This window comes from Botryllus schlosseri, chromosome 10 (genome assembly GCF_051294905.1).
Source record: "Botryllus schlosseri isolate E-star chromosome 10, Bs_hap1, whole genome shotgun sequence".
Taxonomy (NCBI): Eukaryota; Metazoa; Chordata; class Ascidiacea; order Stolidobranchia; family Styelidae; genus Botryllus; species Botryllus schlosseri.
Window position 1 is genome coordinate 26,405,954 of NC_137245.1, and position 51,216 is coordinate 26,457,169.

The following is a 51,216-nucleotide window of genomic DNA, read 5'->3' on the forward strand; positions in this document are numbered from 1 at the left end:
GAGTCGTCAGCGTCAGTTCCTGGTATATGTAGCACCGGCTGTAACTATACGGCTGTAACTACGTAGGCAGCATATTCTTGTTGGGCCGAAAGTCTCGTCCTGACTTCTTGGATACAATTTGAGAACTTTCGTACAAAATTGAGCCTCAAAAAACTTGTTTCTATGAGAAGCAAAATATTATACCACTCGTGATTATAGGCCGACTATAACTACCAGTTTCACTGCATCAACCAGGAAGACCTTGAATTGAAAACATAAGATGTTTCACGCAACATCACGATTGTAAGGACATTTTGTACCAAATCAGAACCAGGTCGTAGTCAATGCCTTGAATTTGTGAAGATGACTTGAAACAACGGAATACTTGAGGCAACGTATGAATCACCTAAATCATTTGAACGTATCAATGATCGACAACAGTCGAGTGTGTTCTGTTCATAGCATGGGTCTAACCTAAGAGATCCTCCAGTTATTGTGAGGAAAGTATGTTATGATGGGAGCAATTCAAGACATTTTCATCCAATGCCTGCACATCAAGAGAACGCTTATCCTTGAAATGCGACGAATAAGGTCACTGTCAACAGCTGTGCACTTAAATAACCATACTGGGTGTGTGGCTTGTTCAGGGAGCCCTGGTTGAGAATCAGATTTAAGCCCTGCGTTGTTTCCTGTTATCTCTCTTCGCTTTAAAACAATCACATGATGAATCTGCAACATGCCTACGTACACCGGCTAATAAATATTTCTTGCAATGCACACTGTCGATTCGGATAATTTAATCATCAATATAATTGTTGCGGAGTGCATGTATAGATGCTGACAAATGTGATCACAGAATTCAATGATGCTGCTAGACCGTCAGAGGAAAATTGTTGTGATACGTTCCTACTCTATTGAAGACGTAGTGCTTTCCAAAACGCACCAGAAGTACGTAGAATTAGTAGAAATGAAGGCTTGAAAATATAGATTGGCAAGAATCGTCACATACAGAATTACTGCTAGCACAAAATGAAGAAGTTTTCAAGATGACATTGAGACAAGCTGGCGGTTGAGCACCACTGCTTATGAACACCAACGGATGGATACCTTGAGATTATCAGGGTGTTTAGCCTATAGGTCTATTATTGGAATATCTGAGCTGAAATATATATCCACAGTTTTAGGGAGCTACGCCAATTTTGAACTTTGATAGAAAGGACCGTAATTAGAGCCTTACCGATATCGGAATTTTCAGACGATACAGATATAACAAATAACCCCGATATACTCTGCCGGTATTCCAAAAACATGGCATCAAGCTTAGAGCATTTACTTGAACTAGGCTTACCATAGTCACCTTTAGGATTTGTACGACTTTTTGAAGAAATGCCCTCCTTTTTAGCCCGAAAAGACCACGAAAGACGTTAAATTTTGGCCTAAAAGATTGACGACGGGTCACGCGGGAGTCAAATCTGAAAAATGACCTTTTCAATTTTTCAGTGAACACCACAGAACTATAGGTAAAAAGTGGGTAATTCGGGATTCGAACCAGAGTGATGACCTTATGTTTATTCAACGCAACAGGATTTCCAGTAAATATTTCAAAATCAGCTGGTTTGAATTTCGGGTAACCAATTTTATAATTTGATATAAGTGTCCTACTTTCCCGATCCCACAATACGGCAACCATACTTAACCAGCATTGGAGCGATTGCTATGCTTGAACATGAAATAAACTAGAGAGGCTGCATTCGGAGCCCTATAATGATAGGCAGTCAGAAACTAAGCATTTCTACTTTTTCAGAGCACTCGATCAGATTTTGCCTACTTGGTTTACTTTCTTGGTAATCGCTACTTGTAGGCTATTTGTATTTTAGTAGAAATTTATGATCTTAGTTATACTTGAGTACCAACGATTAACTACTTTGACCACCCCAGCCTGTAAGCTTTAAGAAATAGATCAATATTCCCAGTCTAGCACTTACAGATTATAGCGCTAAGACTCCCCCCTGCCATGCAATGACGTCACGAAAATTGACGATATCATCTTAATTTTAATGACCGTTATCGATATTTCTTTCAAATTGTGATACCGACTCCACATTATCGCCGAACCAACATAACCGGTCTAACTGTAATCGTAATGGTGGCCATTTCACTGAAGTTCAGAATTCGAAATATTCTGAGAAATCTCGATTCTCTCGAGTTCGATTTCATTCTGTTGAACGAGGCAGGACTGCAGGCCCACTGTAGCTACAGAGTATTCCATCTGCAGTCAGAAGCGAATTAGTCGGATGCCGAATGTGCAATCACGATACGGAGATGATTACGATCACAATCAGAGTGATGAGAAAAATGATTCCGACCACAGCACAGATCAGTATCTTCTTACGACGACTTGTCTGAAAACAATATATATTCACAGATATCCATTGGCCAGTAACAAAGTATTTATACTCACTTACTCAGCATCAGTATATTATTAATTGAATCATTTCAAAACACTACAACCTAGCAATACAACGAAAAGATAGGAAGGCGTCGAAACGGGAGCAGTCTTTAAAATCAAACACCCACCTGGGCCTAGGCGATGTAAATCAGAGGCATGCACACTAGGGCCCAATTCCAACCAGTACAATAAAAGGTTATTGGAGTACAAAATTTTGGATTTGGAAAAATAATATTCACGGTGGCAAATTCTTGAATTATTTATTATAGGTCGACTATCCACCGTAAATACTATGATTTGAAATCTCAAATTTTGAACATAACCAGCTTCGTTTCTACTGGTTCGAACTGAGTCAAATTTGTTGTGCATCGTTTTTTTCAGACAATCTAACAATTTCATGGAGTAGCCAGTAATATTTGAACATATTATATATTTATTTTAATCAAATAAATTTTAAACTTTTTTTCTTACAGCAATGCCACTATAGGTTGGAATTGAGCCATAATTGCTGTGTAGCGTTTTTTAGGTAACTTAACAATTTTATGAAGAAGCCAGTACAATTTTTAAAAAGCCCTAATGCACGCTGGATGGAAAGAAATAAGGGAAAACCTGAAATGACTAGCGATGAAAATGAATGACATGCGTGTCGATGGGCGAGGTTGATACGTCAGGTCGAGGTTCGGTACAGACTTGGATAATTTTAATGGTCTAATTAGAGCGAAATGCCGGTAATCCAATTCTAATCTAATTTGTGAAATGTTTCTATGCTCTAATTTTAATTTTAATCGAATTTCTGGTTTTCCTGAAATTGCTGCAGGAGAAGTCCGATAGCCACCATGTCAGACAGCTGTCAGCATTTGTGACCGAAGTAGTCAGCGTCGCAACTCAAGTAGAAGTAACGCCGTAAATTTCTAGTGAATCACAAGTAGAAGTAGCAATTTCGGTGTAGTGTCACCAGCCAATATATGTTGCAATTGCGAAAGTAGCCAACACTTACCTGCTAAAATATAAGACCACATTTACTTTTCGGAAATATTCGACTACTTTTCAGACATTTTATACTTCCACTCAAAGTAGTTTCGGCAAGTCTTTGAGATCGCTACGTCGACTTGTAATTCAGTGGAAATGTACAACGTTACTTCTACCTGGGCGGCGATGCTGACAGCTACCTATAATTGGTGACTTTCTGAAGAAAATTACTGCTGCAAATTTTTATTTCATGCCTTCAACATTAATTTGCGATTCTTCCGCTGGAATAGAATGTTCTGTTACCATATTTAATCACACACGACATTGAAATGGTCAGGCCTGGTGTTGAATCATTCATGGAACTTACATTTGACTGATTTGCCGATTCTATATTTCCTTTACCATTCTCCACGTGTGCTACTGCCTCCTCAACAGCCGCTCCAATTGAATCTGAAAATGTAGCTCATCAATTAACAAAATTCGCTGTTACTGACTTCGTTCTCAATGAGACGCTCGGTATTAAGAACTGGACATCAGCATTTGATTTCACCGTTCGGAAAACAACAGCTCACCGATCTTCTCGCCTTGTTCCTCAGTCATGCTGGCCAGTTCTTTGAAAATTTGGTTCAAATCCATGATGTCTTGCTGAAAATAGAGATATGGCAGCTTGATAAAACAATCAAGTGGATATAACAACTTTTTTGTTGTATGTATCAGTTGATTATAAGTATAGCCTGACATAGCTCGGAGTGATTCGATCTTGGATTGAGTGTTAGGCTTCGAGTATCACTCATAATGTCTTTGTAGCAGTATGAATGACGTGGAAAGCTCAAATATGTACCTTATATGCTACCACAGGAAATGTAATGCTAGTTGTACATCACATTAAAGATAATTTAGTATTTTTCACGTAATGCCTATCCCATTGCACTTTGTGACAATGCTGTCGGTCGATCAGAACTTTACAGATATGTCATTTCCGCTACCGTGCGTAGCTATGTGCTACATGGTTAGTATGCTGCAACACGACCAATCGAGGTTTGACGGCCTTCCACAGCGGAAAATAGCGTCGACACCATAAATCTCGTTGATAAAGTTACCTCTAGTGGCAAGAACCACATCATTTTAGTCATCTCTCGCCACCCGGCTCGAATCATGAGAATTAATACTCAGTTCAGATCCTGATACTCAAATCATTCTCCATCTCAAGGCACATTTACAAAATTTCGGAGCATACATTTAAACAGCTTTACAGTCTGTGCTTGCACATGAAATAATCTACAAAGGCTAAACATCATGGACACGACACGCTGGACAGTGGACACCTTTAAACCAGACTTGAACAACTAGATAATTCTGGTTGTCTAATTTCACTAAGTTAGAGCAAAATGCCAGTAATCCAATTCTAGTCTAATTTGTGAAATGTTTCCATGCTCTAATTCCAATTCTAATCTAATTTGTGAAATGTTTCTACGCAATAATTTTAGTTCAAATCTAATTTATTATTTTCCTGAAAATGCCGCTTTGTCCATGGCCTTTTGCAGCGAGTTAACAAGAATATCCTTCTCGCGCAGGAAAATCCAGTGCCAAACCGCCATCGCATTACACTGTGTACAATCAGAGGAGTTAGCGTGACGGACGAATAATAGACATGCTGGCATAGTAGCTTGCGGTAGTCTGCGAACAACATTATGATTTCGATCACAAACAGCACATCAGCGAAGAAAGAGAGATAGTTACCACAGGCTTTTTAACTTCCATGCCCTCAACTACATCAAGAATAAACAAGATGATTGCTTCAGACTCAATTTAAATCATACAAGAGGTTTGTTTAACAGTTAAGTTGAGCACTGGGCACCAATGACTATGGTCTTTAGAACCGAGATGGATACTTCGCTATCATCTTGCTGTCTTACTACAAAGAAAACGTACGCTGTAAGCTCCAATCACTTCGTTTGCGGTCAATTTATTTGTGATGGGACAATGGAGGTCCAGTAAAACGTGAAATCATTGAATGAATGAAATTGGTCTCACAGCTCGCACCAGCGCATCGAGAACAAACCGAACATATGAAAGATACAGCGATTTTTATCTACATAAATTACATCATGACTTGAAATCGACTCGTAACTTTTGCTCCGAGTCACAAGTCATACAAAAAAGGTGACTCGTGCCATCCCAACACTGACACACGTTAACCATTCTCATCCGTATGGGAAAGCACTGTAATTCTAATTTGGAAAAATTGTGCAACTCTAATTCTAATCTAATTTGGAAAAAATTGTGTGGCTCTAATTCTAATGTAATTTGTAAAAACTGAATATTTTCCAGTTGTCCAAGTCTGCTTTAAACTATACGAAATACATCAATATTCCCCGCCTAGCAGTCACAGACTCTCTACTGCCACGTTGTGAAGTCACAAAAATTGCCTATATTATTTTACCAGTAATATCGCATACCAACATTTCTTTCGGCAATTATTATTATCAGGCTAAGATTATAAGTGGTAATGGGAACACACAATTCACCTCCAGCTTTTTCAAAGCATCATGGCGTTCTTTTATATCTTCAATATCGATTGCGGTCAAAGTCTGCTGTTGCAGCCTGAAATATTTCCGGCAGTGAGAATACATCCAATTATCCGTAGCATTCGAAAAACCGACTGCACTTAGAAGCGGAGATTGTTTAAACGGTCCGTATAACTGCTCAAGCAGTAGTAGAATGATGCCGTAAATTTCTATACAAATTGAGTCCTGATACTGAGAAAATAGGGCCAGAAACTGTCGAGACTGAGGAAAATTACGATATTATGAATGCGAGCCATTCCATATCAGGCGAGCAGAGTTGACAAAAGTGGGTGTGAGTGATTGAACTAAAAACTGAACAGTGAACGTGATGACTTGGACTCGAACCCTCTACTAGCTGACTTGAACTTGACTCGGTGATGAATTGATAATGACTCGACCTGTGACTTGGTTACAACTGAGTCAAAATGAGTGATGTTCGACTCGAAGCCTGTTACTCGATTCAGAATCAAATCGCTCAGGTACTCAATTTTGTCCAGCCCCGCCAAACACTGACTGCTTATAAATAATATTTTGTTACTTTTGTTCCGTTATATTTTCATCCCATTCAGGATCTGTTTGTTGCAGAAATTCTCTTTGCTTAGACATTTCCTCTTTTTCAATGGCTTGTAATTGGCTTGTCGTGTCCTTGTAGTCTCGTATCAAGGTCTTCACGCGGTCCTTGTGCTGTCTCTGGAAAATGTCAGATCGTCAGAGTATCATCTATTCTGAGTCTATGACAGTCCATCTGTTACTAGTTTGGAGTACTCAAGTATCTTTTGCCTAATTGAACAATTTACTAAAATGGTCGTGTTTTAGGCAACTTTCACTTCTACTTTCGATGGGCCTTGGAAATTGATACTTTTACTTCTCATTGAGAAGTAATTTGGCAGGTAACTTCATTCGACGTGCTGATACACAGATTACTGAATCGATACACTTATTGCGGCAACTTGCGGTATTCACCATTATGACAGAAAGTCAGGCTGTAGTTTTGAAAGGTTCTGCAGACTATCGAACAAAAGAAATTGAGAGAGTGTCCACTGTCCATATACCTACATATCAACGCCACACACTTGAAAATTACAAACTTTTCTACTTCTGAGAGGTACAGGACTTCAATATACGATAGAATAATATATTCACATTGAAATAAACCCGAATATTTTCGGTTGACACTCGTCAGGGGTAATTGTCAGCAACTAGTAGAGAATTGGAAAGAACATTGTATGTCAACAATCGTATCACAAAATATGACGTCGCTGGTATGAAATTTGAATAATTAAGGCGAAAACATCGATTGTGCTCAACAAACTCCTTCAGTCGGCACAAATTAGGTTTTACTCAACTACGCTTGAATCGACTTGAAACGTGGAATTTCTAGTCATACGTAAGTGCAGGGTTGTAACCAAGTCACAAGGCTCCGAGTCACAAGTCAATCTCACTTTTATATTTTTGACTCGAGTCAAGTCGAGTCATTTTCAATTCCCACCGAGTCAAGTACGAGTCCAAGTCAGCGAACAGAGGATCGAGTCCGAGTCACGATATTATGACTCGAGTCCGAGTCCAAGTCATTGTGTTGACTGCTCAGTTTCCATTTAAAGTCTTCCTAAACCCACTTTTTTAACTGTGTTTGTTGATATTGAATGGTTCGCATTTATAATATATCAATTTTCCTCACTTTTAGCAGTTTCTGGTCACATTTTCAAGCACTAGTACCAACAAACGAAATCCCAATAATGTGTTGGCTTCGAAATTACAATGAAATGTCGGTCTTCGCTGTCTGAATCTCGAGTCAATGACTTGCTTCGAGTCATGCGCAATGACTCGAGTCCAAGTCGAGTCAATACACAGATTGACTCGAGTCGAGTCATTTTCGTATTTTGAGAAAATGACTCGAGTCGAGTCGAGTCATCCGAAAATCATGACTCGACTCATGACTCGAGTCATTACAACCCTGCGTAAGTGAGAAGATAAAACACATTCAACACAGGATTCTCAAAGAAATTTGTTGGAGCAGTGGGTGCTAATTAGGAGAGACACTATTATTTAACATCGTCTGTACATTTTAAACCCACATTCTATACACTGCAAGATGCTTACCTGATCAAAAGCTGATTGCTCTGGCAAGGTCATGTTAATGTTTGTCAAAGTTGTCATGATATTGTTCACAAGAGTATGCGCCGACCGAATTTGCTCAGATCTGAAAAACATCACTTTTTTTCCAATGTGGAGTGGTTTTAAGTTTATGCTTGACTACCATTAGGATATTACATACTAACATAATTATCTTGTACTATAAAGCGACCATTGAATGACATTCTTACAATTTCTTTTCCAAGTCACGAGAATCAGTCATGCTTCTAATTTGACGAACCATCCCTGAGGCATTAGACACTGTAAAACAGAATGGCATGCTTGCACTTGAGTAGAAATAGAAGTTTCAAGTTACAAAAGAGTAAGTATTCTCTGCCTAGTTTTGAAAACTGTCAAGTAGAAGTGGAAATGGTTCAAAATCAGAACCGCTTGAGTAAGTAATGTAAGCTGGTGAATTTCATTTGAGTACTCCGACATAGAAGTACTTTCTTACTGACTGCCTCTCTTCAAAAGCAACAACATTGACAACGTAAATTCATAGCAGGCCCATCAGCCTGATTACTTGGATCTATGTTTCATTCAAAACCACACCTGCTGCCTTCAATTTGTGAATGTCAGTACTGACAAGTTTCGTTAATCGCTTCAAGTCACGGATATTCGTTGGCTTGCTTTGTTCTCTTGGTGCATTCTGTAAAAAATATGTAAATTTTCCAATACAGATCAACACAAGAGGTCAAAGTAGCAGTAGCATGGATTGGGATTAGGTTTTGAAAAAACAGGATTTGTGAAATTTTGTCGGATTTGGATTAGGCATTTTTTACAGAACGGATTAGGAATTGATTTACCAATTTTCTGGGAGATTGAAATGTCGTGTGGCGAATGGCGACAAATTTCATTCAGATCAGTTATCAATGTAATTATGGTTACTAAGTTATCTTGAATCAAGTGAATCGTTGGTTGTGAAAGAACATTTTCGAATCCCTCCATTGCACAAATTAGTATTTTTTCTGAATTTCCAGTTGGAATCGGATTAGGATTGGACATGGACTTGAATATGAAAAAGTTATGGATTAGGATTTGATGGTTTGGATTTGGATTGGATTAGAACATAGAAATTTCAAATCCGCTCATCTCTGCAAAGCAGTCAGCGTTGCTGCTCAAGTAGAAGTAGAAGTAACACCGTAAATTTCTGCTCATAGCATATGAAAACTCTGAAAACTACTCGACAACCAAGTCACAAGGTTCCGAGCTACAAGTCAATGCCACTTTTATAGTTTAAACTCGAGTCATTTTCAATTCACCACCAAGTCAAGTCCGAGTCCAAGTCAGTGAGTAAAGTGTCGAGTCCAAGCCGTTACGTTCACTGTTCGGTTTGAGTTCAATCCGGTTCCACCCACTTTTTTCAACTCTACTACTCGAGTGCTATAGAATGGTTGCTCTCACAAGTGAAATCGCGAACAATCCGAACATACACAAGATACAGTGATTTAATTGACTCCGATTACTTGATGACTTGAAATTGACTCGTAAATTTTGCTCCGAGTCTCGAGTCAATCCACATTTCTGAAGCGTCAAGTCAAGTCATTTTTGCAAAGTGACTCGGGTCAAGTCAAGTGATACGAAAAAGTCAACTCGAGTGACTCGAGTCACCCCAACACCGCATTTTGTAGTTGTCGAACTCTGTAATTGATCATACTGAGAAAGTAAAACTGCTACTGAGAACCTCTGTAGGTGAATTACCTCTGTAGCATTTTGTTTCAATTTTGAATATTGTGGAAGAAACGGCTCCGACTCCTCCTTTAGTTTATCTCTGTGAAAGATGTGACAAGGCATGATTATGACTTTTTGTGAGCAGTACAAGCTATCATTTCATTACCTTTCGGCTATATATTTTGCTGATGTAACCTCGTGCGCTTTAGTTAAATCTTTTTCCAAGGTCTGAAGTCTGGAGTGCTGAAAACGGAGACTGAAATTGAACAACATGATAATTGCTATTCATATTGAAATAAACCTGAAAATTTTCGGCTGACACCAGACTTGTACAAACTAACCCATTTAGTTGCCGATTTAAAGAGGCGAGTAGTTTTAGTTGTAGTTGTGGGTTTTGGAAAGTGAGTAGTTCTAGATCTAGATGCGCATGTAAAAAAAGTTGTGAAACAGCTAGAAAACACATGTAGTCGTTTGGCGAATCGCGATGCCTGTGTTCTGTTGTGTGATGTTCTTGCTGCCATTGCTACCAACAGTAACGTAACCAGAGGGTGGGTTTAGGGGTCGAAACACCTCTATTTCAAATTGTAATGATGTTGATGTGAAAAGCCAATCTGATTCCAATAAATTAATAAGTAAATTTGAAAATCCAGTAGTTTGTACCAGTCTAGCTGACACTTGTCAGGGGTTATCATCAGCAACTAGTAGAGAATTGTATATCGTATATCAAAAAGTCTCAGGGGTACGCAGGAGGCTAAGACACATACCCGACTCCTACAGCAGAAATCACACTTATTTACTGTAAATATTGATTGTTATCTGTTTGTTTTGTGTGAAAATCATATTTAATGGTTTTGATCTTTTCATACTGTTGGTGATGCACACTTGCACTGTTCATTTTGTTCCAGTATTTCATAGTGATGTATTACATGTGGAATGTGGAAAATTTGGGGTTTGTCAAAAGCTCGTAGATTAGCGTAATGGTTTGCCAGGTTAGTTAATGTTTAGGACCACTGGTCTATAGGTTTGCATGGCAAAATAACGATACCTGATCTGGTGTAAGATCACTAGAATTGAGAGCTTGTATCAATGACTCTGCATCTCGTTCGAAACCATTCAAGGCCATGAATTTTTGAGTCCTGCAAAAGATTCGTTTGTTAACGCAGCTTCTGTGAAACAGCATATGGACATGGACATTCATCTGTTACTGAATTGTAACATAAAATGGTTGAACACAATACGGTTCATCATAATCATACCAGGGTTGTAATGACTTGAGTCATGACTCGAGTCGAGTCAAGATTTTTGGGTGACTCGACTAGTACTTGAGTCATTACAACCTTGTGCATGAACTGGACCAGGGGTCACCAATAGGGCTGGGCACAATGATATGAGTACTCGAATCTGAATCGAGTACTAATTCTAATGATTCGAGTCGAGTAGTAAAAGGTGATTTTTTCGAGTTCTGAAATCGTACGCTCCATATCAATAAGAGTGAATTTATCAACGAATATTATATTTCGATACCATTTTCCACTCTGGAAGCCGTGAAATTTCGATTGGTCGTTTACCAGCTTACGTAACACGTATCGCAAAGCAACAAATTACCTTTATATGGTGTACGACAGGCTTTATATTATTTGTGGTCGGATAAGAGTTCATATTTGGATTTTGTCATCTCCCATACTGATGTGACGTCATAATAAGGGATACTCGATTACTCGACTTGAAGCAAAATACTCGATTAAGAATCGAATCACTCAGGTACTCGATTTTACCCAAGCCCTAGTCACCAACCCGGTGCCCGCGGGGACTAGATGAGTTCTAAAAATATATCGAATAGCAACATTTACCAATATTCGTCAGATTATTACCAGTGAGCTTTTAAATATATAGATTGATTGATTTAGCTATTGTTTGAATCACACTAACATGTAACTTAGAAATACATATATATATATATATAAACACTTAAATTGATGATATCAAATATCCTCAATTACAATTAGTAATATACCAACATTTGAATCACAAGATATCGAAGATGCAGGATACGTCACACTGCCTATACAGGCGACATGACGGAATGCCATCCACGGTCTTCTTGAAATGGCGAGGGGTTTCGTTATGGTAGCTCGATGCCAAAGTAGTAAACAGCATTACTAGTCGGCAGCAGTTAGCCGTGAAGTACTAGCGGATTTTCAATATCTGTGTGCCCATTACGTACATCTCTAATGCACATCTGGAACACTCACTCAGAGTTGCAGTGTCAAGTTACATACCAGAGTACAGCGCACCAGTTGATAGCATGCAATGCCAGGCTTCCCACTGACTAATATTGAAACAGATAACATGATGTCCAGTCCAGTCTAAAGTGTGACATCATTTATTTTAAAATTTGAGTTGACTGCTGTTGTTCAATTTATACAGACATGGTGCGAAGTAATTCATGATTTCTTAACAATGCTAGTGGCCAGCTACTTGAAATGAGATGTTTTGATTTAAAAGACTCTCTTCGAAGTCTTGGCGCAATGTGATTCCTGCCTAGTGCTATGAATATCACAGCGGAAATTCAGTCTGGCACGGGTAAACGGCGGGAGTAAATGGCAGCCCGTCGCTTCAATCAGTACCCAAAAGTAGCCCTTGGTTGCAAAAAGGTTGGTGACCCCTGAACTGGACCAATTCAAATGACTCGACGCTGGAACGGCCAAGACCTAGATTTCATTGCAATTTCGAAGAGCAGTAAAGTTACCAAACTATCGGTATTTCGTCTATTTCGCCTACTGGTACTCAGAGGTGGTCAGTAACGAAGTACTTCTACTTTTTGAAGTACTTGAAGTAGATTTTGCCGACTCACACTACTTTTTAAGTAGTTATGATTTTAGACTACTTCTACTTCTACTTGAAAGTTTTCAGTTTTGTAAGCAAAAATAAGCGTAGAATACCTTACTTACTTACTTGTGAACCCCCACTCCTACTTCTACTTGAGTAAAAATTCCAGCGTTACTTCTACTTCTACTTGAGTAGCGACGGTGACTACTTTGACCACCTCTGCTGGTACTTGATAATGCGACCAGAGACTGTTAAAAAAGTGAGGAAAATTAGTATAGTATGAATGAAAAGCATTCAATATCACCGAGCTGACTTGTAAAAATTGGGTTTAACAAGACATCAACTCGAAATTGAACAGTGAACAGTCAACACAATGACTTGGACTCGGGTCATAACACTGGACTCAGACAGGACCCTCTTCTCGACGACTTGGACTTGATCACAACCCTGCATCTCTACTTGCACCTTATTTAATTTGAACGCTTTTTGTAAATTAGAAAATGATTTTGGAGTTGGTTTTAATCACTTTTGAAAGTGAAATTATCATATTAACTCGGAGAAATAGACCCTGTGTCATGATAGCAAAATATATTTTGGAAAATTACTCATTGAATGCGGTCATTAGTCATTTTGCATTACCGAGAAGATACATCGTACAATTACAAAACTACCCCATTTTCGATTAACTATCAATTGTATGCGACACCGCAACCAAATTTACCTCTTAAGTCCACTTGAGTAATGAGTAGGCTACTTTTATTGAAGATTGCTACTCGTAATGGAGTGCAGATTAATGGTACTACTTCCACTGGAGTACCAGCAATGGCTAATTTGAACTAACTCAGCATAACATTTTCGTCACACAATTTGTTTTCGTGAATACAAAATGAACGAAAATTGATACTAACGTTTCATCTAATTCTGCCATTTCTTCATCTTTGTCAAAGTTTTGAACATCTGAAAATAATTTTCATGATGAATTAATATAGTTGTTATTGGATGAACTATTACATAGCAGGCCCCAAATGTCGGTTATAAAAAATGTTTCCCATAAAAAAAAATCAGATTGGATAGATAAAATGCATAACTTACCGCCTCGCTTTATTTTCTCTATGATTTGAGAAATCTCATCAAGTCGCTGTTGAAAGATACCTTCATCCATATTGTGTGCAATCACTAATTATGGTTGTTGAAACTATTTCTAAAAAATATGGCAGTTAGCAGTCATACTTGCTAACCCAAACATCAAATTTTCATAGAATCACACAATACGTAAAAGCATAGTGTACATCAGCGGTTCCCAACCATTTTTACACCATGGTCCCTTTGAAAAATGAATGGCCCCTGGCCCCCCTAGTTTTTAAAACTTTTTGAAAAAATCAATTGAATTTAAAAACAGATTTATACGGTAACCAGTAGTTTTACTGATGTAAATACAACACACCGTTAACATGATAGTACATTTGAATTAGTTATCAAATATTCACCTAATACAATGGCGCAGTTTGTTTTCGCTGTGATATTGTCTTTAATGCTGGTTTGAAGGTGGAGGGAAGAATGTTAACTTAAGATCAAGTAGCTTATTGAGACTAGATTGATATTATAAATATTTTCATTGACCTAATGCAAAAGGTTCATGGTCCGCAAGTTGGCAGCCCCTGATGTACATCAATGCAAAGCCAGACTATACAGAAGAGATTGGGAGCTCCACATTAGTGAGTTATAGCCTGCTTGACGAATTGATGCACAATGAACGAGATTAGCTTACTAGTATAAACTTAATGTATGAAATACTATAGAGTTCTTCATCACCGCAAAACATCATCTTATATACCGTATAGCTATATTGCTAATTGATTACAAACCATTCCAATAGACACAATTCCTAATGATAATAACTGAAGTTTGACAATTTATATAGCAGCTCTGTAATTTCTCCTTTCAAATTGCTGCATGATTCATCATACTAAGATTACCACATCATTTTCAAGCCACTCAACGCGAATATCAGGAAAAACTTTCCGTTACTCAATCTCATTCACTGTCTTCATTGAAATTAATGGTTTCCAAGAAAACTAGTCGCTCAGAACAAATTATGTAATACCTACCTACCAAGCTACGGCTAAACTATCGAATAAGCCTCTGCCAACAGTTAACTTCCCGAGAGTAGTGTGACATTACCAGACCAAGGATTTTTATTGACTCAACAAACATCACATTTAATGAGTAAAAGCATGCTGCCTACCCTGGGAGTATGAAGTCATACAGCGATACCATGATTGTTTGCGATTACTCTGTATTGGCATAGACAATTCCACACTTCGCACAGTGTCACTCATAGCATGGGCCACAACACAAGCTGCACTAATTCTCAACTCTAGTAACGTTGGCATGATTCCTCGATACAAATTCGCCTCTGGATGTACAATATACTCTATTTTTATTCACTTATACAACAAAGTACTTGTGTTTAAATTGCACAAAACTTTGCGTACGGTACATATAATTCCAACAAAAACTGAACCAAGGAGATTTACAAGGAATACAATATGTTAGAGTGCATAAGATCAAACAAACGTTTTGCGATTGACGACAAGGCTTCCACAAATAGTCACTGATGATTGTTACGAGGACCTTTTTCAAGAGCAACACAGCTCTCAATACAGTAATGAACCAGGTGACATTGAAATTAATAAACAATCTTAGCAGGCCAACCAAAATGATCGCAATCAGGCAAAAATTATCGACAAAATGCTGCGAAGGGGCTACTTTGTTATAATTATTGTACAAAAGTGGGAGATTTTTCACTAGACTAAATCAATCAAAGATTTCAAGGGGAGTGTATCGCAAGAAGACATGACATCTCGTCTTAATCACAATCATCACACCCACTAGGTAACAGCACCTCGCATATTAGAGGTCATTCAACGCTTTCCAACAAATTATATATGAAATAGCTTAGTTGATACACGCATCTAGCAGATGCGTCCGGTCTACATGCAATAATACAATGGATCTCCACATCGTATAATCAACCACAAAATCATCTCGATGAATAATCTTGACATGGCACCACATATAAGTATTGTGTGCACTACTGGATAGGTCTGAGCGCAATGAATCAAAGACTTGAATTTAAATACAGCGCCAATTTTGATGGTTCGAGTCCAGTAGTCAGAGATGATATTACATTATTTACCATTAAGATTAGTGTAACAACGAAAATTGCAGTTTCGATAGCATTTCCTGCTGTGGAAGTCTTGACGACTCGATTGGATGATGTGTAGCATCACAGCAAACATGTACTACAAGCCACTTGCGTGGAAATAACTTATCTGTAAAGACGTGGTCAACCCACGGTACTGTCACAAACTGCAATACAATAGGCATGGCCGAAAGATACCGAATCCTCTTATGAAGAATTGATAGCGTGAAAGGTGCATATTTTAACTTTCCAGATCTTTCATGCTGTTATAACACTCTATTCAGGCTCGAATCACTCAATTTTGCCAAGAACTAACAAGAGATTGTGTAGGTACACTATAGTTGCTCAATAATAACTTTTTTTCCGGATTCCAGGGATTCACTGATTAAATCGTTAAGTCGCCTAAAAAACGCTTCACACCAAATTGGCTGGATTCCAACTGGTAGATGCGAAGGCACGAGGGTTCGAAAATTTGGAATTTATTATTTAAAAAAAAGTTTTCAAATGTTACTGTCAACCCTATGAAATTGTCGAGTTGTCCGCAAAAACGATGTAAAGCAAATTTGACGCAATTCCCACCCGTAGAAGCGAAGTTATTCGAGTTTTTCATCAATTCCGAGATAACCCACTGTCCAGGCTATTTTTGCAAATCCAAAACTTTAAACTGCAATGACTTCTACCGGAAATTGGAAGTGACCAAAACCATTCAGTTGACGTTATGACAATATAATTTGGAAACAATTTCAGTTTTTTATACTAAAATCAAATTTTCAAACTCCTGCGTTGTCACATCTAGCCGCTGGGAATCGAGCCAAATTAACTGTGCGGCGTTTTTTTAACAGTGAATTACCCGGAATTTGTAAAAAAAAGTTATTTTTGAACAACCATAAGCCACGTCCAGACCCCGATACATGGAACTCAAGTACCCAATGCGTTAGCAAGAAGACAAACAATGAATATGCATTTCCACAACAATAATGAGATCGTGGTGGTTTCATATAATCTCGAAATAAATGTTATTCTTGCGATAAGCAAGCAAACTTGAACTACCGTGTAATAATCCAGTGGTCAAGTGACAATAGTATACTGTTGACATCGTGCTGTCGAGTCATTCTCCATCGCGTCCAAGTAGTATCCGTAAGTGATCGGGATTCAAGGTTTAATCGACAGTACTTTGAAGTTGCGCTTCTTAATCAGTTTCAACCCAACATCGAAATTATCCCGTGTAAGTCACACACATTAATTATTCTTCGGAACGGAGAAATATATGATAATAACAAGCACTGCGACGAGCACCAATCCGAGGATCGCGCAGAGAAATTTTTTCTTCCGGAGACTCGACTGCAAGAGAAGATGTTAAATTTACATTATCGTAACCTGCTAAACAGGCGTCACACATTCAACCTACCGCTGAAGCTCGCGCCTTGGTTAGTTGCTGGTTTCCGCTCGTGACATTCTCGGCCGCAGACTCGACACCCGCTTCTATGCTATCTGTATTGAAGGATCACAATATAAACTGGTAGAACATTTCATTATAGATACTCTTAGGGGATGGTAATTTCAATACATTTGGCTGACACTTGTCGTGGGTAATCGTCAGAAACTAGTAGATAATTAAAAAAAAAATTCGTAAATCAACAATCGTATCACCAAATACGACAAATTTTGCGAAGCTCTGAGTTGGGGGCCAGCTTTTGTCAAAATCCACCAAACCAAGTTGTGCCAGTAGACGGAATTCGTTTTAATCAAAATAATACTACAGTTAGCCTAAGCCATCTGTTTCCGTCGATTTTCGGAATTTTTATGCCAACACGACTGTTGATATACAAAGTTTTTATGGCCCTTACTAATAATTACCCCTGAAAATATTAGGGTTTACTACAAAATGAATACATTATTCCAAATGCAAGAGGTTTAAGGCTTGTCCATGAATTTGAGAAATAGAACACCAAATTATATACGGATTTAGAAATTTGGAAGTAATTTAGAGCGCTTTCTGGCCTGATATATAGCTTTTACCCTACCTTAGACGTATCCTAAGTACCACTGATATCGGAATCAAACTGTTTAATAGTAGCCAGCAAGCTTGCTTAGGACCAGATATATGTTAAAGCTACGAAGATATTTGAACAGTGCCAAATAAGAGAATCTAGCAAATAGCAAAGTTGCAATTCTATAAAGAATTGTCAAAATTGAGTTGGTGGTTTAACAGAACGTTTCCTTGCCGAAACAACAATTAAACCACTCGGCAGGTGTAATATCCATAAGACTGCAGCAGATTTCTCTCTATAAACAAGTTCTAATTTCTTGATTACATTCTGGGTTGAATTTTGAAAGTTCACCAGTCCGAAAAAAATTGCTTTCAAATTTCACCGGTCTATTAACTCTATTAACTTTAACAGTCAAAAACCACGGCAATACCACATTCTGTTAATGATCCATGCAAAAATGCGAGTTTCATGCTGTTAAACGCAAAATATAGAATCACACAGTATGGAAGAATCTTGTGCAGACGATTTGCAGCTAAGACAAGTCGAATCAATCAATTCATCACTGACTACAAGTCAAATTAAATTGCCTTCTTGTAAAAATGACTACAGAGACACAATATCCAAATGAAACCATTCATCTCAATGATTCATTAGATATTATCTCCTGCCTGACTAACGCCTTCCACTGTTTAACAGCACACAATCACTCGCTAAGATTTGAAGCATCTAAATATCGGATCAGACCATCGACAATTATTCAACGCGCGTGCTATCTGTAACTACACAAATTTCACTAAAGCTATGATTATTTGACGTAGTGAGAGCGATAACTTTTGGATTACAACACAGCTCTAAACATGGTAATACAGAAAATCAAGTACCACAGATAATGAGTGACTTACTGCTAACTACATAGCAATCACGTTACACGGTGAATATCAAATCTAAGTGCGGTAAAAACACATCTCATTGCGGAAACACTACCATTGATTTTTGTGGAAGTCGTTCTGACAGCAACTACAAGATTTTCATTTTCAACAAAGATGATTATTGCGGAAGCTTCTCTCACACTAACTCAGGGTTGTAACAAATCAAATTATGAATCTAATGATGTTGCAATTTTTCCTCGACTCGGCTTGAGTCACCAGGTCTATTGACTAGACTTGTACTCCAGTCATTGTGCATGACTTGACACATTCTATATGACTTGTTCAAGTCTCGTATATCAGGAACTATATTTAAAAACAGGCCCAAAAATGTACTTAACCCGTTTGAATAAACATGTTAAGAGTGAGGGAAATGAGTTTATTATGAATGTGACACCTTCGATATCACCCGTGAGTATCACAAAGTGAGTTGAACCTTACTTGAATACTCGATAATGAATAGTGAACACTGCGATTTGGACTTGGCTCGAGTCAAAACCATAAAAGTAAGATTGACTTGCGACGCAGAACCGTGCGACTTGTTACAACCCTGCGCTAACTACAAGATTTTTGATTTTCAACAGAGAATCGAAGAATTACTGCGACAATATCCACATCGCACCGAATCTTCGGACACGCATGCGTTGACCCTCTACTCACCTATCATATCTCCCTGCTCATGCACCATGGCTCCCAGGTCTTTAAATATCATGTTAACATCAACAATGTCCGCCTGTAGGCAACAATGAGTTAATGACGTCAACGAGAAAAGCTAGCCTGACTAGGGGGGTGTCAAGATTCTCCCATACTGTGCCAAAGTTAGTACTCACCCATGCATGATGGAAAACAAGTTTCAACGTATTTGTAGGGCCGAGCACAATGACTCTAGTATGTGGTACAAATGTGTTGATTTGAGTCGAGTAACGAGAGTTGATCTTTTCGAGTAACAAAAATATACGTCTTCACACCAAGAGTAATATTTTAGCTACGAAGTCTATTTCAATACTTGGTTAGTCGTATCTCAGCATCAAAAAACATGTTACACAAGTCTACGAATATTTGAAGGACTCTTGAAGGTATGAAACGACGAGTATCAGCTGAAAATATCCGTGTTTATTTCAATATGAATAATACTATTCAAAATATATATATTTCAGCTTTTCAAGTCATTATTACTGTTTTTCCTACCACGATACGTGAAGCTTAATGCTCCACTCGGAATCAAATAGCCAAGATACTCGATTTTTTTGCCCAGCCCATATTCGCAACTGTGAATTTCTACAGGAATAAACAAATTTACAGCCATCGATCGGTTGAAGGATTTGTGTTCCGTCATGCACAAGTACAGCTTCACAAAAGCACATGCACGCAAACAACTTCTCACCGATCACTTCGCCTTGGGCCTCCACCATCTGACTGAGGTCACGAAATATTTCGTTGACATCAATAATGTCTCTCTGGCGTGACAGAAGAATGGTTCAGGCTTTGGGGGATTTGACTTATTGCAGCGAAAAATCAGATTAAGAAAAACTTGGCGACTTAAAACAAGCGATCTTCGGATAGTCTTCAACTATGTTATCAACTAACGTAGATGGAGTGTGATGAGATTAGAAGGGTGTACTATATACTGGCGCCGCGTCTGTATAAGTATAAGCATACTACTAGAAGAGGTAATCAAAGAAGTCTATAGTAGAAATAACACTGTAAATTTCCATTCAATGACAAGCAGAAACGACTCCGAGTGGCAGTTGAAAAAGGCCAATAAAGTATTTGAGTGAGCAGTTTCAAAAATTGGATCTGGTTGATGTTTCGCATACTTTTGGCAGCTCATCGAAGATGCCTACTTCGTAAATCACAAGATGTATCTTCGCAACCAACTCAAAACGACTGCAGATAAAAAAGGTGCAATCTCCGAAAACATACACAGCAGTTTCTTACGAAGACTGCACGTGTAAAATCGAGGCAAAGTAATCTCAAAACTACTTTCTACGTTTTGAAATCTAATAGCCATTTCACGCGGTTCTTGTGACAATTTCACTAACACCACAAGCAGGGTTGTAACGACTCGAGTAACGATTTTTTGGTGACTTGATTTGACTCGAGTCATTTCAAATGCCTAAAATGAATCGACTCGAGTCGATTTGTGTGTTGACTCGACTTGTATTCGAGTCATTGTGCATGACTTGAACCGAGTCCTATGACTCGACACTAGGACGGCCAAGACAGACGTTTTATTTCAACTTCGAAGAATAGTAAAGTCGCGATATTCTTGGTGTTTCGTTTATCAATCCTGATTCTTGGAAAATAGGGCCAGAAACTGTTAGGACTGAGGAAAATACCGATATTGTGACTGCGAGAGCCATTCTATATCACTCGAGCAGGGTTGAAAAAGATGGGTTGAACCAGATTGAACTCATAAATGAACAATGAACACAATGACTTGACTCGGTGGTGAAGTAAAAATGAATCGACTTGACTCTAGTTAAAACTATGCAAGTGAGATTGACTTGCGACTCGGAACCTTGTGACTTGGTTACAACCCTAACCACAAGTGACGCGAACTCATCCTGAAACTGCTCACTAAATTTGAAAATCCAAAACTCAGAATGCAAGTTTCTCAAGAAACCGCAAATTGAGTTGTAAGGACTTAAGGAGTATAAAATGAAAACGCCGCGCGTAGGAGCACTTCAAACAAGCACACTTGGACAACTAAATAATACTTATATATTATATATACTCATATATTTTTGGCTGACACTCGTCAGGGGTAATCGTCAGCAACAAATAGACACAATCGCATCTACAATAGGCCTGGTGCGCAAGATATCGTCGCTGGCCTGAACTATCGTGTCTCGGGCCTCGTAGGATTTATTTCCTATGTACAGGCCTGTTTATTTTTGGATTTCTCCAAAAATAACAAAAATAGCTTAGTTTTGGATGTTTTCAAATTTTATTTTTGGAGAATCTCCAAAAATAAGAAATGGAGGTGTTTTTAGTCCTGAAACTTCTGGAACACGTCACCGAAAGTATGTTATTATCATGTATATTCATGTCCTCCAACACATCGACATCATTTGTGATCTTGATCCAACTTTCCAATACTTTCGTCACCAAGTCTTTGGCCTGGAAAATGTCATCCAAAGAAAATATCGTTGAGAGACACCCGGTCCAGACTCTTCTCAGACTCGACCATCGCAGTTGTGGGAAACTTCGGGCCTATCGGGGTCCAAATAACTGTCGGATGGCTTCAAACTCTTCAATCTTATAAGCATTTACTCCTGACAAGCGCTCGTCACTAATGTGCTTGAAAGTGCCGTCCATGTGTATCGGAGAGACATGGATTGGATTCGGTATTCGATATTCTGTATCTCCTTGGGTGTCCACTTGTTCGACAGTCGACTCCGGTGTTGTGTCCTCTCACCTAGTGCCCAAGAAGTTGCACCACTTGGTGTGGTAGACAGGGCGGACCACTTTCATTGTCGGCAACTTAAATTTCCGTTATGTTGTTGATTTACACTGCTGGCTACCTCGAACGTGAAATGCTTCTCCTCTTCGTCGATATTCTCGAGACTGCACACTCTTGATCTCCCACGAAGTTGCGTGCCTCATGGAACTTGACAGTCCAGCACCCTCTGATCAGAAAACCTTCCTCGTCGCACGTGTCATTGGGTGTCCGGTCAATACCGAGAATGCTATTACCGAGAAGGACAAAACCGAGAATGGACATTATCGAGAATGGACAATACCGAGAATGCAATACATATGTTATGCATATGAAAAGGTCGTGTGTATGCATCACGGCTTTGCCACATTCGGTATCGATTCTTGGCATTGGCCATTCTCGGTAATGTCCGTTCTCGTTAATGTCCATTCTCTGTAATGTACGTTCTCGGTAATGTCCATTCTCCATTCAATGACATGGTTCCAAACTATTACCAAGATGGAGATTGTCCCGGACTTTCGCTGTTCATTGCTGGTACAATGTCCGGTCAACCAAGTGTTGACCTTATTCCTTGACAACCAACGGGCGTCAAGGTGTCAAAAAACGTGGAGCACGTACTTTGATCTCCTGGATGAAGTTCTGTTGCCGTCTGAGGTAGCCATTCAGTCCCAGCATCGTGTGGACGAAGTAATTGTTGTAGATATGGCGGTATCTGGCCTGCGGTACAGGGCCGAGTGGTGCAGCGCTACTTTTAACGTTTCGAGACCCCCCCTCCCCCCCATCACACAAATGCTGTTTTCCTTTTGTGTGTGTGTGTTTTGGGAGTTTCCTAGCTGTTTCAAAAGTATTTACACTGCCCTAACTCGCTTATTTCTCTACAAAACGCGAAAAAACATCATTCAAAAAAAAGCTTATTTTTGGATGTTTTCAAATATTATTTTTGGAGAATCTCCAAAAATAAAACCCAATATCCAAAAATAAACAGGCCTGCCTATGTATCATCGTTTAGAGACAACGCCGTACGTGTATAATGATTAGCTATCGTTATGTAATCATGGTTCAACAGTGACATCGCATCGCCGCGAGCAGACTTCTACGTGCGTAATCGATTTCCGCTAATACTAAAACATAACCATCGTTGCTAACACGAGAAGCTTGTACAATCTGGGTACAGGCTTTTCCCCAGAATCTACATGCCATTTTCAGGGTGCAAATTATACGTGGGGGCATATTACGTACATGAAAAATTATGGGTAATTTGTGAAACGTTTCTATTCTCTCATTATAATTAAAATGTAATTTCTGGTCTTCCTGTAAATGATACAGGAAAACTGTATCATGTGAAACAGGCCAAGCTTTCTCATGCAATTTTGGAAAAATTGTAGCTGTAATTCTAATTCTATCTCATTTGAAAAAGCTGAATATTTTCTAGTTTGTCCAAGTCTGCAAACAAGTAGAATTACTACGTTACAGAACGCCTCTGGTCAACAGCGAAAACTCACCTCCAGCTGCTGAATAGCCGCTTGTCTCTCTTCGATTTCCTGGAGCTCGGCTTCCGAGACTTGTGATTGCTCCTGGGTTTGCATCCTGGAATTTGGATGGAATGAATACCTTCAACGGAACGAACGTGATGAAGCAACAGAAGTCCGGCAAACAATTCCAGCAAAGCATAAGAGAGAGACGACAGATTAGGAAACAAGAATTTATCAAGACTCAGGCGTTTATCAATACAAGTTTAAGAAACGATTTCGCGGGTCTAGTGTCGTGTACCAGTGAACATTGCGAATTCGTGTTCTCAGTGAACATTTCGAGACGTCTATAGTGTTTCACATGATCATTGATATGAGTTCTCCATGAATATCACAAATCAGTATTCCCTGTGACCATGTCAAAATTTGTAAGGTGTTTCATGGCTTATAATTGGCTAGGGTTGGGTCCAAGGTTGCAAGTCACAAGTCGATCTTACTTTTCGCAGTTTTGACTTGAGTCAATTGGAGTCGTTTTCAATTCACCGCAGAGTCAAGTCCGAGTCCAAGTCATTGTTCGATTCTGCTCCGGTGACGTAGAATAATAGGCGCCAACTTACTATATTTGCGGGGTAGCGGCCGCCTCGTACAGAATGATCAAACGCCCCAGTAATTTGTTAATTAGTAATCAGGCGAATCGACACGACCTCGTTAGAGACAGACCTTAGCGACTTATATAATCGGAACGCAAAATTGGATAGTGTGTTTGACTGCAAATAGGAATTGAACCCCTAGCCATTCTACATTACTCGAGCAGAGTTGAAAAAAGGGGGCTTAACCAGATTGAACTGAAAACTGAACAGTGAACATAATGAATTGGACTCGGACTCGATCCTCTACTAGGTGACTTGACTCCGTGGCGAATTGAAAATGACTCGACTTGACCCGAGTCAAAAATATAAAAGTGAGATTGACTTGTGACTTGGAACCTTGCGACTTGGTTACAACCCTGGTCCTGATATACGTGACTTGAACAAAGAATAAGTCATATAGAATGTGTCCAGTCATGCAGAATGACGCGAGTACAGGTCGATAACTCGAGTGCAAGTCCAGTCTATACACAAATTGACTCGAGTCGTTATAAACCTGGTCGATACTCGCGTAGAAGTGCCGTCGTAAGAGTATTATGATCCTAGTGTCACCGTTTCTGGCCCGTTGTGACAGATGAAACACCAATAATGTGGTAACTATTACTATTGAAGTTAAAATGAAATATGATATGAAATCACATGAAAAATCATAAATTTTGACATGTTCACGGGAAACAGTTATCGGTGATGATCATGAGGAATATTTCTCAACTAAAACTGATTTCGAAACAATGTCTCACCCTCCGCTTATATCGATAAGGGCGTCACCCGCTCGGTCCTGACTGGCGCTAGCCGCCCGTACGCGGGCCAGCGTTTCCTTCTCTCTCGCGGCCGCGTCACGTTGGACGGTCTGAAATCTGTTGAGGCTGTCGCTGAAATCGCCGGTCAGTCTTTCGATTTGAGTCTTACGATGCCTCTGCCGAGAGAAAAGTCATAATTTCAATTGCAAATAAATGTGGCATTTGATGTTTTTTCGACAGGGTTGCAGCCAAGTCACAAGGCTCCGAGTCACAAGTCAATCTCACTTTTATAGTATTGACTCGAGTCGAGTCATTTTCAATTCACTACCGAGTCAAGTCCGAGTCCAAGTCAGCGAGCAGCGGGTCGACTCCGAGTCCAAGTCATTGTGTTGAGTGCTCAGTTTCCAGTTAAAGTCTTGTTAAACCCACTTTTTATAGCTCTGTTTGGTGATATCGAATGGTTCGCATTTATAATATACTAATTTTCGTCACCTTTAGCAGCTTCTGGTCGCATTTTCAGGTACCAGTACCAATAGACGAAATCTCAATAGTGCGGTTGAGTTTGAGAAAATGACTCGAGTCAAGTCGAGTCATCAGAAAATCTTGACTCGAGTCAATACAGCCCTGCGTGTCGATGCCCAAACTTGGATAAATAGATAATTCCAGTTGCTTAATTAGAATGCAAGTAATATAATACGTGAAATAATTCTATGATCCAAATTTAATTATAATCTAATATCCGTTTTCCAGAAAATGCTGCAGGATGACTGCATAATGTGAAACGAGCCGAGCTTGCTGTAAAGACATTTGCCAATCTCATGTTTATGAGAATGAACTGAGTTATGACCTGAACTTATTTTTGTTGCATTTCTTTAGCGAATTCGGATTTCGAATTTTTAGGTAAGAATCCGATTTTAATCCAATTCAGAAAAAAAACTAGACATAATTCTAATTCTAATGTAATTTTGAAAAGCTGAAAATTATATCGTTTTCAACTTTTGCCCACACCTGCTCCGACGAGGGATAAGCGGGAGGCATGTCCTTGATGTTCTTCAAAAATCGGGCAGTATCTTTCGCTAACTGATTCGTGTAATGAATTCGTTGACTCCTAAAAGGGAGGGGAAATTTTTATTGCATAACAGTCAACCAGTACAGTAACATCAAGCAAATTTGTATGTGAAATATTTTATAATTAAATAATACATACATGTTGAAATATACCGGAATCTTTTTGGCTGACATTCATAAGGGGTAATCGTCACCAGCTAGTAGAGAATTGAAAACAGCTTTGCATATTAATAGACCTGTTCTCTATGAGTTGCTGACAATTATACCCCTGATGATTGTCAACCAAAGAGATTCTGCTTATATCAATACGAATACATTATTCAATTGTATTCAAGTTCTGCACCTCTAAGAGTATCTTGGAAAAAAAATATAATAACATTGACACTTTGACACAATGATATTATATTAGGGTGTAGCTATCACTATCGAATGTTAACATAAAATGGCAAACATTGGCGGCAACTTTTATTTCTACACGGGGTGGCTAGCTGTCTGTCATGGAATCTGTTTTGTAATGGCACCGATTTCAGATGATTCAGGCCTGTCCCGTCTTTTGATAACTCGGCCCTAGCACACATATTCTGACGTTTTAATATTAGTGCTAATCGATTACGTTCGTTCAAGTCTGTTTTGCGCATTTGCGCATATTCAAAGCTATTCTATTTCACGCTGTCAGTCTTAAGCCAGTAAAACAGAACAATCACATAAGTAGAGACAGCAGGCAAATCATGCAAGGCCTGTAGCAGACACTATAGTTTAGGACACCGATGTTATGGCATGCGCCAGGCCTGCTGTAGACTCGATAGTTCAGGCTGGTGACGATATCAGGCATGGCCTGGTGGACGTGATAGTTCAGGCCAGCGATTATAGCGTACAGGCCAACATGCAGACGCGCTAAATCAAACCAGCGACAATAACGCACATCAGATGTCACTGACCCTTTTAGCATACAAATGATTCTCGGTAATTGGCACTAGGCAGCACCGACCGATAATACCAATTATTTAATTGGCATTATAAATAGATGGGGTTTCAAGTTTTAAATGAAAAATTCCCTAGTTTTAATACTGACAACGCACTGAATAATATCAGCCTACGGCCTACGTAGGCCCCGATCCGCCAGTCGAATTTGATCGTGAAATGGTGCGATTTCATTTATCCAGGTGTCATTGCTGCAAGAGCAATATGGGCGCATGCCGCAACCTTATCAATCGAAATCCAAATCTTGATGGTTTGAAATTCGACCAGCGATATTGTTGTACTCGATAGAGTCCGTCAAGCAATGAAGTTCATTGGAACATAGAAGGTTCTCGTTCAAACTAATCAAATGAATTCAGAATTTGCGCCACATAGATTCTCGCGTTGCATCAATATTTGACAACATAATTCAACGCCGGGCACTGTACAACGCGCAGTATTGATAACAAATCAAATACTGAGAATTGAAATTGCGGGAATACGAGTGCATAAAGCAGACAAGAATTGGTAGCCTACAGATGATTGCAAACGAGAAAGCGCGCATCTAATCAGTAATTCGAAACTTGCGTACAGCACAAAGGGGTTCCGAGTCTGACATCGCGACAATTATTTGCTCATTATAACGGCGTTGTTGCACTTCCTGATAAATATTGGTAAAGCCTTGTTTGAGGAATGAATATTAAAAGAGCTTCTTGGAGGTGCATAACTTCAATATACAATTGAATACTATATTGATATTGAAATGAACCCAAATATTTTCGACTGACACTCGTCAGGGGTAATCGTCAACAACTAGTAGAGAATTGGGAAGAATATTGTATAACGACAATCGTATCACAAAATATGACGTCACCACCATGGAAAGAAATCTCAAATAAGAGAGCGTTACATCGGGACCTACGATACACAGATAGGTCCCGGTTCCATGTGCTATTTTAAGATGGTACACGAACTCGTTCTGAACCCTCAAGATCTGTACGTCAAGCCGGAACCTACAAGATTATGTGCTCACATACAGACAAATATGAACTAGCGTAATAAGTCAACTAGATAATGTGAATTGCAGGTGTAGGAATGAACCATCACAATGCTCCCTGAGTGTGGACCGAATTAAAAGGCATTCGACTAATTCTTGAAAAATCCAGGGAGGGCTACGTTCTAGATGTACATAAAGTTGCCTCAATTGGCCTCGCTGCCTTTCAAATACTTAACGAGCTTACAATCGATCTCTCAAATCCGACGAATCAGTAGGCGATCCAAGCTGTTCCACCATACGAGTGATGTCATTTGCTGGAAAACAACGCAGTCAATTAATATCGACACAATCAGTTTGGCAACAATACTCCGATCAGTTGATTTTGAGCACTAAAAATCCATTCCATAACTCAAATCTGTTGCACATTTCTATCTGTAATTTGCATCTCAGTAACTTACAAGTTAAGGAGTGGGGATTAGTAATCCGCTAGGTATACTACACCCTGGCCGTACACTTTCTTTGATATTGTAGTCCAGGGGTGGGCAGACCTGCTTCATGCGCGAGTCGCATATAAAAAGTCTTAGATTTAAAAGAGCCACAACAAAAAAATTCTAAAACACGAATTTGTGTGTCACAATGAAATAAAGGCTATCGAATTAAGTTTATTATTGTGTGGTGATACAGTACGTCTCCACCTAGGCTGTAAGGTGTTTGAAATGAGGCTGATATGACGTGAAAGTAGTGCGGAGCAAATTCTTCAATTGCTTATGAAAATTTAAGGAAGATTTTAGCTCGGTAACCTCGACAACATTTTCTTGGCTAAAGTCTGCAGTTATTGCTAGCCTTTACAATACAAATGGAAGAGCCGTGTTTACCATTACTAGCCCGGAAATGATTGTGACCTGTGCTGGTGTAATCAATTATCAAGTTCATTGTTGAATTCAATGATGTGTCATTGATTGATGACCAGGCATCCATTGTCGCGGGTAAAACGTTCATGGAATCTCGATCCGCGAGTTCAATTGTAAATTCTAGACCCTGTAGTGCCACCTTCCCCTAAATCTTATAATTCTTGCGTAAGTAAACCATGTAAAGAAAACAATACCCATGTTTTAATACGCAATAAAATCCATCAATTTATAATCGGGTTAAACCTCTCTAGCAAAATGGCGAAAAGCATGTGCAACCTTTAACGAGCCGCAATAAAAGGCTGAAAGAACCGCAGTTTGCCCACCCGTGTTATTGTCAAACCTGCATGTGTCATGAATATTTTTCGAAGTGGTGCATGCATGTATCACAGAATTTGACAGTGTTTCAACATATTATGGAAATATCTTATCTGAAATTCAGTGCTCCTTTGAGTGTTCCTACACATTACTTCCTGACCAACGGTTGGTGTAAGCTCTGGTTACTGCAGTGGTTCCAAACATTTTATTAGCTGCATACCACAGAGTTTTAGAAGGACACAATTTGGTCACATTCACATAGAAGGGGATTGGTGATTTCAAGATCATCTACTTTGGCAATGTTGAGATCTACCAAGGTCCATGGTTTGAAATGATTTCAATTCTAATCTAATTTCTGGTCGTCCTGTAAATGCTACAGGTGAACTGTATTATGATAAAACGGGCCAAGCTTGCTATACCGACATCTGCTATTTTCGTGTCCTGGAGATCGAACTATGATTTGATATGAGCTCCGCAACTTGATTCAAGGTGCAAGTTTTCAGTAATTCAAGAATTCTAAATATAATCTAATTTGGAAAAAAACTGTACCGTACCTATAATTCTAATTTTAATCCAGAAACGCTCGAAATTTTCTGGCGGTTCAAGTTAGTTAAAAGTGGTGCCTTCCAAAAGCCCAGACTAGAAACAGTGGTTTTTACAGCAATGAGTAGGGCGTGACAGAAGGGTTTCTTACATAGAACAGCCTAATTGAGTAATTAAACGAAAAGCTGCGCGTCATGACGTTGTCACCAATTTCACCCAAGCCAAATGCATACAAGAAAGTGCCATCATCACTACAAAACAATATAAACTACATGATGGTAATGACAATATCAATGTGTGACGATAATAGACTCTAGCTGATATCAATTTATAGCATTTGTGACTAGCTTTTTCCGTCATGTTGTAGATGTACGGACAGAGTGGAATTGATGGCAACGTCAAGCAGAACTTCATGTTCAATTACTTAATTATTCTATGCAAAAAGGCTCTCGTAACACAGGATATATTTCAAAAAATGAGCCGAGATTCCATAGGGGATGTACGGTATAGGCGCCATCCGGTATTTAGTATACACTGCGCCACTAATGTTATTTTGATACACATTAGTCGGTAAAACCATCAACTCATCAAACCTAGCCAGGCGCTAATCCTAACCAACCCTAACCAAGCTAACCTACACCCCTAACCCAATTGTCAGCAAAATCGTCTGGAACTAATAACAAAACACAAAAGGCAACCATATCATAATCATGATGATGTAGCCTATATTACTATATTATCTACTTACTATTTTGTTGTATTTTCTGTATGTTGGAGCTTACGACTCTTGTCAAACGTGGGAAATCATTTTTCGGAACATCGTTCTGATACGAACTTTGCTCACTGCCGCTGCCAAACCCACCAGGGGTCAGATCGCCTTGCCCATAAGACATCCTATTTACACTTTCTGTCCGAAAAAGATATAACATAGCTTATAACGGCATGTAACTTATAAACATCACAACTTACCTCGCTCTGATAAATAGGCAAATGCTCAAACAATACGATAAATTAATTTCGGTCTTGAAGTGAAAAGCAACTAAACTGAAGCTCGCTCGCTGACGGTAGCTCTAGCTGACCACTGTGATTCTGCCAGAAACTGCTTACGTCATATTTCGGAAATCGCGGAGTCATTATTGTCGAAATGATTCACTTGTGCTAAAATCAAATGTTATAACCGGAAAAACAATTTCGCGACAGATTTGGGTGCAAACGAACTGAAACACACGAGTTTTATCAATAAATGGCGCAAACGGTATGATCAATACAATATATATTCGAAACTTGAAGAAGTGCTTCATTTTACAACCGCCAGGTAGTACTTATGGCATCTAAATTTTCAGCCGTTACGTAATCTACGCAGGCGGACCTATTTCGATTCTCGCCTGTAGCCGAAGCATCAGAGGTTAATTTCTGTTCCTTCCACCAAGTTCGACTATTTCTTACGGCGTCAAGACGCCCGAACAAACACTCCACAAAAGATTATATGTGATATCGAGCAGAAAAAAAAAACAAATAATAACGTTTAGCGAAGACAGCCTATCCCACACTGTTACATCGACCAAGTGGCTTTAGTCGTTGTTTGATTAACATACCATAATAGGTAAATGCAACATCTTCTTGCCTGTTAACTACATCGCATTGCAAACTATGTGTCTTGAGCACATCAGAATATAAATGATTACGATTATTGCGATCAACGTCACGTTCGTGTTTGGTATAGGTCGACTGTAATGCCGCAATTTATAAGTTATTCAATAAACAATAAAAACAAAAAAATGAAATAGCGTTGCTTCTGCTTCGGACATATTATATATTCGCAAAACTATTTCATCGTGGTTTTACGTAGCTTACTTTTAAAAGATCAAAACGCATGGTTTTTCGTCAGATACGACTTTTCGTCCAATTCGATTTTCGGTCAGTTTCAATCGACAATTAGGACACCTAAAATATAACGGCGTGCCCTCTGCTGTGATTATGTTATATATCTAGATAAGTATTACATCATAGTATTATCGATAATATCAAAAAGTTGAGAAATTGTGTACTTTTTGAGGATCAAAATGCATGATTTTGCGTCAAATACGACTTTTCGTCAAATTCGATTTTCGGTCAGTCTCAATCGATAATTAGGACACCAAAAATATAACGGCGTGCTTTCTGCTTTGGATATGTTATATATCTAGATAAGTATTACATCATAGTATTATCGATAATATCAAAAAGTTGAGAAATTGTGTACTTTTTGAGGATGAAAATGCATGATTTTGCGTCAAATACGACTTTTCGTCAAATTCGATTTTCGGTCATTTTCAATCGACAATTAGGACACCTAAAATATAACGGCGTGCCCTCTGCTTCGGATATGTTATATATCTGGATAAGTATTACATCATGGCATTAACGATAATATCAAAATGTTGAGAAATTGCGTACTTTTTGAGGATCAAAATGTACAATTTTTTGTCAAATACGACTTTTCGTCAAATTCTATTTTCGGTCAGTCTCAATCGATAATTAGGACACCAAAAATATAACGGCGTGCCCTCTGCTTTGGATATGTTATATATCTAAATAAGTATTACATCATAGTATTAACGATAATATCAAAAAGTTGAGAAATTGTGTACTTTTTGAGGATCAAAATGCATGATTTTGTGTCAAATACGACTTTTCGTCAAATTCGATTTTCGGTCAGTCTCAATCGATAATTAGGACACCCAAAATGTAACGGCGTGCCCTCTGCTTCGGATATGTTATACATTGGGATAAGTATTAAATCCTGATGTTAATGACAATATCAAAAAGTTGAGAAATTGCGTACTTTTTCAAGATCAAAATGCATGATTTTGCGTCAAATACGACTTTTCGTTTAATTCGACTTTTGGTCATTTTCAATCGACAATTAGGACACCTAAAATATAGCGGCGTGCCCTCTGCTTCGGATATGTCATATATCTGGATAGGTATTACATCATGATATTAACGATAATATCGAAAAGTTGAGAAATTGCGTACTTTTTGAGGATCAAAATGTACGATTTTGCGTCAAATACGACTTTTCGTCCAATTCGATTTTCGGTCAGTTTCAATCGACAATTAGGACACCTAAAATGTAACGGCGTGCCATCTGTTTCGGATATGTTATTTATTGGGATAAGTATTACATCATAGTATTAACGATAATATCAAAAAGTTGAGAAATTGTGTACTTTTTGAGGATCAAAATGCATGATTTTGTGTCAAATACGACTTTTCGTCAAATTCGATTTTCGGTCAGTCTCAATCGATAATTAGGACACCCAAAATGTAACGGCGTGCCCTCTGCTTCGGATATGTTATACATTGGGATAAGTATTAAATTCTGATGTTAATGACAATATCAAAAAGTTGAGAAATTGCGTACTTTTTCAAGATCAAAATGCATGATTTTGCGTCAAATACGACTTTTCGTTTAATTCGACTTTTGGTCATTTTCAATCGACAATTAGGACACCTAAAATATAACGGCGTGCCCTCTGCTTCGGATATGTCATATATCTGGATAGGTATTACATCATGATATTAACGATAATATCGAAAAGTTGAGAAATTGCGTACTTTTCGAGGATCAAAATGCATGATTTTGCGTCAAATACGAATTTTCGTCCAATTCGATTTTCGGTCTATTTCAATCAACGATTAGGACACCCTAAATGTAACGGCGTGCTCTATGCTTCGGATATATTATATATTCGGATAAGTATTACATCATGATATTAACGATAATATCAAAAAGTTGAGAAATTGCGTACTTTTTGAGGATCAAAATGTACGATTTTGCGTCAAATACGACTTTTCGTCCAATTCGATTTTCGGTCAGTTTCAATCGACAATTAGGACACCTAAAATGTAACGGCGTGCCATCTGTTTCGGATATGTTATTTATTGGGATAAGTATTACATCATAGTATTAACGATAATATCAAAAAGTTGAGAAATTGTGTACTTTTTGAGGATCAAAATGCATAATTTTGTGTCAAATACGACTTTTCGTCAAATTCGATTTTAGGTCAGTCTCAATCGATAATTAGGACACCAAAAATATAACGGCGTGCCCTCTGCTTTGGATATGTTATATATTTGGATAAGTATTACATCATGATATTAATGATGATATCAAAAAGTTGAGAAATTGCGTACTTTTTGAGGATCAAAATGCATGATTTTGTGTCAAATACGAATTTTCGTCCAATTCGATTTTCGGTCTATTTCAATCAACGATTAGGACACCCTAAATGTAACGGCGTGCTCTATGCTTCGGATATATTATATATTCGCATAAGTATTACATCATGATATTAACGATAATATCAAAAAGTTGAGAAATTGCTCGAATAGCATCCTTTACCGCGTGACTTCTTTCGTTTAAACTTTGACTGTACTGTTTTCGAAGTCTTTGATACGGACTGATCACTTAATTTGTATAATAATGTTGCCAAATATCCATTTCGATAAAGTGCGTCGAAGAATTTTTTTTCTTGAATCAAAATTGAACGTTTATATTTGACAACGAAACTATCCAAACAGTTTGCTCTTTCTTTCCCCAGTATAACATTTTTTAGCCAATCAAAGCTTTGCTCGACGCATCCCTGAGTTCTATTGTCAATTGTGATATTGCGGTACCTGGACTTGGCTATCCGTCGGTAATTGTTCGAAAATCCGTTGTACATTTCGGTTTGCTTAGCCGTTGAGAAATTGTTACAATGCCGGCTTAGATCTCCAATCATTAATTCCGAAGTCGTTGGGATTTTACTTAAAATAAATTTTACAACGATGTCGCAAAAAATGCCATCGTTGTATACATTCAACTGGCGTGACGATCCGGCAAGTTCTGATGAATGAGCTATGTAGTCCTGCGATTCTCGGAATGCTTCTGTCATAGTCCCATACCTGTGACGAAATGGTGATCGGAGCTCATGATACTCATCTTGCTTTTTAGATTCAATCAAAATAGTCTCGCTAGAGTCTGAGTGTGCGAAGTCTCTCGGGAACGAATCTATTCCGTCTACATTGCTTCCATCTTCTTTCATTATATGGTCGAAATGATCATCAACAAAAGTTGACGTATACCTGTAAAATATGAATATATATTCGAAGATACCATCACTGAATGACACATCATTTACGCACCATATATTTAGGAATATAGGGGCACATATATGTGAAGGCTTGTGTTCGTGGAAAGGACGTATATTGTTTATTTTTTTGTCCTTGATGTTTTTGCAGCATATACACCGACTCATGATACACATACACACGATCTGCGCCTATGTATACCATGAGTGCATGAATGTGTGAACTTAAACTTTTGCAGAAAGGTTCTGTGTGATCAGAGTGAACTTACGACGCCACGCGGCATCACATCACTAAGGTGGGTACGGGTAGAAGGATTTAGGTTTGTGATTGATCCTGTGAGGGATCCAACACGATGCAAGAGTAGACAATACTATAGTTTCGAGAAAATCTTCACATTTCTGAATTTTGTTTCTTTTCGCAAGGACTAACTTTTAAATTAGCAACGTTCACATATGCCGAACACGGATGTGAACTTGAGGCTGGCATCATTACTATATATATTTATATAGTCCGTCTATACAAGGAAAGTTATGACTATTAGTACCATTTATATACGCAGTTATACGCAGTTGATAAATATAGTGGATCAGTCATAAACTCTGAACTTGATTGATATTGAAATCTTACTTGCAATTTGTAACGATGATGAAACTTTTTACAATCGAGTCCAATTCTTCAATGGTTTTCGCTCGAAACATTTTGGAAATCCAACACATGGCATGTGTTTTGAGGCGCTTTTTATAATGTTTGACGATCATGACTTTTGCAGCTTTCATGGCATGTGCCAAGCAATTCTGAATAAATGGCAGTTTAAGGTCATTCGCATTTGGCATTCCAGATACTACGCGATAGCAGCGGACGTAATATTGCAGTCTTGTTTCGTTGCAAAACGATCTTAAAATTGCATTCCACATTGCAGGCGATCCATCGATAATAATCCTTAGCGGAGCTGATTGAGCTCCGGTCAGGCGAAATCGTTCAGATAGAAAAAAATTCAGGAACTGTGAGATAGATATAGAGTCGTGACTTTTTGTAATGCAGGAAGCGATAGGAAGAGAAACTTCTCCTTTGATAGGATTCCGCACCAACAACGTATAAATTTGGAAGTCTTCGCCTCTTTTCAGGCTCCCACTGGCGTCGCAATAAATCATGTCTATCTTACATAAGGTATTAAACGCTTTGATCCCGAAAATTGTAAATATAATGATTTGCGGGGGAGATGTTTGAATGGATCTAATAAATCTTGTGGAATCCGCCTCTTCATCCTTCATTTTCTCCAAGTTGACGTACCATTCGCGTTTGACATCAATTAAAGTCTGTTCGCACTTGAGTTTTCGAAGTACGTTGGAACTTGGCACGTCTGTATGGGAGCCGAGGATCCTCTGCTCAGCGGTCAGAGTATCGTACAACTCGTTGTGGAGCGATGCCGGCTTTCGGTGCTCCAGTTTACTTCTGATCATTTTCCGCTCGCCTCCGCGAACTGGACGTGATCGTACGCATTCTCCTGTGTGACAACGAGTTCCGTCGATAATAATTCTCCCTTCAACATCTGGACAATTTTGACGCTGCATAAAGGTTACACGATACGTAATGTAACATGTTTTGTGCGAGCAATACAGATTTGCATTACCGACTTCATAACAGTCACTCCCTCTTTCGTTGACGACATGTCGCAAATAATGATTGAGAAAGGCCGGAACGCATTCGTCGTACAAAGATTTTATAGGGTCCAGAATAACATTCCTGTACTCGTCCTTATCGAATCTGTTATTATCAACACCGACGATGTATTTCCATTTACTTCCCTCAATATTAAAGTGACCTTCGATTTCAATTGTTTTAGATGTAATAAGGTCGAGTTTACTGCTGGTCATTAATGAGCCAAGTCCGGTTTCCCCTTCGTTATCCGACGGTTCATCAGAGAATGATTTGTGGATCTGCGCAATGCCATCATTACACGGTGGAATCTCTTGTACATCATGAATGCTATCGGTTTGAGTCCCTTTTGTCAATAGCTCCACCGATGAGGTACAGGTACCGGCATCTTGAAGAATCTTTGATTGCATATTTCCATCAACACGGTGGAATATTCCTGATCCTGATTTGGTATGTACGGCTACAGTGGCGTGTTGGCACAGTAATGGTACTTTTTCCCACTTTCCCTTTACAAATTTACGCAGATCAGTGCCTTTGAAAATACAGATATCATGAAACCACGACTCACACGTGTCACATTGAACTAGCTCCTCCCCGCGCCACTCTTTGCGACACACACAGTACCTCTGACCAGCAAAATTTGTCAACCCATCAACTTGTTTGGAGTTGTGTTTTTCAACAATACAGCGGACATCGACGTCATCACTGGTTGCCACATCATCTGTTTCGAAACGAGACATTCCTTTGAGAGCATTCTTTATCTCCACGTCTTGAAGTTTACAGAAACTACGCAGAAGTGTTTTCCGCTGCGTCGTGCTTTTCCCTTTACAATAACTGCAGCTATCCAGAAAATCATTTTGGAGTTTATCAGTTCTTAGTGATTCTACTCCATTACGATGCAGAAAATTAGCTATAGTCCTCACTAGATATTTCTTCTTGGTACTTAGCTGCTTGATACTTGACTGCTTGGTAGTTGACTGCTTGGTAGTTGACTGCTTGGTACTTGGCTGATGGGTACTTGACTGCTTGGTAGTTGACTGCTTGGTAGTTGACTGCTTGGTAATTGACTGCTTGGTAGTTGACTGCGTGGTACTTGGCTGATGGGTACTTGACTGATGGGTACTTGAATGCTTGGTACGGGTAGAAGCCCGACCCATGACCCTGGATAGAACAACGCTTGCAACATACAATTCTTAACACTGCACGGTATTGGTTTTGCCAAGTGACAACACTTCTTCTTCATGTAGTTCACAAGTTCAAATGACATGACGAGCTGGTTCATCAACTAACGTAATTGTGGCGCGGGGGCCCTTAATAATCTTCGTGTCTACGCCGCAAAATACCAATTATTGATCGTGAATTCAATTGACAGCCATTATAGTCGTTAGCTACCGAGGTTGACTCAAGAATTCCTACCTTAGTGTTGGATGTTTATCAAGGCCCCTCCTCGCTATCTCATCAGTGTAATCGGTCATATTCGGACCGTGCTACAAGTCGGCAGCTACGGATTAAAATGAACAAATGGCCTTGTGTAAATGACCATAGTAGTTGACAAACACCATGAACACCCCAAGTAAACAAAGACAAACCATATTGAAGATCAACCTATTACCAACGCCAAAAAGGCCTAATATCTCGAAGCTTTGCGTTTCATTTCGAGCGTCCTAATTGTCGATTGAAACTGACCGAAAATCGAATTGGACGAAAAGTGGTATTTGACGCAAAATCGTGCATTTTGATCTTAAAAAAGTACGCAATTTCTCAACTTTTTGCTATTGTCAATAATATCATGATGTAATACTTATCCGAATATATAACATATCCGAAGCAGAGGGCACGCCGTTACATTTTGGGTGTTCTAATTGTCGATTGAAACTGACCAAAAATCGAATTGAACGAAAATTCGTATTTGACGCAAAATCATGCATTTTGATCCTCAAAAAGTACGCAATTTCTCAACTTTTCGATATTATCGTTAATATCATGATGTAATACCTATCCAGATATATGACATATCCGAAGCAGAGGGCACGCCGTTATATTTTAGGTGTCCTAATTGTCGATTGAAAATGACCAAAAGTCGAATTGAACGAAAAGTCGTATTTGGCGCAAAATCGTGCATTTTGATTCTCAAAAAGTACGCAATTTCTCAACTTTTTGATATTATCATTAATATCATGATGTAATACTTATCCAAATATATAACATATCCGAAGCAGAGGGCACGCCGTTACATTTTGGGTGTCCTAATTGTCGATTGAAACTGACCGAAAATCAAATTGGACAAAAAGTCGTATTTGACGCAAAATCGTACATTTTGATCTTGAAAAAGTACGCAATTTCTCAATTTTTTGATATTATCGTTAATATCATGATTTGATACTTATCCAAATATATAACATATCCGAAGAAGAGGGCACGCCGTTACATTTTGGGTGTCCTAATTGTCGATTGAAACTGACCGAAAATCGAATTAGACGAGAAGTCGTATTGGACGCAAAATCGTACATTTGGATCTTGAAAAAGTACACAATTTCTCAACTTTTTGATATTATCGTTAATAACATGATTTGATACTTATTCCAATGTATAACATATCCGAAGCAGAGGGCACGCCGTTACATTCTGGGTGTCCTAATTGATGATTGAAACTGACCGAAAATCGAATTTGACAGAAAGTCGTATTCAACGCAAAATCATGCATTTTGATATTAAAAAAGTACGCAATTTCTCAAATTTTTGCTATTGTCATTAATATCATGATTTAATACCTATCTAAATATATAACATATCCAAAGCAGAGGGCACGCCGTTACATTTTGGGTGTCCTAATTGTTGATTGAAACTGACCGAAAATCGAATTGAACGAGAATTCGTATTTGACGCAAAATTGTGCATTTTGATCTTGAAAAAGTACGCAATTTCTCAACTTTTTGATATTATCGTTAATATCATGATGTAATACTTATCCAAATATATAATATATCCGAAGCAGAGAGCACGCCGTTACATTTGAGGTGTTATAATTTTCGATTGAAACTTACCAAAATTGGAATTGACCGAAAGTCGAATTTGACGAAAAGTCGTATTTGACGCAAAATCGTGCGTTTTGATCTTCAAAAAGTAGGCTACGTAAAACCACGATGAAATAGTTTTGCGAATATATCAAATGTCCGAAGCAGAAACAACGCTATTGCATTTGTTTTGTTTTTATTGTTTATTGAATAACTTATAAATTGCTGCCTTACAGTCGACCTAAACCAAACACGAACATGACGTTGATCGCAATAATCGTAATCATTTATATTCTGATGTGCTCAAGACACATAGTGTGCAATGCGATGTAGTTAACTGGCAAGAAGATTTTGCATTTACCTATTATGGTATTTTAATCAAACAACGACTAAAGCCAATTGGCCGATGTAACAGTGTGGGATAGGCTGTTTTCGCTAAACGTTATTATTTGTTTTTTTTTCTGCTCGATATCACGTATAATCATTTGTGGAGTTTGTTTCCGGGCCTCTCGCCGCCACAAGAGATAGTCACACATGGGGGAAGGAACACAAATTAACCTCTGATGCTTCGGCTACAGGCGAGAATCCAAGTAGGTCCGCCTGCGTAGATTACGTAACGGCTGAAAATTTAGATGCCATAAGTACTACCTGGCGGTTGTTAAATGAAGCACTCCTTCCAAGTTTCGATGACATATTGTATTGATCATACCGTTTGCGCCATTTATTGATGAAACTCGTGTGTTTCAGTTAGTTTGCACTCCAAATCTGTCGCGAAATTGTTTTTCCGGTTATAATATTTGAATTTAGCACAAGTGAATCATTGCGACAACAATGACTCAGCAATTTCAGAAATATGACGTAAGCATTTTCTGGCAGAATCACAGTGGTTCTAGCTGAATGTTATCGTACCATTACGTCATTAATCACGTGAATCACACTCCGGAACGATGCAATCGTAAGTTACCATACGCCTTCTTATGAATATCTTTCGATTTCGAATCTTTGTTTATAACAAAGACTCTTATTCAAGTTAGGCTGCTACCATATTCGAGAATTTACGGCGATGTATATAGCTCCCGTTCTCGTACCATACCAGCATATCCTCGTCCCATGCAAATCAAAATACAATAAGTGGGTTGTACTCTAGAAATTACCGGACCGCGATCTGATAATGGACCTTGCCTTCCATCACATGCCACCTCATTTTATCGCATATGTCCTTTTTACGCTATCTTCTGTTACTTTCCATTCAGTATGAAATGTACAGCTTGTCTCTTCTTTAGATCGTCTAGGCCCGGTGACTATCTTTTCCTTGTAGAATATGGCAATTTTTTCGTATCATGGAAAGGATAAAATTCGTTACGATTCCAAGAAACTGAAAAACTAACTTAAGTTGTTGCGACCAAAAAATGGTCAAATTATCGCCACGGAAGAGTTTGACTTTACCAGTAGCCCATGCAAGCGTCGTCCCATATGAAAATCTGACGACCCCGCTGCGTCATCTGATTCCGATATTGACAAAAGACGATACTCAGGCAGCCGATTAACCTGTTTCCACGTCGCACGTTTAACTCTTTGCCCTCCCCAAAACAAGTTGGGTTGAAAAGCCCAGTCTCATTTCTTCGTGTCCTAATGCCCCGTGAATTTGTGTAGTCCTCTCATCGAGAACTCAGCTCCGTGATTTGTAAGGTTGCTGTCTTCCTAATTCTCCCAGGCTTTCCAGAACGGATATACTTTTCAGTTATTGTGCTCAAAACTATTTTATATATATTTGTGCGAGAATAAATTATTGAAAAATATGAATCAAACTTGAAATCGAAACAGAAAACTCCTAATCTCTAAAGCATGAAAAATCAGAGACCGATTCCACTTTACCAAACATCAATTTGCATCGACGTCTTTTAGGATGCTGCACCCATACAAGTAAACGAAATTTCGGCAAATATTCATGGCATTTCACATTAAAAATTGCTGCAGCCCCGCATCCGTAACATAATGTAAGGGGAAAGTAGAAATAAGTTGAATATAACACTGAAACAAAGTCGTGTAATTTGTACTGAAACCACACTGAAACGCATTTTACAAATAAGTAGAAATTTGCAGAAAAGGTTGAGTGGACTTATAGGAAAATACAGTCAGCCGTACACAGTACGTGGACGGTTGTGTCAGTAGCAGATAGAACACTCAGAGACATTCTAAAAACAGTCTGCTGCATAAGTAAATTACAGAAATAGATGCCAGTTATTGTGGACGTGCTTAGTGTTAACACAGAAAATAAGTTACCAATACATTAAGTCTTCGTCACCTACAGGAAGAGCAGCAGCAAAACCCGGATATAAATTAGGTACTGACAGTCACAGAAAATATCACTGGATAACGAAAAGAAATTCTTGAAACAAATATTAGTCGTGCGGAATCTGATGCTTTGATTTGAAAGGGTCTGTAATCTCTTCATTGAATTTGTAAGCCGATCCGTCATCATTCAAGTTGTCTTCGTTTGGCTGAAAAATCATATTTGGTGATACGATTGTTGATAGACAATGCTCTTTATAATTAACTAATTAGTTTTCAAATTTTACTGGCAAGTGGTAACCTCATGATATTGTTAATGTGTCCAATTTACGATCCATCGCAAATCTGGCTCAATTCCAACCGGTACAAGCGAAGTTATTGATGTTCAACATTTTAAATTTAAAAAAATACAATTTTTTTATCCAAAATTTTGAACTCCACTCACTTCACTTCTACAGGTTGGAATTGAGTCAAATTTGATGAGCAGCTTTTTTTAGCGAACCTAACAATTTTATCGAATACTTATCTTCGAACAGCCCTTGTAATACATACCTCCATACTTCCAGCCATCTGACGATCTTTCGCAAGTTGCGAGGCGAGCCGGCTACGTTTTTTCGGCTTGTGCATCGACTTCTGCCGTCTCATGTCCGCTTGAAGTTGTTTGAATTCCAATTCTTCTTTCGTCAACGCAGGCTTGTCTTGCTTGAGACGCTCCAGGCGCGGGGGAGGACGCAAGGGAGGGAGAGGCTCTAGAATACCGGCTGGCGAACTAGCTTCCACTTCGAATGCAGCTCCTCCGCTCCCCACCTTTGTTCCTGTAGATTCAGAGATTGAAATTATCCATAAATCTACCAGGAAACAACTGTCGTATGTGAAAACCAGATGTAGTCAATAATAGCTCAGTCCAGTAAAAATTTTTATGAGATCAAAACACCACAAGATTGGAATAAAAAGACCCGAAGGTGTTGAAACGACTTGGAGTAGTCTTTGAAATCAAACAGAGTGCCTGCAGTTTGTCAAAGTTCCTCATTTACTGACGTTCGCTCCTGATGAGTGTCAGTCGAAAAGCTTGCAGTGGAATAAATTTTGCAATATGAATATATTGTTTGCTGCTATGATTTCAAACTACTTCGACCTCTACTACCACTAATGCTGATTACTTTGTATTTTGAAAAGTAAAGAGTAGTTTTGAGATAAATTTGCATCACATTTATGAGTGAAATACCATGTGTATGTGTGTGGAACAGCCCCATTATTACGGTAACCGAATATATTTTGGATTTGAAGTCAGGGTTGTAATGACTGGAGTCAGGACTCGATCAAGTAACGATTTTTTGGTGACACGATTTGACCTGAGTTATTTTCACAAATGTGTAAAATGACTTGACTCTACTCGAGTCAATTTTTGAATTGACTCGACTTGCACTCGAATCATTGTGCATGACTCGAACCAAGTCATATGACTCGAGACTAGGACGGCCAATACAGACATTTCATTGTAACTATGAAGAACAGTAAAGTTATCACATGATTGGTATTTCGTCTATTAGTCCTGATACTAGAAAAAATAGGGATGAAACTGTTAAGACTGAGAAAGATTACTATATTATGAATGCGATCCATTCTACATCACTCGAGCAGAGTTGACAGGAGCGGGTTGAATCGGATCCAACTTAAAACTGAACAGCGAACATGATGACTTGGACTCGACCCTCTACTCGCTGACTTGGACTTGACTCGTAATGAATTGAAAATGACTCGACTTGACTCGAGTCAAAACTATATAAGTGAGATGGACTTGTGACTCGGAACCTTGTGACTTGGTTAAAACCCTGTTTGAAGTGTCATTAGTCGTTTCACGTTAGTCAAAGTTGCACAGTGCAAATTTTCGAAAGTAGCCAGATCCAACAAGCTGCTAAAAATATGCGACCACTACATTAAAACTACTTTTCGAAACTACAACCTTGAGTAGTCTTAAGACTTTCTGTATTCTGCTAATGTTTAAAATAATTTTAAGATTTCTTGGCAATTGCTGGAAATTTAGCAGAAATTTGTGGTATTACTCCCACTTCTACTTGAGTACACGCCGACTTCTTTGACCAACTCTGGTGAAAACGAGACATGTAATGCCAAATCAAATTCTGAATTTCAACAGCCCATGAATTTTAGTAAATAGGATATTCATTGATGATATTCAACGTTTAATTCAGAAATGTTGTCACCTTTGATTAAACCCTGCGATTCCAGTTCTTCAAGTATAGCTCTCGATTTCATCCGCTCCCTGGCAACCGTGTTGCTGGTGAACTTCTGCCCAATCAGAGACAGATCTAATATCAGATCGAGTCAGATCAATAATAATAATCTCCAAACTAAGGCACAACCCATACTTGGCGTATCGGGCCTCCGTTCTCCCTCGATATCTGTGATCAAGTGAGGATCAGACTCTTCCGTTATGACACCGTCAGAGAGACCAGACCCATCCTGAAAAATACAACTGCTGCATGAACGAGTCCACAAAAAATATCAGACTTGATAATAGAGGAAAAGACATAGTTTATTTTTGTCCTTGATGTTTTTGCGGCATATACACCGACTCATGATATACGTACACACGATCTGTTCATATGCATATCATGAGTACATGATGTGCATATGCCGCTGGACAAGGAAGGTACAGATATAGCCTTTTACGGCTTTCTAAGTCTTGCACCAACCTCCATGCTATCCCAGTAATGCATGAGCGCCAAGCAGGGAAGTCATGGATACCAGTGTTACTAATCAGGTCTTTGGTCTGACCTGGCCGGGGATCGAACCCACGACCTACCGATCAAGTAGCCGGACGCTTCACCATTACGCTATCTTGTCGGTGAGGGTGATATCTGATTTTGAGCCGATACCGAATACTAACACCTTCACCGACAACCCCGATATACTCAGCCGATATTCAAAAGATATTGCATCTAACTTAAGGCGCATTTCCAAAACTTCTCTAGTTTACCAGACCACGACCTGACATATCGATCTCGCCTTCCGACACATGCCACCTTTTGTTCTCACCTGTCTTTTAATATTAACTTCTTTTACTTTTCATTCAGTGTGCATGCCTCCTTTTTTTACATCACCTAGGCCAGGTATGGGTGTCTGATTTCGAAGACTACTCCAAGTCGTTTCGTGACCTTCCTATCTTTCATTGTATCGCTGTCTTGTGGTGTTTTGAAATGATGAAAATTTTAGCAATAAATTGAATTGAATTTATTGGCGCAGTTTTACAGCCATTGCTATACTTGGACATGAAAAGAAATAGAAAGGCTGCATCCGGACAATTGTAAGCAGACTTTGACAACTAGATAATTATAATTGTCTAATTAGAGGAAATACCAGTAATCTAATTTGTTAAATGTTTCTTTGCTCTAATTTTAATTATGATCTAATTTATGAAGTGTTTCTATGCTCTAATTATAATTATAATCCAATTTCTGGTTTCCTGAATGCTACAGGAGAACTGTAGAGTGCAAAACGACAAAACGAGCCAAGCTAGCTGTGCATGTGCATACAACTGACATTCTTATGCTTATGTCAATAAACATTAATTTGATATGAACTGATCTTTGTTCAATTTCCAATTTTCACTAAATCAGTAATTCTAATTCTAATCCAGTTTGGATGAAAATTTGCAGCTATAATTCTAATTCTTGTCTACTCTGGAGAGTAAATGTAGGCTAGAGCAATCAAATTCTATTCTAATTTAGAGAGTCGAAAATTTTCTTGTTGTTCAAGTCTGTCTGTGAGCTATAAAACATATATCAATATTCAGGTCAAGCAATCACAGATAATAGTTCTTCGACTATCATGTCGTGACGGCACAAAAATTACATCTTTTTTTTCATGTAATGGCTGACACCAATATTTATTTCAAAGTGTGATATGGACTCAATATTATTGCAGAAGCAAGATATAATCGTTCGGGCTCTAGTTAACTAAAACATGATTTTCATTAAAGACTGACCATTTCATCAATCCCCGAATCCCTACTCTTGGCCGAGGCAGACTTGGCATTATCCGATCGTGTGTTATAATCGTTAGATGCTTGGACTTTGATCTTCTTTGCACTGACAGGCTTCTGTGAAATTAATTCAGAACGAAAACATCAACTAAAGATGATACAGCGGTAATTCATAGAATTGACTCATTTCAGTTTTTATTCAACCTGGCATAGACTTAGATCGGCTGTTCTTAACCAGGGGTCACCAACTCAAAGCGGGTCGCGGGCCACTTTTCAAATTTCCTAGAAGCCGCGGGCTGCAAGAATTCAATATTGAGATAAAATAGGCCACTCAGGTTAACAACCACGTTTTGACTAGTACAACGCTGTGCTCTCTAACATGGGCGACGGGCATAGTTACCACAAAAAAAAAGAACATGTTATTAAAGAAATACAAATGCAACTAAATAACATGATCATCATTTTCATTCTATTTTGAACTATGAGCTGCACGCGATACCTATGAACACTCTTCGGTGAGTAAACAATTGATATTTGGGTTAGCTAGACACGGCAGTTGCAGGAAAACTATCTCCTCGTAAAGCTTGATCTTGTGGGAAGCCCCAGTTCGTTTTCTAAGCATCTCAGTCTTGGCTGTGTCTGGGTCATTGCAATTAAAGACAATTTGCCCATTCATATCAGCTAATTCTTCCTGCGTGGAATGATATTGCCGTCGCCGAAGCCGTATCAGCTGGTGAGGAATAGTGATGTTGGGCACAGGAAAATAGCTTATCTCGAAAAACAATAATAACGTTTAAACTGAAATCAATCTCAGCATCTCAAAATGCTTTACTAAGACATTTTTTGAAATTTCTAATCATGCCATAACGTAGATTAACTGTAAATCAGGGGTCACCAACACGCGGCCCACAAGGTCATGTTTTGCAGCCTGTGACATGATTTCAGATTTACGAAGAACGTTTAGTAAAGCTGAAATTGATTGTAGTTCGAAAATATTGTTGTTCTTGTTTAAAATAAACTATTCTCCTGTGCCCAACATCACTATTCATCACTAGCTGATATGGCATCAGCAATGGTAATAGCATTCCATGGAGGAAGAATCAGCTGATATGAATTGGCATTGGGCATATATTACCTTGACGTGAAATGTCCCAGACACTGCCAAGAACGAGACGCTTAGAAAACGACTTGGGTGCTTCCGCACGAGAGCTAGCTTTACAATGAAATAGTTTTCCAGCAAGTACCGTGTCTAGGTAACCCCAATATCGATTCTGTAGTCGCTGAAAAGTGTTGTCAGGTATCGTGCGCTGCTCATAGTTGAAAATGTAATGAAAGTGATGATCATTATATTTTTGTTGTATTTGTATTTCTTTATCAAAATATTATTTCTATTGTGGTAAGCCCGTCGCCCACGTTATACCGATGTAAATTTCTAAAACGTGGTTGTTAGACTGTGTGGCCTATTTTATCGCGATATTGAATTGATGCGGCCCGCGGCCTCTACGAGATTTGAAAAGTGGCCCACAACCGGTTTTGAGTTGGCGATCCCTGTTGTAAATCAATGTGACTCTGCTGTTGCCTTTCAGATACCGGTCAGAAATTGTTATCGTAGTGTTCGGTCAAAATGCAACAACGTGATACCAATCGCTTAATTACAAATTCATGAGCAATATATATTGAAGATCGAATTAGTATTTCAGAAGGAGGGGGTTTCCATTTTTAGCCGCAACTTCCCCTGAGTACGCCACTGCACACGACGTACCATCATAACAGTTACGATTCTACTACTGATCAGGCCAAATTACCAGCAATAAATGACGGCCAAGATGGCCGTATCATCATAAAACATGTCCATGAGTTGGGTGTCTCTCTTGACCTCCATGGAATCACTAAGACTAGCTCAGACAACACTTAGTGTTCCATAAAACACCAGGTAAGAGCCGCTGACATAGTATATTCATCACCCTATTCAATAGATGGCAAATTCACCAGCACTTACGGACTGAGATTGTAATGTACTTATGAGAAGAGAACAAGTTCAGCTCACCACAACTCCATTCTCAACCTTGATCGGTCGTACGGCATCTTTAGATGATGAGCAGCCCATTCTTGGTGTATGATTTGAAATATATCTGAAAAAGGGATATCGTGTCTGAAACTACAACTCAACCACCACCCTATGTTACAAGTATATATTGTAGCTTGAGTTCACTGTTCACTATTTAGAGTCGGGTCAATTTTATTTTGTCACCAAGCCTGGGCCAAGTAACAAAACAATTGGTACAGTATCGTACAGTTTTCCGCACAATCATTTGTTGATCATTAGATATAAATATTGAATATAGGCCTACATCACATTCAGAATGAAGAATATTTGAGGTAGATGACAGTAAAATGGACAAAAAATTATATACTGCCTTTGATTCAATCATTGAATTCTCATTCTTTAGACAAATTGTAATATTGTGATGTAGTGAAAAGACAGTTGGTTGAAGTGTTTTAATCGTTTCACCTCTGCTGAGTGAATACTAGTCAGCCCTCACCATTTACCGGACCACGACCTGACATATCGATCTCGCCTTCCGTCACTTTCCACTTTCTATTAGCTTCTTTTACTTTCATTTAGTGTGTATGCCTCATCTTTACATCGCGTAGGCCTAGGTGGGTGTCTGATCTGAACACTACTCCTAGTCGTTTCGGCATCTTCCTATCATTCATTGTATTGCAGTCTTGTGGTGTTTTGAAGTGATGAAATTTTATGAATAAACTTGAACTGGAACTTGAAAAGATATAATGAATCAAACTGATTGGAATAAAATTAAATAACCCTGAACTCTGATTTGATATTAACTGGCCTTTATTTAAAGTCAAGTTTTCAAGAATTCTAACCTAATTCGGAAAAATAACTGTGTAGCTGTAATTTTAATACGAATATAATTTAGATACTAGTGTGAAGCTATAATTCTAATTTAATTGCACCAGTACAGATTCACAGAGTACTTACATCAAATGTTTAAGACAGCTCAACGACTAAAATTATCAGACATACCTTCATAAAACGAAGACGGCGAATAAATCTAGCGCAATTCCTTTCGTACGAAACGAGCTGCTCAATTTCCTGATATGTATGAAACGCAACCACATGAGATCTTTCATGATCAAAACAATGCGTCTCGTTGCTATAGAAACATCGAGGTCAAGAGGTGCTTCGAAATTCTCAGAGAATACCTGGTACGTTGACTGTTGATTCATCCCCTTTATTTGAGGCAATATTTTATTTGAACAATAGTTATAAGGATGTAGATTGAAGCACTTGATTTCAATACTATAATACATATGCGAACCTATTGACGTCTATCTCATATTTGCAGTACTCTTTCGCTGTGGATTATATATTCTCAACACCAGCCATAAAGGTGGCGAGATATAACGCCCCTTCATATCCAGGGATGCTACTGGGATATTTCGGAAAAAAACAGATGTGGCCGCTAAATATACCCAGAAAAACCCAGATCCTATATTTCATTAGACGATTTCCAGCTCCAGCTCATTAGACGATTTCCAGCTCTCTGGCGCTAGTAGTGTATGACTGGCCAGACGAAGACCAGCTCCCCTTACGAGGTTACGAATTCTCAAGTGAAAAGCTCAACAATTTCGTATCACAAAAGGGAAGAGACAACTTATGCGACTATTCACAGCAGTGTGTGATTACCGAGTCATGCCATACCCATTCGATGTGAAAATGGTTGGCATGCAGCTGTGTAACCTGGATCTGCTAGGTCATATTGGAAGTGACCCTGGTGTACCGTAAAGGCAATTTGCCGACGTTATGGTTATTTTGCTAACAATAGATGAAGCTAGATTGGAACTACATATATTTAACATCTAAACCTTGGCGAAGTGTGCAAATGAAGATGAATAACTCATCTTGAAGAGGGAGGGACCGGGTTGTAGGCTACTTCGAGCAGCGAAATCATAAAGTTGCCCGCCTTTAACCGCATTTGCACAGTTGACCAAATTCACCAAAATGGGACGATATTCGCATATGGTGATAGCAAAATAGGGTCGTTTGAGTAACTCATAGAATGAAAATCCTATGTAGGAGATCTATCGTATGAATGTCATTCGACGCATTGAATCTTTCTATGCCAAAATTTGAGATTGACAATTGATCCAACTGAAATAGAAGCTATTTGTTGGTATCATTCTCCCGTTCTAGCCTTCCGTCAAGTGTCAAATCTTCAGCAAAACATGTGATCGATTAATGGGTTTGTTGAAGGTATCGTACGCAGCTAATACTTAAGAATAAAATGATATTCAATGATTCCGATATTTTTGCTGTATTTGTACTCCTTGAATAAAATACTACTTCTTTTGTAGTAACTATGCCCATTGCCCATGGTAGACGTTAGAGAGCACATTGTTATACTGACGTAAAGATATGAAAATGTCGATACAAGTGTGACTTATTTCGTCTCGATACTGCCTTCTTATGGCCCGTAGAGTTGGCGAACCCTATTGTGGACTGACTGGTTGGATCTGTCTCTTGAATCTATAGAAAATCATCCACATCAATGCACATTGCACAACCTGTGGTGTTATGATATGCTTGATTGATCATGCGATGGGTTTCGGGATTGTTTAGATGACAGACAAGCATGTGGTCTGGGGAAAATACACTTCGAGTCCGACTTGTAAAGGTATCTGTCTAAGTAGACAGCTAGAAGCTCGGAACTAGTGAACTATACACCAACATTACCCGTTCATGGTGATCACTTTATTGACTAAGTACTTTTACACGTCAACCTTTTTCTTTTATAATTCTCTCGAATTAATATTTCATGACTCATCTGATTTCTAGTTACGAGGTTTCAGTTTTTTCCGTTTACGCCCATTACGTAAAATACTTCACTTGAAACCAATCGCATACAATGCATCGCCTGTATTATTTTTGTATTCCCCTTACCTGTCATAATTTCATGACATAGCAGATTTCTAGTTACGAGGTTTCAGTTTTTTCCGTTTACGCCCACTACGTAAAATACTTCACTTGAAACCAATCACAAACAATGCATCGCCGGGATTATTTTTATATTCCCGATGCCTATCACAAGTTTACTTAAGAATTTCCCAAAATTATAAAATTGCATCTCATACTTCCCTATCCTAACTACATAACGAACTTACACCTAACTTCGAGAATCAATTCTCTTACCTTCAAATCTCGTTATCCTCTGCTGTGTTTCGTATTACCCTTATCGCCATCCATTGACTTGTTCCGTTACGCCTCCTCGTGTTCCTCAGATGACTTAGGGTTCTACGCCG

General features: G+C 38.7%; 4 protein-coding genes across 7 annotated transcripts; all 4 read right to left on the minus strand.

Annotated features, from left to right (window-relative positions):
- Positions 1-759: 759 nt before the first annotated feature.
- Positions 760-13,893, minus strand: LOC145447767 (syntaxin-12-like). Its single transcript, XM_080326029.1, has 13 exons — positions 13,690-13,893; positions 13,506-13,554; positions 10,814-10,904; positions 9,935-10,011; positions 9,799-9,868; positions 8,650-8,746; positions 8,289-8,358; positions 8,065-8,164; positions 6,503-6,654; positions 5,926-6,001; positions 3,970-4,042; positions 3,765-3,847; positions 760-2,381 (listed from the first exon to the last, which is right to left on the minus strand). Exons 1-13 carry the CDS (start codon positions 13,757-13,759, stop codon positions 2,289-2,291), a joined length of 1,101 nt encoding a protein of 366 aa, XP_080182155.1. The 5' UTR covers positions 13,760-13,893; the 3' UTR covers positions 760-2,288.
- Positions 13,894-15,020: 1,127 nt separating this feature from the next.
- LOC145447768 (syntaxin-7-like) lies at positions 15,021-30,880 on the minus strand. Of its 4 annotated transcripts, none has more exons than XM_080326032.1 (9): positions 30,778-30,880; positions 30,557-30,715; positions 28,284-28,353; positions 26,026-26,125; positions 25,018-25,193; positions 23,664-23,748; positions 19,380-19,452; positions 17,211-17,293; positions 15,021-17,143 (listed from the first exon to the last, which is right to left on the minus strand). In XM_080326032.1, the coding sequence occupies exons 2-9, from the start codon at positions 30,699-30,701 to the stop codon at positions 17,042-17,044; spliced, it is 834 nt and encodes a 277-aa protein (XP_080182158.1). In that variant the 5' UTR covers positions 30,702-30,715; positions 30,778-30,880; the 3' UTR covers positions 15,021-17,041. The 4 variants fall into 4 exon arrangements, with proteins under 4 accessions (XP_080182158.1, XP_080182159.1, XP_080182156.1 ...); XM_080326033.1 differs by lacking the exon at positions 19,380-19,452 and adding an exon at positions 20,104-20,176; XM_080326030.1 differs by having other exon boundaries at positions 23,664-23,772.
- Positions 30,881-34,160: 3,280 nt separating this feature from the next.
- Positions 34,161-37,739, minus strand: LOC145448751 (uncharacterized). The gene is made up of 2 exons (XM_080327211.1): positions 35,554-37,739; positions 34,161-34,920 (listed from the first exon to the last, which is right to left on the minus strand). The coding sequence occupies exons 1-2, from the start codon at positions 37,737-37,739 to the stop codon at positions 34,161-34,163; spliced, it is 2,946 nt and encodes a 981-aa protein (XP_080183337.1).
- Positions 37,740-41,330: 3,591 nt separating this feature from the next.
- LOC145447771 (uncharacterized) lies at positions 41,331-49,092 on the minus strand. The gene is made up of 7 exons (XM_080326035.1): positions 48,941-49,092; positions 47,939-48,023; positions 45,895-46,008; positions 44,276-44,369; positions 44,111-44,215; positions 42,441-42,703; positions 41,331-42,097 (listed from the first exon to the last, which is right to left on the minus strand). The coding sequence occupies exons 2-7, from the start codon at positions 47,996-47,998 to the stop codon at positions 41,999-42,001; spliced, it is 735 nt and encodes a 244-aa protein (XP_080182161.1). The 5' UTR covers positions 47,999-48,023; positions 48,941-49,092; the 3' UTR covers positions 41,331-41,998.
- Positions 49,093-51,216: the final 2,124 nt, after the last annotated feature.

What these genes read in the sequence shown, in the direction of transcription:
- LOC145447768 (XM_080326030.1), bottom strand. Translation starts at nt 30,701, where the DNA reads ATGTCTTATGGGCAAGGCGATCTGACCCCTGGTGGGTTTGGCAGCGGC. An exon ending in TCGGATTTGAGAGATCGATT is followed by an intron (nt 26,126 to 28,283) that starts GTAAGCTCGTTA and finishes CCTCCCTTTTAG; the next exon opens with GAGTCAACGAATTCATTACA. An exon ending in CTTATCGATATAAGCGGAGG is followed by an intron (nt 23,773 to 25,017) that starts GTGAGACATTGT and finishes GTTCCGTTGAAG; the next exon opens with GTATTCATTCCATCCAAATT.
- LOC145447767 (XM_080326029.1), bottom strand. Translation starts at nt 13,759, where the DNA reads ATGGATGAAGGTATCTTTCAACAGCGACTTGATGAGATTTCTCAAATC. An exon ending in AGAGAAAATAAAGCGAGGCG is followed by an intron (nt 13,555 to 13,689) that starts GTAAGTTATGCA and finishes AATTATTTTCAG; the next exon opens with ATGTTCAAAACTTTGACAAA. An exon ending in CGTGACTTGGAAAAGAAATT is followed by an intron (nt 8,165 to 8,288) that starts GTAAGAATGTCA and finishes GATGTTTTTCAG; the next exon opens with ATCTGAGCAAATTCGGTCGG.
- LOC145448751 (XM_080327211.1), bottom strand. Translation starts at nt 37,739, where the DNA reads ATGGGTCGGGCTTCTACCCGTACCAAGCATTCAAGTACCCATCAGTCA. An exon ending in ATCATCGTTACAAATTGCAA is followed by an intron (nt 34,921 to 35,553) that starts GTAAGATTTCAA and finishes CATATTTTACAG; the next exon opens with GTATACGTCAACTTTTGTTG.
- LOC145447771 (XM_080326035.1), bottom strand. Translation starts at nt 47,998, where the DNA reads ATGGGCTGCTCATCATCTAAAGATGCCGTACGACCGATCAAGGTTGAG. An exon ending in ATTCGGGGATTGATGAAATG is followed by an intron (nt 44,370 to 45,894) that starts GTCAGTCTTTAA and finishes TGTATTTTTCAG; the next exon opens with GATGGGTCTGGTCTCTCTGA. An exon ending in ATCGCAGGGTTTAATCAAAG is followed by an intron (nt 42,704 to 44,110) that starts GTGACAACATTT and finishes CTGAATCTACAG; the next exon opens with GAACAAAGGTGGGGAGCGGA.